At 31.6% G+C, this 72,089-nt stretch overlaps 1 protein-coding gene across 3 annotated transcripts; it reads right to left on the minus strand.

The window, feature by feature from the left end:
* Positions 1–10,975: 10,975 nt before the first annotated feature.
* Positions 10,976–16,490, minus strand: LOC139869318 (cysteine synthase-like). Of its 3 annotated transcripts, none has more exons than XM_071857635.1 (10): positions 16,149–16,490; positions 15,573–15,682; positions 15,092–15,149; positions 14,595–14,858; positions 13,770–13,907; positions 13,425–13,476; positions 13,260–13,309; positions 12,481–12,540; positions 12,184–12,264; positions 10,976–11,287 (listed from the first exon to the last, which is right to left on the minus strand). In XM_071857635.1, exons 1-10 carry the CDS (start codon positions 16,419–16,421, stop codon positions 11,195–11,197), a joined length of 1,179 nt encoding a protein of 392 aa, XP_071713736.1. In that variant the 5' UTR covers positions 16,422–16,490; the 3' UTR covers positions 10,976–11,194. The 3 variants fall into 3 exon arrangements, with proteins under 3 accessions (XP_071713736.1, XP_071713732.1, XP_071713740.1); XM_071857631.1 differs by having other exon boundaries at positions 10,978–11,287; positions 13,260–13,339; XM_071857639.1 differs by having other exon boundaries at positions 11,267–11,405; positions 13,260–13,339.
* Positions 16,491–72,089: the final 55,599 nt, after the last annotated feature.

Genomic DNA, 72,089 nt, shown 5'->3' on the forward strand with positions numbered 1-72,089 from the left:
AAGTGCAAACCCGAGAGAATTTATAACCCTTCCCCACACTTGAGATCATGCAATGCCCTCATTTACATGAAATCAGACTATAATTATAAATTCATGAGGGTGATTAGTGTAGAAAAGTAATTAAAAATACCCAGTTTGTAATTACAAAGCTCGTCGAATGATAGATGGCGCGTCTCATCGTTCATTCCTTTATGTTTTATCACACATATTTTTCTTCAAAAACGGTTGCTTTTCTGAACTGTTTGCTAATCTTTAAAAATACGTCTTTTGCCCTAATTTATTATGCATGTTTATTAACGAGTTATGCACTAACCCGAACCCCTAATTTAACGTTAAGTAGGGTTAAACTTCCCCACACTTAGCTGACGATATGTGAAGTCAGTAGAATAAGTTCCAAGAATTAAAATAGTGAGCCAGTTATTTACATCTCGGGTGGTATATATTATATCAATGGGTTTAAAGTTTAGACCCACCCGATTGTCACTACTTAATTCTTTTTTAAGTGTAGCTTTTAGTAAATGGATATGTCTCTTTTCTGGTTCTTGGTCAAATGGATCGATATACACCGACATACATATTTCTATAGGGTGGACAATTCCTAACATTTCCTTCCTTTTATTCTCGGGATCAAAGTTTTCACCTCTATTACCCAATTGGGTGAAATTCGAGGTGTCATTATCTATTACAGCTCGTAGTTCATTTCCGGTGGATGACTCGTCTATTGAGAATATTGTGTTGGAAGGTTGTGGAATGGTGAAGTTCGGTTTGGCCTCGGGGGTAAAATTTTCAACGTTATCGTATTCCCAAGAGTACCAATTTGTCACCCTTACTTCTTCTTTATCCATTGATGGATCGATGATTTCGTCGGTAGAGGCTAATGGGTCGATATGTTGTGAAATTGGTAAGACTGAATAAAAAGTATCATCGGGGTAGTTGGTGATTTCGGAGCTCTCGAATTCATCAAAATTCGATGATATGAGATTTTCTTGCACAATACTCCTCAGATTAACAGGTATGTAGTCTGATAGAGTTTCAGCTTGCCGGTTTACAAACTCTCTCATTTGTTCATTTTGAGCATTGAGTTCTTCGAGTTTGATTTTCATATTGTCTAAAGAATTTTCAGGCACATAATTTTCCTCGTCTTCTGGTTGTTGAGTTTGGATATATTCTTGGGAATAATCCCAATTTGAATTGTGTTCTTCGTAATCGTTCCATTCAGGTTCCGTGGGTGCGTAATTTTCCATAGGAACGTAATAGTAACATTCCCATGTTGAGTGATAATCTCCACAGATTTCACAACCAGTTATTGTTTCGTCGTTCGCGATCCAAGATTGACCGAATGAATTGTTATCAACACTCGTTTGAGGGTATTGATTTAATTGATTTTGGAGTTCAAAAAGAGTTTCCAAGGCCCTGTTTTCAAAATTTTCCATTTTATTGCGATGGCCAAATTTTAGCTACAATGTGGTGCATTTACTAATTATTCTATTAGTTATAAAAATAGAAAAACTTATATAAGTTGTCCAATTAATAGACTTTTCTGCTTTTGCCCACGTTTCGAATAGCCAAAAGATGTAGCAGGGAGCCAGGCACCTTTAAATCGGAAAAGCCACAACTCAGCCACTAACAAATCCAACTATTACTACGAAGCAGAAAAATGTCAACGTCCAATAATTTAACCACTTAAATAATTTTTCTTTCTGTTTGAGATATTAGATAAGAAATAGAGAAAATTTCTAAGTCCTAAAAACTAAAGCGTCGAGAAATAAGAAAGAAAAAGAATGCGCGTCGAAAAACGTCGAAAAATAAAAATAAGAAAATAGCGCGTCGTAACTTAAAAAGGAATTAAAAACTAAGAATTAAAAGTTGCGTCTAAAAATATTAAAGCTTAAAAGAAAAACTATATCCCAAATGGTAATAACTTAAAAAGATACTAAAATATAAAAACGGCGTCGCAAAATTCTAAAGCACCTAAATCTTAGTCTAAAGAAAAAGTACTTAAGGGATTTTACGGCAAAGCCTAAAAATCTAGAAGTAAAAATAACTATGGCAAAAACTAAGTTTAAAACTAAATATGAGCTAAAAATACAAATATTACGCTAAAACGATTAAAAAGTGACAAAATATAAAAATATACAAAAAGTTGTAAAAAGTACAATTTTTATAAAAATATTATTTTTATATTATTAATTTATTAAAACTATTAATTTTACATATAATAAAACTAATTAAAATTTAAAATACAATTTAATTAAAAAAAAAAACTTAAACTAATTATAATAATTAAACTAATTAGGGTTTATTAATAATAATAATAATAAAATCCGTAATTAATGTGAAATTAGGGTTCTGTCACGTGTGTCAGAGTGTCTCCGCGAGTCGCGGTATTTCAAGCAGCAAACCCCGCGACTCGCGGGGTTCCAAAATTCAACTCTGGTACAGTTTTTAATTCGACGTGTTTTTTTTTTTTTTTTTTATATTTTTCTGTTTTAAAATCTAAATATTTATATAATAAAAACTTATATTTAAAAACTAAAATAAAAATAGAACTACTTTGTAATTTTATAAATAAAAATCGTAAAACTAGATTTATATATATATTTTATTTTTATTTTTTTTTTCGGTTTTTTTTTTTTATTTGATATTGTTTTTCTAAAAATATATTTATACAAATATATATTAAAAATATAGCGTTTCGCCAAGTTCCCCGGCAGCGGCGCCAAAAACTTGATGATGTAGCGTGAGGGTACGAAATAGTAGTATTTTTAATACAAAATACTACAAAATATGACACAAGTTTTATTAATTTACGGATGGGATATACCTAAACCTTGCTACAACACTATAGGCAGTGTACCTAATCGTAGAGTAGTATAGTTTTTAGTAAGTCCGGTTCGTTCCACAGGGAGCGGGCTTATTGCACACTATATTTTTAAACAACTATATTTGTACAAAATATATATAATTATATAAAATAATATATAAAAGGGGGTTTACCGTTTAATGACCGGTTTGTCGATTTATATTTTAAGCGAAGCGTATAGTAAATGATGATATTTAAATAACAATAAAATAAATAATCATAATTAAAATGACAATAAATAAAAGTACGAGGAAATATGAAATAAAATATATTATGCTTATTTAAACTTCCGTAACCATGATGGTTGACGTGTTGATTTTAGTTTTATGCCCATGGGTTAATTGTCCTTTGTCCTGGATTATTTAATATGTCCGTCTGGTTTTCGTCCATAACAGTCCATCAGTCATAAATATAAAGTGCGAGTGTCCTCGTCAAATTATTATTATACCCGAAGTTAAATATTCCAACTAATTGGGGATTCGAATTGTAACAAGGTTTTAATACTCTGTTTAATGAATACACCAGGTTATCGACTGCGTGTAAACCAAGGTTTTACTACTTTGTTAACAATTACACCAATTACCCTTGAATGTAATTTCACCCCTGTTTTAATTATTCTAGTGGCTATTAATCCATTCCCGTGTCCGGTTAAATAAACGATTATTCGTACATATAAATACCCCGCCCATCGTGTCCGATTGAGTGTATATGGTAATTTATAGGGACGCCCAATTGTAGATCTTTATATTAACATTAACAAACTATCATTTAGTTAAACAAATATAAAGCCCATTAATAGCCCATAGTCTAATTTCCACAAGTGTCGTTCTTTTGTCCAAACCCCAATTATGGTACAAAGCCCAATTGCCCAATTTTAGTAATTAGCCCAACATCATGATTACTTCATTTTAAATAAGCATAATAATAACTTAGCTACGAGACATTAATTTAAAAAGGAGAACATAGCTTACATTGATTATTTATCGCGTAGTGTTACACGGACAGAGTTTCGACTTCAAAAACTCGTAAAATAACCTTTACATAACCCGAACTAATCTAATATAACACTAATCTATACTATATATATATTTATTTATTTATTATCTTATGGAGTATTATTATTATTATTATTTATTTTTTTTTATATATTTTACATGCAGAACTCGAGAGCTTTTATAGCCAGAACTGAAATTCACTGCTCCGCGAGTCGCGGCCATTTTGGCCTTCCAGCTCCGCAACTCGCGGAGGTTCCAAAACCAGCCCACAAGTTCAAGATCCAAGGCTGCCGACGGTTTTTATTTAAATATATATAATATATAAATAATTTTTATAATTATTTATATATTATATTATATTTATATACATAGTAGACTCGTAATTTTTTTTCCGTTGCGTCGAGCGTTGAGAGTTGGTTCATGTACCGGTTCCGGATTTTCGAACGTCCTTGCGTACGCTGAGATATTTTGTACTTTGCGTTTCGTAACTTGTACTCTTGTCATTTTTAGACGTTCCTTATCAATAAATTGAACCTTTTTAATTGTATCTTGTACTTTTGAGCTTTTTGGACCTTTGCGTCTTCAATTCGTTGTTTTCGCCTTTTGTCTTCGCACTTATTTAATATAAATGAATATTACATGAAAATGGAACAATTGCAACTGAAATCTTTACATATCGGAGGGATATCGATACTAAATATATGTTCATTTGGAGCACTATCACCCGTGTTGAAAAATCCAAAGAGTACCTATCTCAAAACAATTGAAGTGTTCTCTTTTAACATGTAATCTGTGTTGAACTCCAGATTGTATTTTAACATATTTGGTTTGGTACATGGTATTAATATTAACTATATATGTATGTTTTTCTTGGATGTTATTATACGTGTTCTCTTTTATCTACCATTGTTTATGGTTTGATTGTTAATTGTTGATTGTTGATCATGTCATCTTGCTAGCCAATCACATGTGATTGTCCAATCACTTGTGATTTGTGATAGTCCAATCACTTGTGATTGGCAAAGCAGAATCACATGTGATTGTGCTTTTCCAATCACTTGTGATTGCATTCTAACCTTTTTCACTTGTGATTGTACAATACAAATATGACTAATTCAGAATTGTAACATTTTTTTTCCAACACATAGCAAATATTATTAATTCAGAATATATGATTCATAAGCCAACACATAACAATCACTTGTGATTAATCACTTGTGATTGTACATGCCAATCACTTGTGATTGTACAATACAAACATGACTAATTCAGAATTGTAAAAATCACCTGTACCAAATATGACTAATCCATAATTGTACCAACACTTGTACCAACACATAACAAATAAGATTAATAAGCCAACATATAGTGACCCGAACTTTTCCATGTTTATATATATTAATTGAGATTGATATTTACATGACTAAATGTTTCCAACGTGTTAAGCAATCAAACTTGTTAAGACTTGATTAATTGAAATAGGTTTCATATAGACAATTGACCACCCAAGTTGACCGGTGATTCAATTACGTTAAAACTTGTAAAAACTATACGATGACATATATATGGTTATATATATAGTTAACATGTTTTTATTAGAAGTAAGTATCTCATTAGGTATTTTAACAATGAGTGATATACATAAATGAGACTATTAAATTAAGAAACTCGAAAACGATATATATAACGATTATCATTATAACAACGTCTTACTAGGTACATATGAATCATATTAAGATATTGATACACTTGGTTAATTATGTTAAATGATAAGTAAATATATCATTAAGTGTATTAACAATGAACTACATATGTAAAAATAAGACTACTAACTTAATTATTTCGAAACGAGACATATATGTAACGATTATCGTTGTAACGACATTTAACTGTATATATATCATACTAAGATATATTTTATATCATAATATCATGATAATGTAACAATTTAACATCTCAATTGATATAATAAACAATAGGTTAACAACATTTAACAAGATCGTTAACCTAAAGGTTTCAAAACAACATTTACATGTAACGACTAACGATGACTTAACGACTCAGTTAAAATGTATATACATGTAGTGTTTTAATATGTATTCATACACTTTTGAAAGACTTCAAGACACTTATCAAAATACTTCTACTTAACAAAAATACTTACAATTACATCCTCGTTCAGTTTCATCAACAATTCTACTCGTATACACCCGTATTCGTACTCGTACAATACACAGCTTTTAGATGTATGTACTATTGGTATATACACTCCAATGATCAGCTCTTAGCAGCCCATGTGAGTCACCTAACACATGTGGGAACCATCATTTGGCAACTAGCATGAAATATCTCATAAAATTACAAAAATATGAGTAATCATTCATGACTTATTTACATGAAAACAAAATTACATATCCTTTATATCTAATCCATATACCAAAGACCAAAAACACCTACAAACACTTTCATTCTTAAATTTTCTTTATCTAATTAATCTCTCTCAAGTTCCATCTTCAAGTTCTAAGTGTTCTTCATAAATTCCATAAGTATAGTTTCATAAAAATCAAGAATACTTCCAAGTTTGCAAGTCTACTTCCAAGCTTTCTAATCCATTCCAAGTAATCATCTAAGATCAAGGAACCTTTGTTATTTACAGTAGGTTATCTTTCTAATTCAAGGTAATATTCATATTGAAACTTTGATTCAATTTCTACAACTATAACAATCTTATTTCGAGTGAAAATCTTACTTGAAACTTTGATTCAATTTCTACAACTGTAACAATCTTATTTCGTGTCATGATTCTGTTTCAAGAACTTTCAAGCCATCCAAGGATCCTTTAAAGCTAGATCCATTTTTCTCATTTCCAGTAGTTTTATCCAGATAACTTGAGGTAGTAATGATGTTCATATCATCATTCGATTCATACATATAAAGCTATCTTATTCGAAGGTTTAAACTTGTAATCACTAGAACATAGTTTAGTTAATTCTAAACTTGTTCGCAAACAAAAGTTAATCCTTCTAACTTGACTTTTAAAATCAACTAAACACATGTTCTATATCTATATGATATGCTAATTTAATGATTTAAAACCTGGAAACACGATGAACACCATAAAATCAGATATACGCCGTCGTAGTGAAACCGGGGGCTGTTTTGGTTTGGATAATTAAAAACTATGATAAACTTTGATTTAAAAGTTGTTCTTATGGGAAAATAATTTTTCATATGAACATGAAACTATATCCAAAAATCAAGGTTAAACTCAAAGTGGAAGTATGTTTTCTAAAATGGTCATCTAGACGTCGTTCTTTCGACTGAAATGACTACCTTTACAAAAATGACTTGTAACTTATATTTCCGACTATAAACCTATACTTTTTCTGTTTAGATTCATAAAATAGAGTTTAATATGAAACCATAACAATTTGATTCACTCAAAACGGATTTAAATTGAAGAAGTTATGGGTAAAACAAGATTGGATATTTTTGATCTTTTTAGCTACGGGAAATGTTTAACAAATCTATACAAATCATATCCTAGCTAACTTATATTATATTATACATGTATTCTAATATATTATGTAATCTTGGGATACCATAGACATGTATGCAAATATTTTGACATATCATATAGACCCATGTATATATATTATTTGGAACAACCATAGACACTCTATATGCAGTAATGTTGGAGTTAGCTATACAGGGTTGAGGTTGATTCCAAAAATATATATACTTTGAGTTGTGATCTAGCCTGAGACGTGTATACACTGGGTCGTGGATTGATTCAAGAGAATATATATCGATTTATTTCTGTACATCTAACTGTGGACAACTAGTTGTAGGTTACTAACGAGGACAGCTGACTTAATACACTCAAATCTTTAAAACATAATAAAAATAGTTGTAATTATATTTTGATCATACTTTGATATATATGTACATATTTGTATAGGTTCGTGAATCGATCCGTGGCCAAGTCTTATTTCTGAGGAAGAAAATATCTGTGAAAGTGAGTTATAGTCCCACTTTTAAAATCTAATATTTTTGGGATGAGAATACATGCAGGTTTTATAAATGATTTACAAAATAGACACAAGTACGTGAAACTACATTCTATGGTTGAATTATCGAAATCGAATATGCCCCTTTTTATTAAGTCTGGTAATCTAAGAATTAGGGAACAGACACCCTAATTGACGCGAATCCTAAAGATAGATCTATTGGGCCTAATAAACCCCATCCAAAGTACCGGATGCTTTAGTACTTCGAAATTTATATCATATCCGAAGGGTGTCCCGGAATGATGGGGATATTCTTATATATGCATCTTGTTAATGTCGGTTACCAGGTGTTCACCATATGAATGATTTTTATCTCTATGTATGGAATGTGTATTGAAATATGAAATCTTGTGGTCTATTGTTACGATTTGATATATATAGGTTAAACCTATAACTCACCAACATTTTTGTTGACGTTTAAAGCATGTTTATTCTCAGGTGAATACTAAGAGCTTCCGCTGTTGCATACTAAAATAAGGACAAGATTTGGAGTCCATGTTTATATGATATTAAGTAAAAACTGCATTCAAGAAACATATGTCGATGTAATATATTTATATTGTAAACCATTATGTAATGGTCGTGTGTAAACAGTATATTTTAGATTATCATTATTTGATAATCTACGTAATGTTTTTAAAACCTTTATTGATAAAATAAAGGTTATGGTTGTTTTAAAAATGAATGCAGTCTTTGAAAAACGTCTCATATAGAGGTCAAAACCTCGCAACGAAATCAATTAACATGGAACGTTTATAATCAATTTGAACGGCACACATAATCATTTTTGTGATTATGCTTGACAATCACTTGTGATTGTCTCATTCATGCTAAAACATGTGATTCTGCAAGCAATCAAATATGATTCATAATCTAACACATAACAAATATGTCTAATTCAGAATTGTATGAAAATAAAAAACAGAAAAAGTTAATATCAGAAACAATTGTACGAAAATAAAAAATAAAATAAAAAATGTCTGACTAATTCAATAGTAACATCAGATTTATGTATTATCTTCAGTGTGATGTGGTTCTTCTGTTTTTTGTTTTTTGTTACAAGTCCTTGAATTGTGATTCGGACCTCCACATTTACTGCAACGACTCTTTCTCTTTTTGCTTTCCTTTATTGTCTTCTCTTTTCCACTCATCAGACGCTTATCATTTGCACATCCTTTGTAATTTCACCTGGTGTTTTGTTATTACATGTTGCAGTTGTTTTTGGAGTATCAATACCTGTGTAGAACAAATAACACATGTCATTTGAATGTTTAACTGAAATAAGCAGGTATCAAAGATAAAAACAAAAGATTAAAGCAACAAACACATAAGATTTGTACTCAAGAGATCAGTTACACCCATTTATATCACAGATTATCTAACAATCACATGTTATGTAGCATGAACAAATTGCATAATAAGAGACAATCACATAATGTATTATCATAAAGCGTAATCAGATGTGATTGAATTAGTAAAAATTTACAACAGGTCGATTTTATATTCATTGTAATGATCAATATCAATTTAAATCACCGTAATGTATTCTCATAAAACACTTACAAGTGATTTTTTACAAGAATTACATGTGATTTTACGTGAAATTACTTAAAGTCACAGGTACTGTTTCATCAGAATCTAATCACATGTGATTGAAGAAGAAAAAATATACATACCTTCAGTATTCTGGATTTCGTTGAGTTCTTCATCACTTATATAGATTTTTAGTTCCATTGCTTAGATTGAAGGTGAATATGAATTGATTTGAGCAACGAATTCGTATATCAAGCAATTCGGAGTGGAACGACTGTTTATCAATCGTTTTTTCACTAATTGACGTTAATGACGGTTTGCGAATCTTACAATTAGCAATCGGAGTCAATTAATTGTGTTAAAGAAGGTGAAGATCACTGATTAATCGTCGGAAAACCTTTCAATCGCCATTGATAGTTGTTTAGGGTTTTTGAAGGTTTTATTGTCGCCATCGAGAGCTGTTAATGAAGTTAATGTGTTTATTTTGCAAAATGACTGTAATACCCTCCCTGTATTATTTGTTGGTTTTAATCTGGATCCTTGATCTAAAATGATCCAAGGGCTGAGAAGAGCCCCTTGAATTTCAACCTTTTTAAAGGTTTTTTCTGATTGCAACTCACATATTTATATATATTTTTCAAAAAATTTAAAAAGATTGAAAGTTTAACCTCTATTTTTTTATATCAAATTACAAATACTCCTTAGTATGTTAACGAAAATACACTTTTTTTTACTTACTTCTACCGTGTTTACCGTGTTTTATGCAATTTCTGTAATAATTCAAAAATTAAAGCAAAATTTTTGCCTCCGTCTCCTGGATCCACTACTGGAATCCAGTACAGCAAAAAAAAAAAAAAAAAAAAAAAAATATATATATATATATATATATATATATATATATATATATATATATATATATATATATATATATATAGTGGACCAATCCATGGATAAGCACTAAATGGAGCACAAACTGGATAAGTAAAATTTCAATTTTTTTTTTTTTAAAACGATCCTTTAATATGCAAATAGAAGAAAACGAAAAAATTTTAAAAAGTTTTTTAACAAAATCGTTCGAAAATCGATGATGAATGGTAAACATCGATGATGAATGGTAAAAATTGATGATTAATGGTAAAATTAACCATTCATCTGGTTAATTATCATTCATTTTTGTTCGCGATGAATGATAAAATTAATCAATGCTAAAAAAAAGCAGATGAATGGTTAATTTAACCATTCATCTGTTTATGATGAATGATAAAAAAACAGATGAATGGTTAAATTTAATTTAACCATTCATCTGGTTTTTTTTAGCATTGATTAATTTTATCATTCATCGTAAACAAGATGAATGATAAATTAAGACGATGAATGGTTAATTTTACCATTCATCATCGATTTTTGAAAGATTTTGAACTTTTTTTTTATGAAAAAAATTGATTAGAGGTGCATTTTAATGCAGATTTATGAATGTAAAAAAAAATTCAAAAAAAAAAATTTTATTTTGCTTATCCCGTTTATACTCCTTTTAAGCTTATCCATGGATCGTACCCCTATATATATACACGGTGCATAGCCCATCTTCATGACTTCAGAAATAAACCTTATTGCAAATTTACCAAGTTATTAACAACCATGAAAACACACAACCATGTGATTTAAGAGACCATTTGTTCCATTTCTACCATATGTCCTTTAATTAATCAAAAATCTAACCCACCATTAATCTTTCACGACTCAGCCTGCATTCCCTCACACTCTTCCCGGATCGACTGGAAAAGCACTGTGGATAGGTAGCGCTCGCCAAAGCTAGGGAACACAACCTGAAACCATTTTCAGTAGAAACGTTGACATTAACAGGAAACCTTTTTGCAATGATTATCTATTGTGGACGTGTGGTTGGTACCAAAGGGCCGATGGCTAGCGGTAACGAGGTAACACCTGAAACCAAAAGGTTGTGGGTTCAAGTCCAGGGGTGAACATGTAAATATTTGTAAAAATATTTATGTGGTTGCTTACTCGTGTTTCTAAGCTACCATATAGTATTTTGGATATTCCAACTACAAGCCCATCTGCCCATGTAACCACAAGGGTAGTTGCCAGATGATAAAAGTTGGCCTCTATGGGTGGAAATACGTACGGGTTCCCAAGTTCGAATCCTAGTATATGTATATATATGTACATACATACATATATATACATGTATATACATACATACATACATATATATATATACATGTATGTACATACATACATGTAGATGCACATATATGTACATACATGCATGTAGATGTACATATATGTACATACATGTATATGTAATTATGTATGTACATATATACATGTATGTATATGTATGTACATATATAACCGTTTGTGACCACATAGGTTCACCCACGAAGAATCCGGGCTACCCATAAAGCGAGTGGTCGCCCTACAATTAGTCGGTCGGATCGCAAAGCTTGTCAGATACCCAAGTCAATCCAAAAAAATAAAACTATTAGCCCATGTATAATCAACATCCAAACTTTTGACATGATTTGACTCGCTAGATTCTCGGTCCAGCTTACCGAGTCTGTAGTGAAGTTTCTCGTAGAAATTAAAGGAAAGGAAAATGTTCAAGCGTTCAATGTAGTTTGTCAGGTGTCTAATTTAACCCAAACAAATATAATGTACATATATATATGTGTGTGTGGTATGCAAAGACAGTAATGTGTACCGCAATAAGTTTGCCAGCATTCTCAGGTCTCTTCCCAACCTTGATAGCAGCAGCTGCTGCTGCTCCAGAAGATATACCCACCTTGTTTCAATTTCAATATGCAATAAAGCGTGTCAATGAACAGTGCAGCAGCATACCTTAAGATACAATAGCTATTTGACAATTTTAAAGCCAACAAAGAAGTACATCGTCTAAAAGTTTGAAAAAGAAAATAAATAAAATACAAAGTGATATTCTCAACATGTAGCTGTCAACTTTTTAAAAAAATAAATAATCAACAAAGCAACCCTTCCTTACCAGCAAGCCTTCTTGGAGTGCCAATTGCTTTGCAGTCTCAACAGCTTCATCACTTGATATCTGAAATTTAACGTTAAATCAAGTCTGATGTCAGCAAATTAACATGCCATAAATGCTATAAAAAAAAATATTCCAACGTGAGTAATGCACTGCCATGTAAACGTTTATTCAACTAATGTACTTCAATTTTTAATCTTCAACAAGAATATTTACCTAATCACAGATAACTGACGGGGATATTGATCAGTATTTAATGGCAAACCTTCTTTGTCAAAATCACATCATTCGAATTCAGTAAACCATAAAAAAAACACCATAGAATCCTATCTGGTGTGCCCTTACGTTAGCAAATATTTCCTATGTAGGCATATACATCTGTCCATATTTGTTTTATTTCTTAAGACTTGCACATATGTAACCAATCCAAAACGTATTAGTAAGCCATATGTTAAGACATGAGTTGTTTACAACCTTAGAAGTTGTTTACAACCAGTAACAACTTCCTAATTCTCTTCTTTAATACCACTTTGTTAAGACATGATGATGATGATGATGATGATGATGATGATGATGATGATGATGATGATGATGGCATACACCAGTTGAAAACCAAAGTTTAAGATTGTCAACTAAGACTCTATTCCTAATAAAGATTGTAATATAAATAAACATAAACACTAATAATAGAACTAAAAAACAAACAATACAAAAAATATATGCAAATAGACATCATAAGCCCATCTTAATGAACAGGGAAAAAAGGAGGTAAAGAATCAGACCTCTATTACTTCGTCAAGCACATCCTGATGCAAATTTCCTGGTACAAAACCTGCCCCAATCCCTTGAATTTTGTGAGGTCCTGCATTTATTACATAATAAAAAGTAGAAAATAAAAATACACAAGTTCAGATCACAAACAGCGTAACTGTCTTTAAAAGCCATACCTGGCTTTCCACCAGACAGAATGTTGCTTTCCGTAGGCTCCACACCAATTACCTAATAAATGGAATTTAAAAATATAAAGGACTCCGAAAATTTTATTTAAAAAATAAATAATGCCAGCAAAATAATCTTAAACTGAAGAAGTCATAATAATTCATTACTGCAACTGATTTTTATTTGAAACAGAAAACTTGCAACCTTTCCCAAATAGAGTATTTTGTACAATCACATGTATAAATATATTGTCTTAATTGAGATTTGAACCAACAACCTCTTGGTTGATGACCTCCTCAAACACCGTTAAACTAAAAGCCCTTTATCAGGATTAGATTGGGTTATAAAGTTACCTTTATATCCGGATTTTGATCCTTGAGGAATCGACCAGCCCCGGAAATAGTTCCACCAGTTCCAATTCCGGCAACAAATATATCCACTTTCCCGTTCGTGTCTTCCCAAATCTCAGGGCCCGTTGTTTCATAATGTACCTAATTAAAGCTTAATATTAGTCATACTTATTGAATGAATGACAAAATTCAAGGAAATCGACAACGATTATGGTCTCATAAAGTCACTAGATATATAATGGGATAATATACGGAGCCACCTACGCATGCAACTGTTTTCATCAAGGCCACCCATTTGTTAACATAAATTTATAGTCCACTAATATATGTGTACAATGTTATTCAACCAATCTCGAGTAAACACTTGGCGGAAATTTAAAAAATGACAAAAACTACCCTCTATTTACTAGATCGGAGTTATCCAGATTCTAATTATATGGAGAAGTACACATTTAACACTTCAAAAGAGCCTATATTAGAACTATATATACGAGCATAATAGGTATTACATATCTAAATTATAACTTTTATCATTTTAACTGTGTAAAAAGAGAGGGGGATTTTTGTCATTTTCTAAGACTAAAACTTAAATACGACAAATGTATAAATCAAATAAATATTCAGCTAAATTTATTCTTTATGTATTACAAAACTAAAATTTAGTATGTTAAAACTAAGATAATAAACTACACAAGTCACAAACAATTTATTGCTTCATCAGTGAATATCACCAAGAATTAAAAAAAAAAAAAAAAATTAGTTATTCACATTAAGCATATATCAATAAGTAGGAACTAATATGATACAACAATTATTTATTTAGAGCACCTTTGGGTTTGCAGGATTATCAAATTGTTGAAGCATGTAAGAATTGGGTGTACTGTTGACTATTTCTTCAGCTTTTTGAACTGCTCCTTTCATACCCTTTGAAGAGTCAGTAAGAACAAGATCAGCTCCAAATGCTTTTAGAAGAACACGTCTCTCAAGACTCATTGATGCTGGCATTGTCAATATAAGCTTATACCCTTTTGAAGCAGCAATAAATGCAAGCCCAATGCCAGTGTTGCCACTTGTAGGCTCAACCAATATACTCTGCAAACAACCAAAATGGGAATAAGACCTTTTTAATGAAACCAACTAGTGTGAAATCTTCAAATGATTTGGTAGAAGAAGCAATGTACATATCACACAAGTCATGTTTCAATAAATGTATAAAGGGCGCTCCAATTCATAAACAATCAACAGGTATATATTGCTTGCTGTATGCACTCTTGTGATGAGTATGCATTATATATTTTTCAGCATGTGAAATCCAAATTTTTTACCTTCCCTGGAGTTATAAGTCCTTTCTCTTCAGCGTCAGTTATCATACTGTTTCCGATCCTGTGGCCACAAAATGAATACAACGTTCAGTACAAGTAGATAGTAACATAGCCACATAGCTAATATGCTGAAAGACGAAAAAAGAAGCTACTATATGACCAATGGCGAAAATAGATATTTTTTTCACTGGGGGCAAAAATTTTTTGGGTCATGGGCTTTTGGCTTGTGGGCAAAATCTGGAAGCTTTTGGGCAAAATATGAAGGCTTTGGGGGGCAAAATCAAATTTTAAGCCTAAAAAATTTCAAATCCACTGTGGGAAAAATAAAAATATTCGAAATTTTAGCCCGAAATAACCTAGAAGTTTAAAATTAACTGGGTGCATCTGCCCCCCGCCCCAGGCTTTTTCCGCCACTGGATATGACTCAATAATCAGAGTACAATTTGCTTAAGAAAAAATGAATTTATAAAGCTGTATAGGTGACCTGTCTTTGACGCTACAGCATGGCTCCATAATTTCAAGCTTGGCAGCAATATTGGCAACGGATCCCTTGGCAATTTTATTCAAGTACACCATTGGAGTATTCCCTATGAGCTGTAATTAGTAACAACATTGGGTCAGTCAGTAGTCCAGTATGCAATACAGGATACAAAATTAAGAATAACAACTGCAGTCAGACAGGTTAGTATAGCTGGATAAGACTAAGCTTATCTTTAGTAATAAATATAATTAAAATTAACAACTGCAATCTGCAAACGAGTAGGCAGGCATTATTATCAAGAAAAAAACAAATATTGAAAAGCCAAAATTTTGATTGTTATTAAGTATAATTAGTAGTGATTAATTACATAACTGAGGAATATAAATTGTGTACTAATGATGATACTAATAAGCTGAATAATAATGAGAAGAAAAGGCAGAAATGGGACGAGTAAACCCTAACTAGAGCAATGAATTGAATATCCATCAATTGATATAAAAATTGATTAAGCGCAGTTGATTGACAAAAAATCAAATAAATAAAAAGATGATTGAAGAGTCAACGGAATAGAAATTGGACCTGAGTAACATCATCTGCGATGTTAAGGCCTTCTTCGTCGTCTTCATCGTCTTGTTGGTCTTGAATTTGGGGGCTTCCTTTTTGTGGTTTGACAGAAATGGCTTTACAGACACTAATCTTAGTATTTTTAGGGTTACGTAATGATGATGGTGATGAACCAAAATGAGAGTGGTTGTTGTTATTGAACCGGTGAAGACGACGGGTAGCGGTGGTTGAGGGCTTCCAAAGAGATATAAGTGCTGCTGCTGTATTATTATTCATTAACGAAGCCATTTTTTCCCTTGATTTCTGAGTTCTACTAGGGACAAAGCTGTTGCTTTATCTTCTCTTAACTACCTTCCCCTCCCTAAATACTTATTTATATACTCCCTCCAACCAAATTTAATATATAATAATCTCAGGAGAAAAGAAAAAGAGCTAGTATAAAATAATTTTAGAAAATGAAGTTTTCAATCTCATCTCATTTCTTGTATATAATAAAAGACATTTTCATTTTGGGGTAAGCGAGGTATGAACGAGCACATTGTGTTCTCGTAGAAGGTAAAATTTTGAATAATCAAGCTCTCAAGCGTGAAACCTAGTATCGAGTGAATTGCTGAAAAGAAAGGAATGAAGCTTGCTGTAATTAGGTTGAAGAAATATGCTACTTCATGGTATGATGACTTGAAAGGAGAAAGACATATGTTGTGACGACCCGGAAATTTTCGATCAAATTTAAACTTAATCTTTAAATGAATTAATGTTTCCGATATGATAAGCAAAGTCTGTAATGTAGAGACCTCAAAAACTTTTAACTGTGTTCATATATATTCAGTTACCCTTTTTACTATCCCGACGATTCATGAACAATTGTTTGTAAATAAAAATGTATATTCATATAAATATAAGTAAATATAATAATTTGAAATTATAAAATAGACATTTGAATTAAAGATGTAAAATAATAAATAGAGTGATTAAGTAACTATTAAAATGTATAAAATTATATATATATATATATATATATATATATATATATATATATATATATATATATATATATATATATATATATATATAAAGAAGTATTATGATATATATATTGGAGTATATATAAAAGATATAAATGTTATATGTATTGTATGTATAATATAATTATTAGATATTACATAATTAATAAACTATAATATTAATATAATAAATGAAATTACAAGACAAAAATAGTTATTATAGTAATATTCTTATTACTTTCATTAATATTATTATCATTGCTATTATTATAATTTTAAGGTTAAGATTAGTAAATTAATGATATCAAAAAGAAATATTATTATAAGTATTGTTATTTTAATTTGTTATATCACTAATATTATTGATATCATAATTAGTAGAAAAATTATGAATTTAGTTATTAATTGGATTATTATTATTATTATTATTATTATTATTATTATTATTATTATTATTATTATTATTATTATTATTATTATTATTATTATTATTATTTATCATTAAAATCATTATTGATATTATAAATATTAATATAAAAATAACACGATTTATTATAATTATCATTAGTAATATCATTTATAATATTGTTGATGTTATGCGAGGTGTATACGAAATAGTTTATATTTTACTAGGAAAAACTATTAAATACGATACAATTTTACACAAGATATTTATTTATTTATAGAATGGATATACTTAAACCTTGCTACAACACTTATAGGCAGTGTACCTAATCGTACAGTAGTGTAGTTTTTAGTAAGTCCGGTTCGTTCCACAGGGAAATCTTTAAACAAAGCTCAACGCTATATTAGTTTACTTTTATAAAAATACAAATATATATATAAGTAATATTATTATTATAAAGGGGGGTTTTTACCGTTTAATGACCGGTTTGTCGATTTTAAAACTTTAGTCGCAGTTAAAACCTAATGTAAAATATTAAATAAATACAAGACTTAAATTAAAGCGTAAAGTAAATAACGATAATGAAATTGCGAATAATAAAAGTGCGATAAAATAAAATTGCGATAATTAAAAAGTACGATAATTAAAAGTGCGATTAAATAACAATAAATAAAAGTGCGATAATTAGAAGTGCAATTAAATATAAAATAAAGGAAATTAAATATGAAATAAAAGAATTATGCTTATTTAAACTTCCGTAATCATGATGTTTGACGTGTTGATTTTAGTTTTATGCCCCATGGGTTAATTGTCCTTTGTCCTGGATTATTTAATATGTCCGTCTGGTTTTTGTCCATAACAGTCCATCAGTCATAAATATAAAGTGCGAGTGTCCTCGTCAAATTATTATTATACCCGAAGTTAAATATTCCAACTAATTGGGGATTCGAATTGTAACAAGGTTTTAATACTTTGTTTAATGAATACACCAGGTTATCGACTGCGTGTAAACCAAGGTTTTACTACTTTGTTAACAATTACACCAATTACCCTTGAATGTAATTTCACCCCTGTTTTAATTATTCTAGTGGCTATTAATCCATTCCCGTGTCCGGTTAAATGAACGATTATTCGTACATATAAATACCCCGCCCATCGTGTCCGATTGAGTGTATATGGTAATTTATAGGGACGCCCAATTGTAAATCTTTATATTAACATTAACAAACTATCATTTAGTTAAACAAATATAAAGCCCATTAATAGCTCATAGTCTAATTTCCACAAGTGTCGTTCTTTTGTCCAAACCCCAATTATGGTACAAAGCCCAATTACCCAATTTTAGTAATTAGCCCAACATCATGATTACTTCGTTTTAAATAAGCATAATAATAACTTAGCTACGAGACATTAATATAAAAAGGTTGAACATAACTTACAATGATTAAAAATAGCGTAGCGTTACACGGACAGAATTTCGACTTACACCCTTACAACATTCGCTAACATGCCCTTATTATTAGAATTATAATTAAAATTAAAATTAAAATATAAATTATATATATATATATATATATATATATATATATATATATATATATATATATATATATATATATATATATATATATATATATATATATATATATCGTATATATGAGAGAAGAGAGAAAATAGATTATGAATTGTGATCAGAATTCGGTTGGCTTTATAGGGATTTTCGATTTTTGGGGCTCCGCGACTCGCGGCAAAATCCTCTTCAAACTCCGCGAGTCGCGGAGAATGAATTTACAGCTCACACCCTTGGAGTCTTTCTCTGCCGACGGTTTTATAATATATATATAATATATATATAATTAATATAATTAATTATATATTATATTATATTTATATACATAGTTAACTTGTAATTTTTAGTCCGTTGCGTCGAGCGTTAATAGTTGACTCTGGTCCCGGTTCCGGATTTTCGAACGTCCTTGCGTACAATTTAATATCTTGTACTTTGCGTTTTGAATCTTGTACTCTTATAATTTCGAGACGTTTCTTATCAATAATTGGAACCTTTTTGATTGTCTTTTGTACTTTTGAGCTTTTTGGTCGTTTGCGTCTTCAATTCGTCGAATCTGTCTTTTGTCTTCACCTTTTATTATTTAAACGAATATCACTTGTAAATAGAACAATTGCAACTAAAAGCTTGTCTTTCTTGAGGAATAATGCTATGAAATATATGTTCGTTTTTAGCATTATCAAATATTCCCACACTTGAGCGTTGCTTGTCCTCAAGCAATATCGTCTTGAAATACTAGAATCACTTCTTTATTCTTCACACTTTGTACATCAGTGATTTCTATACGGCGGTATAAACAATGGTAGTAACGATATGGTTTACAGTCCCACATGACTATAAAAATTTAGATCCATTAAGGAAATTGGATCTTTATGAAAACATTTGATCTTTTGAAAATTAAATCTAGTTTTTACCCTAGATAAGTTTTCCGGGATAACCCTTTACCGGTGTTTGCAAAATATTTTTGTGGGTTTGGTGGGTTTCAGATTTGAAAATTTTAGCTCAAAACTTGCTGTTTTGTGTCACCCACTTGCTAACCTTGTATTTGGAAAGCAACACGTCCAGTTTACTTGTTCCGTATATTACCTTTCGGCAAACTGCCGTCCGGTTGTAAAGGAAAGCGTTGAACAAGCAACTGTTAAGGCAATGTCCCGTGACATGCTTTTGATTATGGTCTATAACGTGTCGGATGCAATTACTATCCTTGGTAGGAGCAATAGTAAAGCTCACCCTTATAATTTTTCGGTCTGGCACAAGGTCCTGTCTTTGACCACTATGCAACCACCGTTCTTACGGTTGACACCCGATTTAGTTCAGGTGACCTAATGAATTCCAGGTGAATTCCTAGGATTTTACGTTCAATGGTAATGAACGCATTGAAAATGGGTTTTCATAAAACAAATCGGTTTGTATTTTTGATCAAAATATTTTCTCGTTCAAGCTCGAGTTTAGATATCATTGAATTCCATGAGTTTGTAATTCTCAATCTTTAAAGTCAATCTCAAGGATTGAGTAATATCAGGCTTAAAAGCTGATTTTTAATCTTTAAGGAGATTATCCTTTCTGGAGATCTGATTCATTAGTCTTATCCAGCTAATTTGCATGGTGCCCCCCCATTGTACGAGATAAATCCTTCTCATGGTTAGGATAAATCTGACCACTTGGCGACCCTGTTTATTGCTGAGGTCCGTGGATTTCCTGCTGATTTTAGTGATGACTTTTCTAGATTTTTCGTCAACCTACAGCTGGTCTGGACGACAACTTCATGACCTAAATCAAGAAGCGCGTGTCTTTTTCGGAAGACTTTACTTCCTTTTAATGATGGAATTGATTCATCGTGTAGATCCATCTCTTCTTTTCTTTCATCGGGTAAAAACAGTTTAGTTTAGTCCAAAGCAAAAGTATTTTCAGTTATTTGTTACAGATATATGTGACATATGTTTAAGATAACTTGGTAAATTTTCCCACACTTGGCTTTTATTTTCCTTTTTATCGTCCTCTATTCCATCTTAAATGAATTTTAACATTTTAGTTTGTTTCTCAATTTATGTCCTTTCCGAGGTTACAATAATTTCGGTGTTAAAACCTAGTTTTATCGTTCATAAATATGTATAAACATGATTTGAGTTCATTTAATTAAAAATTTTGAAAAATTTTACTAGAATTGGGTAGTCAGTATATAAGACTAGGGCTGTTCTTTTTTATCAGAGAGCACTAGATTCTAATACAACTACTGCTTTACTAGTATTTTTAATGGTAACCAAGTGTTTAAGATAAAAATTTTAAAATCCGAAAGAATTTAACCCCTTCCCACACTTAAGATCTTGCAATGCCCTCATTTGCAAGAAATCAGTAACAATTTAAATTATTGAGGGTGATTTGTGTGAAAATGATTAAATTTTACCAAAGTTTCCAAATATATTGGCGTTTGTTTGCTGAATGATAAATGGTGCACATCATTTGTTCATTTCGTCTTGTTGTTATTTCACATATATTTTGCATCTTGTCGTCAAAATTAGTTGCTTTTGCTGAACTTAATGCCAGTCTTTGAAAATGCGTTGTTTTACCCTGTTGTGTACATAAGATAAACTGCAAACATATATACATATTTTTGAAGTTTGGTATATTACCCCACATTCAAAAATTATTAAAATCTAAGAATAAAAGTTAGACAATTATAAAAATGATTACAATATTAACAAAAGTATTAAACGTATCAATAATTACAAATTATAAAATAAAAAAAAAATAATAATAAGTAAACTAAGGATGATATTGGTACCAATAGGGGTTCCAGGCATAACCATAGGTGCTATAGAATGCTTCGGCAGGGTCATACGTAGGATATGGTGGCTGCATCTCTATAGACCAAGGAGGGAAGATGGGTTTCGGTGTAGGAATATAGTTTCTACCTATATGTTGGCAATGAGCTATGATATGGTTCTGATGAACTTGCCAATCTTCAAATGCTCTCTGTCTAGCATTTTCGTATTCCTGAGAAGCTATAAACCTATGCATTTCTTGCATCTCATTCCCCCCTCCTACATTACCTTGCTGCTGGTTTCTCTCCACCTGTGGATGTCTACCATGGTATCGTACTGCGGCGTTATTTCGTCTCTTCAAAACTTTCGCACCATGGTATACATTTAAACCTATAGTATCGCGGGGTTCTGGTTCTTCTACTAATAATCCCCCCCGACTTATATCCACACCGAGATATTCACCAATCAAAGTAATAAAAATACCACCTCCTATTATGCTATGTGGTCGCATCCCCCGAACCATAGCTGATAAATAATAACCCACACAATATGGTATACTTACAGCGCTTTGTGGGTCTCGAATACACATATGGTAAAACAAATCCTGTTCATTTACTTTTTCTTTGTTCTTACCCCTTTGTGTAATCGAATTAGCTAAAAACCTATGTATCACTCTTAATTCGGCTCTATCTATATCCAAATAAGAGTAATTTCCCCCTTTGAAACGGTGATGGCTTGTCATTTGACTCCACACACCGTGTGTATCAAAATTCTCATCTATCTTTCTACCGTTTAGTATCAATCCTCTACAATCGGCAGACGCTAACTCCTCAGGCGTATATATACGTAAAGCCTGAGCCATGTCCAGTAAAGACATGTGGCGCATCGAACCGCCTAACAAAAATCTAATAAAAGAACGATCGGTTAAACTAGCTACCCGATCATTCAACTCTATACTACATAACAATTCTTCACACCATACTTTATATACAGGTCTACGTATGGTGAATAAACATACCCAGTCATTAAAAGAAGAATTACCATACCTCTGTACAAGTAATTCCCTAATTGGCCCGGCCAATTCTACAGCTTCTAAGGGTCCCCATTCTATGACCCTCGGTACCTCAATAACCTTGGAATGAAGAGTATGCAAACCCCGTTGATATTTTGGATAATCTATCCAAAGTCTGTCAAATCTCAGGTTCGGGTGCAACTCTTCCAAGTGCATATCGGAAAAGGTCATGACTGGATGAGGTATATCCTGCTTGTAGTAGTTATCCACCTCCTGTTGTTCCAAATTCTCAGCAGGAGCATTGCGGGCTTGGGATGAAGATTCACCCCTTTCATTCTGCAAAACACATCAAACACAATTTTTGTGCATCCAAATATGCATTAGTGTCAGCAAAATCATCAATCAAAATAATTACAATGACATTATCAATTTATATCAAACTTAAGCTCATTTTCACATTTTTATCAAATCTACACTTTTTCAAATAAGCATATACGAAAATGTTCGCCAAGTTCATAAGCATTCAACTCAAATAACATGTCAAAATAATCATTACTAGCAATTAAACAAGTCTCAAATGGTATTATCTTTCAAAAATCAAGTTCATGAATTTTAGACTTGAAAAAGTCCACTTTAATTCTCAAAATCATGTTTAGGCTCAAAGTTTGGATCATTTAACTACCTAAACATGTTACACTACTTAATTTAGCAACAATTCATGACAAAAATCGGCCATAACCTGTTTATATCAAAAAGCCCCAAATTTGCTCAAGAACACAAACCCTAGATTATTCAAAATTTGAAGTTTAAGGCTTCTAATCATGTTAAACAGCATCAATCTAGGTTATACAAGCATAATACATAAACAATTTAAGTCTAATTACACTAAAAAGCATCAAAATCAAATTGTGGAAAAAATGACTCAAGAACACCAAATTTCGAATTAAATGGTGTTTAGGTGTAGAAATTTACCGTTTTTCTTGAGTAATTCTTAGATAGCATCCTTCTCAACATGATTTTAGCAAAAAATTTGGTGATTAACGGTTAAAAATTGTGATTTTGGGGGTGTTTTTGGATGGTTTTTCGGAGTCTTTTTTCGCTGTGTTTTTCGGTTTTGAGGTTGTGGACTGATCAGTTCGGGTGTTTATTATTTTTTTTTCCTGGGTTTTGGTCCTCCCGCGAGTCGCGGTGAAATACCCTTTAAACTCCGCGACTCGCGGAGTTTTTTTTTTTTTTTTTTTTTTTTTTATAATCATTAACTTTTGAAACAATTAAGTACTTAATTTTAAAATTTTGTTTCCCTTGTTATTTAGGACGAGGTCGTTTCGGATCGATGTCCTAGTCCGTCCCTCTACAAAATTTTAAAATTTGTCTTTTTGTAGCGATTGTTTTAAAAGCTAAGATTTTTGGGTTTTTTTTTTTTTTATGTTTTTGGCATACTTTAATTCAATAAGATTAAAAATAATGATAATAAAAGTTCTCGTCTCTTCCTTGGGTAAAGCAATTTCGGTTCAAAGACCTAGTCTTCAACTTACGACGAATTTTAAAAATCATATTCTTAACTTAATGAGATAAAGTAAATTTTTGTTTTTAAATTCACACAACTTAAATATAAAATTCAAAATTAAAAATTCACACCAAACTTAAAATTTGAAATGCATAAAATTAAAAATTCATATTTTAAAAATTAAAAGGTCACACCAATCTTAATTTAAAAATTCATATTATAAATTCACACCAAACTTATATTAATTTTTCAAATATTTACAATTTTAAATATATTGTTTTTACAAAGTTTACAATATTAATTTAAGATTTAAATATTAAGATTAAAAACATGGTAAAAATAAAATTAAAAATCTTTTTGTCTTTTTATCCCACTTTAATCAATCAAATATTATCAAAAATATGCGCCCCTCTTTTCGGTAAAGTAATTTCGGTTCCAAGACCTAATTTAACTCATGACGAATTTTTGAAATATTTTGGGTTGATTGTTTAAAGATATTTATACCTTAAGAATAAACGTTAAATTTCGCAGTGATGTAATAAATTTTTGAATGATATCAATAATTTCGGTCGCCAAACCTAATTTTATTCAATACCAATTTAATACTTTTTAGCGAACAAATTAGCGTTTATTATCAAAAGGTTAAAAATAAAAATAAAAATAAAAACTGTACAGACATACCTGTGAAATAGATTTCTTAGTTATATGATCTATCCCATTCATAAGATAGTCGGTTTAATTGATTTTCCATGGCTACATAGGCGTAACTGTAGTGACCCGAACTTTTCCATGTTTATATATATTAATTGAGATTGATATTTACATGATTAAATGTTTCCAACATGTTAAGCAATCAAACTTGTTAAGACTTGATTAATTGAAATAGGTTTCATATAGACAATTGACCACCCAAGTTGACCGGTGATTCACGAACGTTAAAACTTGTAAAAAAACTATATGATGACATATATATGGTTATATATATAGTTAACATGATATTATGATAAGTAAACATATCATTAATTATATTAACAATGAACTACATATGTAAAAACAAGACTACTAACTTAATGATTTTGAAACGAGACATATATGTAACGTTTATCGTTGTAACGACATTTAATGTATATATATCATATTAAGAGATATTCGTACATCATAATATCATGATAATATAATAATTTAAAATCTCTTTTGATATTATAAACATTGGGTTAACAACATTTAACAAGATCGTTAACCTAAAGGTTTCAAAACAACACTTACATGTAACGACTAACGATGACTTAACGACTCAGTTAAAATGTATATACATGTAGTGTTTTAATATGTATTTATACACTTTTGAAAGACTTCAATACACTTATCAAAATACTTCTACTTAACAAAAATGCTTACAATTACATTCTCGTTCAGTTTCATCAACAATTCTACTCGTATGCACCCGTATTCGTACTCGTACAATACACAGCTTTTAGATGTATGTACTATTGGTATATACACTCCAATGATCAGCTCTTAGCAGCCCATGTGAGTCACCTAACACATGTGGGAACCATCATTTGGCAACTAGCATGAAATATCTCATAAGATTACAAAAATATGAGTAATCATTCATGACTTATTTACATGAAAACAAAATTACATATCCTTTATATCTAATCCATACACCAACGACCAAAAACACCTACAAACACTTTCATTCTTCAATTTTCTTCATCTAATTGAACTCTCTCAAGTTCTATCTTCAAGTTCTAAGTGTTCTTCATAAATTCCAAAAGTTCTAGTTTCATAAAATCAAGAATACTTTCAAGTTTGCTAGCTCACTTCCAATCTTGTAAGGTGATCATCCAACCTCAAGAAATCTTTGTTTCTTACAGTAGGTTATCATTCTAATACAAGGTAATAATCATATTCAAACTTTGGTTCAATTTCTATAACTATAACAATCTTATTTCAAGTGATGATCTTACTTGAACTTGTTTTCGTGTCATGATTTTGCTTCAAGAACTTTGAGCCATCCAAGGATCCATTGAAGCTAGATCCATTTTTTCCCTTTTCCAGTAGGTTCATCCAAGGAACTTAAGGTAGTAATGATGTTCATAACATCATTCGATTCATACATATAAAGCTATCTTATTCGAAGGTTTAAACTTGTAATCACTAGAACATAGTTTAGTTAATTCTAAACTTGTTCGCAAACAAAAGTTAATCCTTCTAACTTGACTTTTAAAATCAACTAAACACATGTTCTATATCTATATGATATGCTAACTTAATGATTTAAAACCTGGAAACACGAAAAACACCGTAAAACCGGATTTACGCCGTCGTAGTAACACCGCGGGCTGTTTTGGGTTAGTTAATTAAAAACTATGATAAACTTTGATTTAAAAGTTGTTATTCTGAGAAAATGATATTTATTATGAACATGAAACTATATCCAAAAATTATGGTTAAACTCAAAGTGGAAGTATGTTTTCTAAAATGGTCATCTAGACGTCGTTCTTTCGACTGAAATGACTACCTTTACAAAAACGACTTGTAACTTATTTTTCCGACTAGAAACCTATACTTTTTTTGTTTAGATTCATAAAATAGAGTTCAATATGAAACCATAGCAATTTGATTCACTCAAAACGGATTTAAAATGAAGAAGTTATGGGTAAAACAAGATTGGATAATTTTTCTCATTTTAGCTACGTGAAAATTGGTAACAAATCTATTCCAACCATAACTTAATCAACTTGTATTATATATTATGTAATCTTGAGATACCATAGACACGTATACAATGTTTCGACCTATCATGTCGACACATCTATATATATTTCGGAACAACCATAGACACTCTATATGTGAATGTTGGAGTTAGCTATACAGGGTTGAGGTTGATTCCAAAATATATATAGTTTGAGTTGTGATCAATACTGAGATACGTATACACTGGGTCGTGGATTGATTCAAGATAATATTTATCGATTTATTTCTGTACATCTAACTGTGGACAACTAGTTGTAGGTTACTAACGAGGACAGCTGACTTAATAAACTTAAAACATCAAAATATATTAAAAGTGTTGTAAATATATTTTGAACATACTTTGATATATATGTATATATTGTTATAGGTTCGTGAATCAACCAGTGGCCAAGTCTTACTTCCCGACGAAGTAAAAATCTGTGAAAGTGAGTTATAGTCCCACTTTTAAAATCTAATATTTTTGGGATGAGAATACATGCAGGTTTTATAAATGATTTACAAAATAGACACAAGTACGTGAAACTACATTCTATGGTTGAATTATCGAAATCGAATATGCCCCTTTTTATTAAGTCTGGTAATCTAAGAATTAGGGAACAGACACCCTAATTGACGCGAATCCTAAAGATAGATCTATTGGGCCTAACAAACCCCATCCAAAGTACCGGATGCTTTAGTACTTCGAAATTTATATCATATCCGAAGGGTGTCCCGGAATGATGGGGATATTCTTATATATGCATCTTGTTATTGTCGGTTACCAGGTGTTCACCATATGAATGATTTTTATCTCTATGTATGGGATGTGTATTGAAATATGAAATCTTGTGGTCTATTGTTACGATTTGATATATATAGGTTAAACCTATAACTCACCAACATTTTTGTTGACGTTTTAAGCATGTTTATTCTCAGGTGATTATTAAGAGCTTCCGCTGTCGCATACTTAAATAAGGACAAGATTTGGAGTCCATGCTTGTATGATATTGTGTAAAAACTGCATTCAAGAAACTTATTTTGTTGTAACATATTTGTATTGTAAACCATTATGTAATGGTCGTGTGTAAACAGGATATTTTAGATTATCATTATTTGATAATCTACGTAAAGCTTTTTAAACCTTTATTGATGAAATAAAGGTTATGGTTTGTTTAAAAATGAATGCAGTCTTTGAAAAACGTCTCATATAGAGGTCAAAACCTCGCAACGAAATCAATTTATATGGAACGTTTTTAATCAATAAGAACGGGACATTTCAGTTGGTATCCGAGCGTTGGTCTTAGAGAACCAGAAAATTTGCATTAGTGTGTCTTATCGAGTTTGTTAGGATGCATTAGTGAGTCTGGACTTCGACCGTGTTTTCTTTAAAAATGATTGCTTAACATTTTTGTTGGAAACTATATATTTTTAACATATGAATATTATGTGATATATTAATCTCTTAACGTGTTTGATATTATGTGATAGATGTCTACCTCTAGAACAAGTCCCATTGACTCACCTAATAATAATGAAGAGTCAAATGTAAATTGGAATGATTTGTGGACTGATTCACAAGTTCCCGAAGAGGAACCGGAAGAAGAGTCGGAACCGGAAGAAGAATCGGAACCGGAAGAAGAATCGGAACCGGATGAAGAAATAGAACCGGTGGGGGAAATAATAAAACGATTAAGTAAAAAAAAATCCTCAACCAACCGACCAAAGTTAATTATGGTCAATGGTGTTTCCGCCAAGGAAGCAAAATATTGGGAGGATTACCAATTCTCCGATGAATCGGATTCCGACGAGAATTCCGATGATGTTATAGAAATTACCCCAACTGAATTTAAAAAGGCAAAAGAAAATAATAAGGGAAAGGGCATAAAAATAGAGAAATCTAATTCCAACCCCGATGAACTTTATATGTATCGTCAACCCCCGAAGTCCTTAAGTTGTAACAATGACCCGGGAACCTCTAAACCACCAGGTTTTTCTAAACCAATGTGGACAACGACGGCTCGTATTAGGGGAACATCATATATCCCTAGAAACTTGGCAAAACGAACCAAAATCGAAGAAGAAGAAACGAGCGACTCGGAATAAGATAGTTGTATTCGTGTGGTGTAATATATGGAATATAGTGTTCTTATGCTTTATGATATATGTAAAAATTGCTTGTATTAATAAGTATTTTTTTTTATGAATCTAACTCTTGTCTATTTTACAGTTTAAAAACACAAAATGGATAGACAACCCAATATTTTAAGAGACCTACCCGGAGACATGATTGATGAAATCTTGTCTAGAGTCGGCCAGAATTCTTCGGCACAACTATTTAAGGCTAGATCAGTTTGTAAGACATTCGAAGAACGTTCCAAGAATGTCTTGGTTTATAAGAGACTTTCGTTTGAAAGATGGGGGATATCACATTGGGAAACCCATAAGTTACGATGTGTTTACTTTGACGCATATATTGCGGGGAACCCAAATGCTATTTTACGCAACGGGTTAAGAAATTATTTTGACTCAATATATCCGAATATTGGACTTCGTGATTTAGAAAAAGCGGTAACATGCAACATAAAGAAGCATGTTATGCTTACGGATTAGTAATGTTCGCTTCTCACCAAAGTGAGAACAAGAACATCGGGCTACAACTATTAAACAAAACGTTTCCACAAGTGACGGAGTCGGTAATTGGGGTAAGAAATGAGGTTTTTAGATTATTACGGGACTGTTGGACATTACGTAACCCTCGTCCCTTTGATGACGTTACAACACGCTGTCTTATCAACGGCCATAACGGTTATGTTGCACAAGACCAAGGATGGGAAGTAGTCCTAGTAAAACCAGAATGCATGACTTGTTTCTGGACGTATGAATTACGTGTCTTTATTGCCTTTGCTGAACGACTTGTGTACTAGCTAGAATTGTCTTCACAACTATCTTGTATCAAAGTTATTGTGTGCTATATTTCATGCTTTATGTAAAATAAGCGGTATTGTAAGTTTGTAAAATATTGTATAAAAGTTTGAACGCGAAATATTATTATAATCAGTTTTTCATATAGAATTGTAGTAGTTGAATTGTATATTAGCTACTAAGTATGAACTTAACGGGTAGGTACTACCCGAATTTAAACTTATAAAACGCTAATATGAAGAAAAAGCTTTTATAAATGAGTTCATATTATGCTACGAAATACTATTAACTACTCTTAATATTCTGTATGATTAACTTGTTCCATTTAACTATTTTGAAGGAAATGGCACCGACTACTCGACACACCGTGAATATGAATGAAGAGGAATTCCGTACTTTTCTAGCTTCAAACATAGCCGCAGTACAGGCTGCGCTACATACCAACAATAACCTTGGATCTAGCAGTACAGGAAATCGTGTAGGATGCACCTACAAAGAATTCACTGCCTGCAAACCTTTGGAATTTGATGGAACCGAAGGACCGATCGGATTGAAACGGTGGACCGAGAAGGTTGAATCGGTGTTTGCCATAAGTAAGTGTACTGAAGAGGACAAAGTGAAGTACGCTACGCATACCTTCACAGGTTCTGCGTTAACATGGTGGAATACCTATCTAGAGCAAGTGGGACAAGATGATGCGTACGCACTACCGTGGTCAGCATTCAAGCACTTGATGAACGAGAAGTACCGTCCCAGAACCGAGGTCAATAAGCTCAAGACAGAACTTAGAGGGTTACGAACCCAAGGATTTGATATTACCACGTACGAAAGACGATTCACAGAATTGTGCCTATTGTGTCCGGGAGCATTCGAAGATGAGGAAGAGAAGATCGACGCGTTTGTGAAAGGATTACCGGAAAGAATCCAAGAAGATATAAGTTCACACGAGCCCGCCTCCATACAACAGGCATGTATAATGGCTCACAAACTAGTGAACCAGATTGAAGAAAGAATTAAAGAACAGACTGCTGAAGAGGCCAATGTGAAGCAAGTCAAAAGAAAGTGGGAGGAAAACGGTGATAAGAATCACCAATACAACAACAACAGCAATTACAACAATAATCGCAACAATTATCCCAACAATCGCAACATCAATCGCAACTACAACAAACGGCCCAACAACAACAACAACAACAACAACAACAGCAACTACAACAATCACCCCAACAACAATAATAACCGCAACAACAACAACAATCAGAAGCAACTATGCCAAAGGTGTGAAAAGAATCACTCGGGGTTCTGCACCAAATTTTGCAACAAGTGTAAAAGAAATGGTCATAGCGCGGCGAAGTGTGAGGTCTACGGACCAGGGGTTAATAGAACGAAAGGAACAAATGGCGTCGGAACGAGTAATGGCGGAGCAAGTAGTGTCGGAGCAAGTTATGCCAATGTAGTTTGTTATAAATGTGGAAAACCAGGCCACATTATTAGAAATTGCCCGAACCAGGAGAACACGAATGGACAAGGCCGTGGAAGAGTTTTCAATATTAATGCGGTAGAGGCACAGGAAGACCCGGAGCTTGTTACGGGTACGTTTCTTATTGACAATAAATCTGCTTACGTTTTATTTGATTCGGGTGCGGATAGAAGCTATATGAGTAGAGATTTTTGTGCTAAATTAAGTTGTCCATTGACGCCTTTGGATAGTAAATTTTTACTCGAATTAGCAAATGGTAAATTAATTTCAGCAGATAATATATGTCGGAATCGAGAAATTAAACTGGTTAGCGAAACATTTAAGATTGATTTGATACCAGTAGAGTTAGGGAGTTTTGATGTGATAATCGGTATGGACTGGTTGAAAGAAGTGAAAGCGGAGATCGTTTGTTACAAAAATGCAATTCGCATTATACGAGAAAAAGGAAAACCCTTAATGGTGTACGGAGAAAAGGGCAACACGAAGCTACATCTTATTAGTAATTTGAAGGCACAAAAACTAATAAGAAAAGGTTGCTATGCTGTTCTAGCACACGTCGAGAAAGTACAAACTGAAGAAAAGAGCATCAATGATGTTCCCATTGCAAAAGAATTTCCCGATGTATTTCCGAAAGAATTACCGGGATTACCCCCACATCGATCCGTTGAATTTCAAATAGATCTTGTACCAGGAGCTGCACCAATAGCTCGTGCTCCTTACAGACTCGCACCCAGCGAGATGAAAGAACTGCAAAGCCAATTACAAGAACTTTTAGAGCGTGGTTTCATTCGACCAAGCACATCACCGTGGGGAGCTCCTGTTTTGTTTGTCAAGAAGAAAGATGGTACATTCAGGTTGTGTATCGACTACCGAGAGTTGAACAAACTTACCATCAAGAACCGCTACCCACTACCGAGAATCGACGACTTATTTGATCAACTACAAGGCTCGTCTGTTTATTCAAAGATTGACTTACGTTCCGGGTATCATCAAATGCGGGTGAAAGAAGATGATATTCCAAAGACTGCTTTCAGAACACGTTACGGTCATTACGAGTTTATGGTCATGCCGTTTGGTTTAACTAATGCACCAGCTGTGTTCATGGACCTTATGAACCGAGTGTGTGGACCATACCTTGACAAGTTTGTCATTGTTTTCATTGATGACATACTTATTTACTCAAAGAATGACCAAGAACACGGTGAACATTTGAGAAAGGTGTTAGAAGTATTGAGGAAGGAAGAATTGTACGCTAAGTTTTCAAAGTGTGCATTTTGGTTGGAAGAAGTTCAATTCCTCGGTCACATAGTGAACAAAGAAGGTATTAAGGTGGATCCGGCAAAGATAGAAACTGTTGAAAAGTGGGAAACCCCGAAAACTCCGAAACACATACGCCAGTTTTTAGGACTAGCTGGTTACTACAGAAGGTTCATCCAAGACTTTTCCAGAATAGCAAAACCCTTGACTGCATTAACGCATAAAGGGAAGAAATTTGAATGGAATGATGAACAAGAGAAAGCGTTTCAGTTATTGAAGAAAAAGCTAACTACGGCACCTATATTGTCATTGCCTGAAGGGAATGATGATTTTGTGATTTATTGTGACGCATCAAAGCAAGGTCTCGGTTGTGTATTAATGCAACGAACGAAGGTGATTGCTTATGCGTCTAGACAATTGAAGATTCACGAACAAAATTATACGACGCATGATTTGGAATTAGGCGCGGTTGTTTTTGCATTAAAGACTTGGAGGCACTACTTATATGGGGTCAAAAGTATTATATATACCGACCACAAAAGTCTTCAACACATATTTAATCAGAAACAACTGAATATGAGGCATCGTAGGTGGATTGAATTATTGAATGATTACGATTTTGAGATTCGTTACCACCCGGGGAAGGCAAATGTGGTAGCCGATGCCTTGAGCAGGAAGGATAGAGAACCCATTCGAGTAAAATCTATGAATATAATGATTCATAATAACATTACTACTCAAATAAAGGAGGCGCAACAAGGAGTTTTAAAAGAGGGAAATTTAAAGGATGAAATACCCAAAGGATCGGAGAAGCATCTTAATATTCGGGAAGACGGAACCCGGTATAGGGCTGAAAGGATTTGGGTACCAAAATTTGGAGATATGAGAGAAATGGTACTTAGAGAAGCTCATAAAACCAGATACTCAATACATCCTGGAACGGGGAAGATGTACAAGGATCTCAAGAAACATTTTTGGTGGCCGGGTATGAAAGCCGATGTTGCTAAATACGTAGGAGAATGTTTGACGTGTTCTAAGGTCAAAGCTGAGCATCAGAAACCATCAGGTCTACTTCAACAACCCGAAATCCCGGAATGGAAATGGGAAAACATTACCATGGATTTCATCACTAAATTGCCAAGGACTGCAAGTGGTTTTGATACTATTTGGGTAATAGTTGATCGTCTCACCAAATCAGCACACTTCCTACCAATAAGAGAAGATGACAAGATGGAGAAGTTAGCACGACTGTATTTGAAGGAAGTCGTCTCCAGACATGGAATACCAATCTCTATTATCTCTGATAGGGATGGCAGATTTATTTCAAGATTCTGGCAGACATTACAGCAAGCATTAGGAACTTGTCTAGACATGAGTACTGCCTATCATCCACAAACTGATGGGCAGAGCGAAAGGACGATACAAACGCTTGAAGACATGCTACGAGCATGTGTTATTGATTTCGGAAACAGTTGGGATCGACATCTACCGTTAGCAGAATTTTCCTACAACAACAGCTACCATTCAAGCATTGAGATGGCGCCGTTTGAAGCACTTTATGGTAGAAAGTGCAGGTCTCCGATTTGTTGGAGTGAGGTGGGGGATAGACAGATTACGGGTCCGGAGATTATACAAGAAACTACCGAGAAGATCATCCAAATTCAACAACGGTTGAAAACCGCCCAAAGTCGACAAAAGAGCTACGCTGACATTAAAAGAAAAGATATAGAATTTGAAATTGGAGAGATGGTCATGCTTAAAGTTTCACCTTGGAAAGGCGTTGTTCGATTTGGTAAACGAGGGAAATTAAATCCAAGGTATATTGGACCATTCAAGATTATTGATCGTGTCGGACCAGTAGCTTACCGACTTGAGTTACCTCAACAACTCGTGGCTGTACATAACACTTTCCACGTCTCGAATTTGAAGAAATGTTTTGCTAAAGAAGATCTCACTATTCCGTTAGATGAAATCCAAATCAACGAAAAACTCCAATTCATCGAAGAACCCGTCGAAATAATGGATCGTGAGGTTAAAAGACTTAAGCAAAACAAGATACCAATTGTTAAGGTTCGATGGAATGCTCGTAGAGGACCCGAGTTCACCTGGGAGCGTGAAGATCAGATGAAGAAGAAATACCCGCATCTATTTCCAGAAGATTCGTCAACACCTTCAACAGCTTAAAATTTCGGGACGAAATTTATTTAACGGGTAGGTACTGTAGTGACCCGAACTTTTCCATGTTTATATATATTAATTGAGATTGATATTTACATGATTAAATGTTTCCAACATGTTAAGCAATCAAACTTGTTAAGACTTGATTAATTGAAATAGGTTTCATATAGACAATTGACCACCCAAGTTGACCGGTGATTCACGAACGTTAAAACTTGTAAAAAAACTATATGATGACATATATATGGTTATATATATAGTTAACATGATATTATGATAAGTAAACATATCATTAATTATATTAACAATGAACTACATATGTAAAAACAAGACTACTAACTTAATGATTTTGAAACGAGACATATATGTAACGTTTATCGTTGTAACGACATTTAATGTATATATATCATATTAAGAGATATTCGTACATCATAATATCATGATAATATAATAATTTAAAATCTCTTTTGATATTATAAACATTGGGTTAACAACATTTAACAAGATCGTTAACCTAAAGGTTTCAAAACAACACTTACATGTAACGACTAACGATGACTTAACGACTCAGTTAAAATGTATATACATGTAGTGTTTTAATATGTATTTATACACTTTTGAAAGACTTCAATACACTTATCAAAATACTTCTACTTAACAAAAATGCTTACAATTACATTCTCGTTCAGTTTCATCAACAATTCTACTCGTATGCACCCGTATTCGTACTCGTACAATACACAGCTTTTAGATGTATGTACTATTGGTATATACACTCCAATGATCAGCTCTTAGCAGCCCATGTGAGTCACCTAACACATGTGGGAACCATCATTTGGCAACTAGCATGAAATATCTCATAAGATTACAAAAATATGAGTAATCATTCATGACTTATTTACATGAAAACAAAATTACATATCCTTTATATCTAATCCATACACCAACGACCAAAAACACCTACAAACACTTTCATTCTTCAATTTTCTTCATCTAATTGAACTCTCTCAAGTTCTATCTTCAAGTTCTAAGTGTTCTTCATAAATTCCAAAAGTTCTAGTTTCATAAAATCAAGAATACTTTCAAGTTTGCTAGCTCACTTCCAATCTTGTAAGGTGATCATCCAACCTCAAAAAATCTTTGTTTCTTACAGTAGGTTATCATTCTAATACAAGGTAATAATCATATTCAAACTTTGGTTCAATTTCTATAACTATAACAATCTTATTTCAAGTGATGATCTTACTTGAACTTGTTTTCGTGTCATGATTTTGCTTCAAGAACTTTGAGCCATCCAAGGATCCATTGAAGCTAGATCCATTTTTTCCCTTTTCCAGTAGGTTCATCCAAGGAACTTAAGGTAGTAATGATGTTCATAACATCATTCGATTCATACATATAAAGCTATCTTATTCGAAGGTTTAAACTTGTAATCACTAGAACATAGTTTAGTTAATTCTAAACTTGTTCGCAAACAAAAGTTAATCCTTCTAACTTGACTTTTAAAATCAACTAAACACATGTTCTATATCTATATGATATGCTAACTTAATGATTTAAAACCTGGAAACACGAAAAACACCGTAAAACCGGATTTACGCCGTCGTAGTAACACCGCGGGCTGTTTTGGGTTAGTTAATTAAAAACTATGATAAACTTTGATTTAAAAGTTGTTATTCTGAGAAAATGATATTTATTATGAACATGAAACTATATCCAAAAATTATGGTTAAACTCAAAGTGGAAGTATGTTTTCTAAAATGGTCATCTAGACGTCGTTCTTTCGACTGAAATGACTACCTTTACAAAAACGACTTGTAACTTATTTTTCCGACTAGAAACTTATACTTTTTTTGTTTAGATTCATAAAATAGAGTTCAATATGAAACCATAGCAATTTGATTCACTCAAAACGGATTTAAAATGAAGAAGTTATGGGTAAAACAAGATTGGATAATTTTTCTCATTTTAGCTACGTGAAAATTGGTAACAAATCTATTCCAACCATAACTTAATCAACTTGTATTATATATTATGTAATCTTGAGATACCATAGACACGTATACAATGTTTCGACCTATCATGTCGACACATCTATATATATTTCGGAACAACCATAGACACTCTATATGTGAATGTTGGAGTTAGCTATACAGGGTTGAGGTTGATTCCAAAATATATATAGTTTGAGTTGTGATCAATACTGAGATACGTATACACTGGGTCGTGGATTGATTCAAGATAATATTTATCGATTTATTTCTGTACATCTAACTGTGGACAACTAGTTGTAGGTTACTAACGAGGACAGCTGACTTAATAAACTTAAAACATCAAAATATATTAAAAGTGTTGTAAATATATTTTGAACATACTTTGATATATATGTATATATTGTTATAGGTTCGTGAATCAACCAGTGGCCAAGTCTTACTTCCCGACGAAGTAAAAATCTGTGAAAGTGAGTTATAGTCCCACTTTTAAAATCTAATATTTTTGGGATGAGAATACATGCAGGTTTTATAAATGATTTACAAAATAGACACAAGTACGTGAAACTACATTCTATGGTTGAATTATCGAAATCGAATATGCCCCTTTTTATTAAGTCTGGTAATCTAAGAATTAGGGAACAGACACCCTAATTGACGCGAATCCTAAAGATAGATCTATTGGGCCTAACAAACCCCATCCAAAGTACCGGATGCTTTAGTACTTCGAAATTTATATCATATCCGAAGGGTGTCCCGGAATGATGGGGATATTCTTATATATGCATCTTGTTATTGTCGGTTACCAGGTGTTCACCATATGAATGATTTTTATCTCTATGTATGGGATGTGTATTGAAATATGAAATCTTGTGGTCTATTGTTACGATTTGATATATATAGGTTAAACCTATAACTCACCAACATTTTTGTTGACGTTTTAAGCATGTTTATTCTCAGGTGATTATTAAGAGCTTCCGCTGTCGCATACTTAAATAAGGACAAGATTTGGAGTCCATGCTTGTATGATATTGTGTAAAAACTGCATTCAAGAAACTTATTTTGTTGTAACATATTTGTATTGTAAACCATTATGTAATGGTCGTGTGTAAACAGGATATTTTAGATTATCATTATTTGATAATCTACGTAAAGCTTTTTAAACCTTTATTGATGAAATAAAGGTTATGGTTTGTTTAAAAATGAATGCAGTCTTTGAAAAACGTCTCATATAGAGGTCAAAACCTCGCAACGAAATCAATTAATATGGAACGTTTTTAATCAATAAGAACGGGACATTTCAGTAACCTCGAGCATTCAGTGTCTTTTCTTCTAAACATATGAACGGTCCGTCTCTGCATAAAGTAACAAATTCGGTATTTGAACAGGTTTGATTATTTGAACATTTACCTCCATGTGACCATTTTTCGCATTTGTGACATCTTTCTAGGTGTCGTGCTCTTCTTTTCGCTGCGGATTTTGATTTTCCTTTACCAAATTGTAACTTATTATCTTCGCATCTGGATTCTTTTCTAACTCCGTCCATTCTTTCTCTTATTACTGATACTATTTCACTCGAGAGTATGTCATTATTACGTTTAGTGATCAAAGCGTGTAGCATTAGACCATGATTTAGTTCACAGGCAGTCTTCATTTCGTAAAAACCTAAAAAAATAAAAATTCAGAATGGGGGGAGAAGACTAGTTCTTTAGGGTCTGCTAGGGAAAGACCATTCGGGTTCCATTTTCGAGAACTACACGAAAACAGACAATCTAACTCTAACAGAAATACATATTATCCTGTAAAGACTTGATTCTCCCCACACTTAGTTAGCTGTGGTGTCGAAATTGTGATTAACTTCGTTGTCGACTTCCATCGGACCATGTATGTAATGTTTAACTCTGTGACCATTAACTTTAAATTCAATCCCATTTGAATTTATTAATTCTATCGTTCCGTATGGGAAAACTCTTTTGACTATGAATGGTCCAGACCATCTTGATTTCAATTTTCCAGGAAATAGCTTGAATCGTGAATTGAAAAGAAGAACTCTGTCTCCTTCTTTAAATTCTTTTGAACTTCTGATTCTTTTATCATGCCATTTCTTCGTTCTTTCTTTATAGATTAACGAATTTTCGTATGCTTCATGTCTTAATTCTTCTAATTCGTTTAGTTGACTTAATCGTAGACGTCCGGCTTCATGTAAATCAAGATTACATGTCTTCAAAGCCCAAAATGCTTTGTGTTCAATTTCTACTGGAAGATGACATGCTTTTCCATAAACAAGTCTAAAAGGTGTGGTTCCAATTGAAGTTTTGTAGGCTGTTCTAAAAGCCCAGAGTGCATCCTCCAATTTAATGGACCATTCCTTCGGATTTGATCCTACGGTTTTCTCTAGAATACGTTTTAAAGCTCGGTTGGTATTTTCAACTTGTCCACTTGTTTGTGGATGATATGCGGTGGAGATTTTATGAGTTACTCCATATCTTTTAAGAACTTTCTCAAGTTGATTATTACAGAAATGAGTACCCCGATCACTTATTAAAGCTTTCGGTGTTCCAAACCTTGCAAAAAGACGTTTTAAAAAGTTGACTACAACTCGTGCATCGTTAGTTGGGAGAGCTTGTGCTTCCGCCCATTTAGATACATAATCAATGGCTACGAGTATATATAGATTATTATTAGATTTTGGAAATGGACCCATAAAGTCAATACCCCAAATGTCAAATACTTCACATACTTGGATGACATTTTGTGGCATTTCATCACGTTGACTTATTTTTCCGGCCCTTTGACATGCATCACAGGATTTGCAAAGAAGGTGTGCGTCTTTGTAAATTGTAGGCCAATAGAATCCAGCTTCATAAACTTTTCTTACTGTTAGTTGAGGTCCATAATGCCCTCCTGTTGGTCCTGTGTGACAATGGTTTAATATTTTACTAGCTTCATCTCCAAATACACATCGGCGTATTATTCCATCAGGACAACTTTTAAACAGATGTGGATCTTCCCAGAAATAGTGTTTTATATCACTGAAGAATTTCTTTCGTCTTTGGTACGATAATCCTTTTTCAAGGAATCCACAAACTAAGTAGTTTGCATAGTCTGCAAACCATGGGATTTCTTTATAATCTATCTTCAATAGATATTCATCAGGAAAGTTGTCTTGTATGGCTGATTCATTTAGAATTTCTAATTCGGGATTTTCAAGACGAGAAAGATGATCAGCGGCGAGATTTTCTGCTCCTCTTTTATCTCGGATTTCAATATCAAACTCTTGTAAGAGTAAGATCCAACGGATTAATCTTGGTTTAGCATCTTGTTTTGAAAATAGGTATCTAAGAGCAGAATGGTCGGTATAGACCACCGTTTTTGCTAGAACGAGATATGATCGAAATTTGTCAAAAGCAAAGACAATAGCAAGGAGTTCTTTTTCAGTAGTTGTATAGTTTGTTTGTGCTCCTTGTAATGTCTTACTAGCATAATATATAGGTTGAAATCGTTTTTCAATCCTTTGTCCTAAAACGGCTCCCATTGCAAAATCACTTGCATCGCACATTAGTTCAAATGGTAGATTCCAATTTGGTGTTATCATGATCGGCGCATTAGTGAGTTTCTCTTTAAGAATATTAAAAGATTTGATACACTCATCTGAAAAGATGAATGGAGCATCCTTTTCTAGGAGTTTATTCATAGGAGTGGCAATTTTAGAAAAATCTTTTATGAAACGTCGGTAAAAACCGGCATGCCCTAGAAAACTCCTAACTCCTCTAACATTGGTGGGATGTGGAAGTTTAGCAATTACATCTACTTTAGCTCTATCCACTTCAATTCCTTCTTTTGAAATTTTATGTCCAAGAACGATGCCTTCTTTAACCATGAAATGGCATTTCTCCCAATTAAGTACTAGATTTGATTTTTCGCATCTAATTAGCATTCGTTCCAGATTAACTAGACATGATTTAAATGTATCACCGAAGACTGAAAAGTCATCCATGAATACTTCCATGCATTCTTCTATCATGTCGTGAAAAATCGCCATCATACACCTTTGAAAGGTTGCAGGGGCGTTGCAAAGTTCAAATGGCATGCGTTTGTAAGCAAAAGTACCATAAGGGCACGTGAATGTGGTTTTCTCTTGATCTTCGGGTGCTATTGGAATTTGAAAATATCCGGAAAATCCATCTAGAAAACAATAGTAACTATTTCCGGCTAATCTTTCCAACATTTGATCTATGAAAGGTAAGGGAAAGTGATCTTTTCTGGTGGCGTCATTTAATTTTCTATAATCAATACATACACGCCATCCTGTTACAGTCCTAGTAGGAATAAGCTCATTTTTTTCATTTGTGATGACAGTCATGCCACCCTTCTTTGGCACGCATTGAACTGGGCTTACCCATGGACTATCAGAAATTGGATATATCAAACCTGCATCTAGCAGTTTAATAATCTCTTTCTTAACTACATCTTGTATATTAGGATTTAGTCTTCGTTGGCGTTGCACATACGTTTTATGACCTTCTTCCATAAGGATTTTATGTGTGCAATACGAAGGACTTATTCCTTTAATATCATGAATCTTCCATGCAATGGCTGGTTTATGAGCTTTCAACACAGAAATGAGTTGTGATTTCTCATTTTCAGTAAGAGAAGACGATATTATTACAGGTAATTCAGATTCACCATGTAAATAAGCGTATTCCAAATGGTTTGGAAGTGGCTTTAACTCTAATTTCGGAGGTTCTTCTATCGATGATTTATATCGATATCTGTCTTCTTCTTTTAGCATTTGAATTTCTTCTGTTGTTGGTTCATATCCATTAGCTATAAGTGTAGCTAACATTTCAGCTTCATCAATTGGTTCATTACCTTCTCCTAAAGAACATTCTCCTGTTCCTTGTAATTCTGGAAATTCTTCTAATAATTCTGCATGTGCATCTATAGTTTGAATATAATAACATGTATCATCTGCAGATTGTGGTTGTTGCATTGCTCTATCAACTGAAAAGGTAACACTCTCATCCTCTATACTTAGGGTCAATTTCTTACCGAACACGTCTATCATTGCTTTAGCCGTGTTTAAGAATGGTCTTCCTAATATGAGAGGAACTTGAGAATCTTCTTCCATGTCCAAAACAACAAAATCTACTGGAAATACTAAAGTACCAACTTTAACTAGCATGTTCTCCATTATCCCTCTAGGATATTTTATTGATCTATCGGCTAGTTGTATGCTTATTCTTGTTGGTTTCAATTCTCCAAGGTCTAGTTTAGCGTATAGTGAATACGGCATTAAATTTATACTAGCACCTAAATCAGCCAATGCTTCTATTGAACTAAGACTACCCAGAAAACATGGAATTGTGAAACTTCCTGGATCAGATAGTTTTTCTGGTATCTTATTCAACAGCACTGCTGAACAATTAGCATTCATAGTAACAGCCGAGAGTTCTTCCATTTTCTTTCTATTTGAGATTAGATCTTTCAAGAATTTAGCATATCTTGGCATTCCTGAAATCACATCAATGAAAGGAAGATTTACATTTATCTGTTTAAACATATCCAAGAATTTGGATTGCTCGGCTTCAAGTTTCTCTTTCTTCATTTTACTCGGGTAAGGAAGTGGTGGTTGGTATGGTTTAACATAAGGTTTATCCTTAACTGTGTTATCTTCATTAACTTTTTCAACTACCGGTTCTTTTTTCTTATCTTGATCAGGTTGTGGTTCTTGTGGAGTAGGAATAGTTTCATCAGAAGTTACAGGTATTTCAGGTGGTTTAAGTGTTGTACCACTTCTTGTGGTAATAGCTTTAGCTGTTTCATTCCGGGGGTTAGCATTTGTATCGCTCGGTAAACTTCCCGGTTTTCTTTCACCTATTAACCTTGCTAGGTTACTTACTTCTTGTTCCAGATTTTGAATAGAAGCTTGTTGATTTCTAAATGCTTGAGCATTTTGTTCATTAGTTTGTTTTTGAGATGTGAAAAACTGCGTTTGAGTTTCAACTAGCTTCGTCATCATATCTTCTAAATTCGGCTTTTTATCATCAGTTTGTTGTGGTGGTTTGTTTTGAAAATTAGGTCTTTGCTGATTGTAAGTATTATTGGATACTTGTTGATTGCTAGGACCTTGTTGGTTGTTGCATGGAATATTTCGGTTATAATTCTGGTTTTGATTGTAAATCGGTCTTGGCGGTTGATAATTATTCTGATAATTATTTCCAGGCCTTTGGTTTATGTATGAAATATTCTCTCTTTGCTCCATTGTTAATTCAATACTGAGACAATCTTTTGTCAAATGTGGTCCTCCACACTGCTCACAACTAATTCGTATTGAGTGAATATCTTTAGTCATCTTTTCCATTCGTCTCTCCACAGCATCTATCTTTGCGGAAATGGAATCTAAGTCATGGCTAGAATCGGCTCTAGCTGCTTTAGATGATCTAATGATGTCTTTTTCTTGGTGCCACTCATGTGAGTGGGAAGCAGTATTATCAATAATTTTGTAAGCATCAGTTTCGGTTTTCTTCATAATAGAACCACCAGCTGCTATATCTATGTCTTTTCTTGTAGTGATGTCGCATCCTTGGTAGAATATTTGTACTATTTGACAGGTGTCTTAACCATGTTGCGGACATCCTCTTAACAACTTTCCATATCTAGTCCACGCCTCATATAGAGTTTCATTTGGCTTTTGTGTGAACGTAACAATTTCTGCTTGAAGTCTTACGGCTTTAGATGCAGGAAAGAATTGTTTAAGAAATTTGTCAACTAAAACGTCCCATGTATCGATCGCCCCTTCAGGTAACGATTCCAACCAATCTTTGGCTTTTCCCTTTAAAGTCCAGGGAAATAACATGAGATATATCTGTTCATCCTCCACTTCTCGGATTTTAAATAGTGTGCAGATCCTATTAAAGGTACGTAGATGTTCATTTGGATCTTCCTTCGGCGCACCACTAAATTGGCATTGATTAGTCACCATGTGTAAAATTTGTCCTTTGATTTCATAATCTGGCGCATTAATGTCTGGATGAGTAATTGCGTGACCTTGGCCAGTGCGTTTAGCTCTCATTCGGTCTTCCATACTTAAAGGTTCCAGATTCTCCATAATTGAATTTGTTGAATCGGTATCACTAGATGATTCTGATTTAATGGTTCGTTCCTCAACAATCTCTGTTTGAATGATTGGTGGCTCCGGAGGAAAGTTTAATGGTTCAGGATCTACGAACCGTTCCTGAATATTTTCCGGATTCTCAATTGTGAGGTCGGGTTCAAAAAATGGATTATCGGAAATTTGAACTGAAGTACTTGGTCGACTGGATGACGATTCTAAAGAAAAATCAACGGCGGTTATATTTGCTAAATGTCTTGATCTAGTTACAGGTGGTGAACGTACAAAAGGTGATGAACGTCTTGCTCGGTGCATTCACTGAATATCCTATTAGTTTTAAAAAGGAAAGAAAAATTATAATAAGTTATTCAATCAATAGACTTTTCTGATTTTGCCCACGTTTCGAATAGCCAAAAGATGCAGCAGAGGGGCAGGATTCGTTTGGTCTCAATATAATTGAGGACTGTTTGGCTCCAATAACCCGGTCCACGTACAAATCCAACTATTACTACGAACCAGAAAATTTTGATGTCTATTAATTTAACCACTTAAAATAAATTTTCGTAATTTTAAGAAATTTAGATAAGAAGTAGAATAAAAATCTATGTCCTAAAACTAGAATGGCGAGAAATAAGAGAGAAAAAGAGTTCGTCGCAAAAGGTCGAAAAAGAAAAAAAATGGTTGAAAAATAAAAGGTGACGGAAAAATAAAAGAAACTTATAAAAACTTAAAAATACTTAACTAACCTAATCTTATTACTACAACTAACTTAAAATTATAATCGCAAATTGAAATTACTAATTGGAATGATAATTGGTACATAGTAAAAGTCGTCTAAAAATATTAAAGCTTACAGGAAAAACTAAATCCCAAATGGAAATAACTTAAAAAGAAGCTAAAACTTAAAAAGGCGTCGCAAAATTCTAAAGCACCTAAATTTTAGTCTAAAGAAAAAGCACTTAAGAAATTTTACGGCAAAGCCTAAAAATCTAGGAGTAAAAATAACTATAGCAAAAACTAAGTTTAAAATTAAATATGAGAGAAAAATACAAATATTATGCTACAACGATTAAAAAGGGACAAAATATAAAAATATACAAAAAGTTGTAAAAAGTACAATTTTTATAAAAATATTATTTTTATATTATTTATTTAATAAAACTACTAATTTTACAATTTAATAAAACTAATTTAACTAAAGTATATAAATTAAATAAAACTTAAATAAAGTTAATTATAATAATAATAATAATTAGGGTTAATAATAATAATAATTAATAATAATCCGTAATTAATGCTGAATTAGGGCTTCCTGTTCGCGTGTCAGAAAGTCTCCGTGAGTCGCGGTATTTAATGCTTCAAACCCCGCGAGTCGCGGGGTTCAGAATTTCAGATCTGGAGCAGTTTGAAATTTTTACGCGTTTTTTTTTTTATTTATTTATTTATTTTTGTTTTCTGTTTTTTCTATAAATAAAAGATATTTAATAAAATTTATATTATTATAAACTAAAATAAAGATAAAGAAACTTATAAAACTTTTAACAAACTCTTAAAAATATATAAATTTTTGTTTTTCTTTTTATATTTTCGAATTTTTAAAACGTATTTTTACAAAAGCGACTTTTAATAAAAGTAAAATAAAAATCTTTTTTTTTTCTTTTTTATATTAGCGTTGCGCTTCCGGCTTTTAAGATAAGTCCCCGGCAGCGGCACCAAAAATACTTGATGTTATGCGAGGTGTATACGAAATAGTTTATATTTTACTAGGAAAAACTATTAAATACGATACAATTTTACACAAGATATTTATTTATTTATAGAATGGATATACTTAAACCTTGCTACAACACTTATAGGCAGTGTACCTAATCGTACAGTAGTGTAGTTTTTAGTAAGTCCGGTTCGTTCCACAGGGAAATCTTTAAACAAAGCTCAACGCTATATTAGTTTACTTTTATAAAAATACAAATATATATATAAGTAATATTATTATTATAAAGGGGGGTTTTTACCGTTTAATGACCGGTTTGTCGATTTTAAAACTTTAGTCGCAGTTAAAACCTAATGTAAAATATTAAATAAATACAAGACTTAAATTAAAGCGTAAAGTAAATAACGATAATGAAATTGCGAATAATAAAAGTGCGATAAAATAAAATTGCGATAATTAAAAAGTACGATAATTAAAAGTGCGATTAAATAACAATAAATAAAAGTGCGATAATTAGAAGTGCAATTAAATATAAAATAAAGGAAATTAAATATGAAATAAAAGAATTATGCTTATTTAAACTTCCGTAATCATGATGTTTGACGTGTTGATTTTAGTTTTATGCCCCATGGGTTAATTGTCCTTTGTCCTGGATTATTTAATATGTCCGTCTGGTTTTTGTCCATAACAGTCCATCAGTCATAAATATAAAGTGCGAGTGTCCTCGTCAAATTATTATTATACCCGAAGTTAAATATTCCAACTAATTGGGGATTCGAATTGTAACAAGGTTTTAATACTTTGTTTAATGAATACACCAGGTTATCGACTGCGTGTAAACCAAGGTTTTACTACTTTGTTAACAATTACACCAATTACCCTTGAATGTAATTTCACCCCTGTTTTAATTATTCTAGTGGCTATTAATCCATTCCCGTGTCCGGTTAAATGAACGATTATTCGTACATATAAATACCCCGCCCATCGTGTCCGATTGAGTGTATATGGTAATTTATAGGGACGCCCAATTGTAAATCTTTATATTAACATTAACAAACTATCATTTAGTTAAACAAATATAAAGCCCATTAATAGCTCATAGTCTAATTTCCACAAGTGTCATTCTTTTGTCCAAACCCCAATTATGGTACAAAGCCCAATTACCCAATTTTAGTAATTAGCCCAACATCATGATTACTTCGTTTTAAATAAGCATAATAATAACTTAGCTACGAGACATTAATATAAAAAGGTTGAACATAACTTACAATGATTAAAAATAGCGTAGCGTTACACGGACAGAATTTCGACTTACACCCTTACAACATTCGCTAACATACCCTTATTATTAGAATTATAATTAAAATTAAAATTAAAATATAAATTATATATATATATATATATATATATATCGTATATATGAGAGAAGAGAGAAAATAGATTATGAATTGTGATCAGAATTCGGTTGGCTTTATAGGGATTTTCGATTTTTGGGGCTCCGCGACTCGCGGCAAAATCCTCTTCAAACTCCGCGAGTCGCGGAGAATGAATTTACAGCTCACACCCTTGGAGTCTTTCTCTGCCGACGGTTTTATAATATATATAATATATATATAATTAATATAATTAATTATATATTATATTATATTTATATACATAGTTAACTTGTAATTTTTAGTCCGTTGCGTCGAGCGTTAATAGTTGACTCTGGTCCCGGTTCCGGATTTTCGAACGTCCTTGCGTACAATTTAATATCTTGTACTTTGCGTTTTGAATCTTGTACTCTTGTAATTTCGAGACGTTTCTTATCAATAATTGGAACCTTTTTGATTGTCTTTTGTACTTTTGAGCTTTTTGGTCGTTTGCGTCTTCAATTCGTCGAATCTGTCTTTTGTCTTCACCTTTTATTATTTAAACGAATATCACTTGTAAATAGAACAATTGCAACTAAAAGCTTGTCTTTCTTGAGGAATAATGCTATGAAATATATGTTCGTTTTTAGCATTATCAATTGTTATTAATAATAATTATTATCATTATTGTTAAGATTATTATTATTATTATCTATATAATAATTATTTTTAGTATTATTATTAATACTAATACTAATATATTTATTAATACTAACTATATATAGAATTAGAATATAAACATAAATATATATATATATATATATATATATATATATATATATATATATATATATCATATAGAATTCGGATTCAGATTCACTTCCCATCACACTTTATCTAAATTTTGTTTTTGTCTAAGATTAGTTACATATCGAAATCAATTCGTACGATTTTATTCAAAGCCGTTTATATTTTTTATCTGTATGATTGAAACAACATGTTTTCCACCATTCACTACAAACCAAACGAATTTATCAGTATTATAGAAAGAATCATTCAACACCTACTACCATATTAAATCATATCTAAATGCAAACAAATTTGGTGATAAATCTATATCTGCTTTATTTATTTCCTTGTCTGTTTAATAAAACAAGCTGTCGACTACTTTCTATTATAAATGAGTTGAATTGTGAAGGATATTGGAAAAGTCTTTCAATTTACCATCGTCACTATCAATTAACAACATTACAGTCACCATCTGATTGAGTTATACAGAACGAAATAAAGAAAAAGCACAAGAACCTCTGATCGTGTCCTTTCAAAAACGATGGCTTGAATTCGAAGTACATTTCAAAATCTATAATTACAGTTGTGTTAGGAATTATCTAAACAATCTTTCTGCAAATTTTAAGCCGCCAATTCCTTCAATTGATCTTTAATTTTTGAGTCAAAATATCGAATAGAAAAAGTCAACGAATGTTCTTCCATCGAATTCGAGGTTTCTGTGGTGATTCAAGTGAAATTAAGGGTTGATAAAGATTCTATGAAGGTTTTCAAACTTATTTCATGTAGTAAGTTTTAATTAAAACGGTCTTAAATCCAAAAATCAAAGTTAAGTCCATGTGTGTTCTTCGTGGCACTGTTACCGCTGTTTAAATTGTTTTATGATTTGAATGTCGATTTAATTAGATAAAAAGATTGTTTCTGTTAATTGATAAAGCCTAAAACCAAATCAAAACGTTATTGTAACGCTTGTGTTAAACCTCTGATCGGCCTAGTAATGGAGAAGAAGATGGATATGAAATAGAAGATTTAAACGGGTTATAATAAATTCGTGGGAGTTATACAACAGAAAATGGGTAACAGCCCAACGGTTTAGAGGGATGACGGGTTTACGAGAGGTTGGGGGTTCGAGTCCCAGCATGCCCAGCTATTTTTTTGGGACTCCTTCTTTGTGGGGTAGTTTATAATTTTAAGAATCATTATTATTTTTATTATTATTATTGATTGTATTATTATTACAATTATTATTATTTGATGTTATTATTATCATTATTATTAACTTAGTTATTATAAATGGAATAAGTATTATTATTATTATTATTATTATTATTATTATTATTATTATTATTATTATTATTATTATTATTATTATCATTAGTATTATTATTATTATTGTTATTATTATTAGTATTATTATTATTATTGCTATAAGTATTATTAATATGTTGATTATTGTTAAATTGTATCATTTATGAAATATAGATATTGTTACTAATATATGTATTAATATTATTATGATTAGGGTTATTATTATTATCATGGAATATAATACAAGTTATCATTTTTATCATTAATATTAGTACTAGTATCACTTTTGTAACTTTTAGTATTATTATTATTATTATTAAACAAAGGTATTATTATTAACAATATCTTTTATTAATATTATCATTTTTAACAAAGTTATTACTATTATTATTAGTAAATCATTAATATCATAACTACCATAAACAGTAAAATTAATATTGTTATAAGTACTATTACTAATATCGTTATTATTATCACTAATAGGGTATTTATTAACATATGTATGTTATTAATGTTATTATCATTATTTATTTTTATTAATATTAACTTAGTATAATAGAACTACTATTTTGATAAACAAATTAAATACATACATAAATATATATATTTAACACATATAACATAACAAAAATTTAATATTTTATATATATACAAAATGAACATATAAAACATATATATAGATATATATATATATATATATATATATATATATATATATATATATATATATATATATATATATATATATATATATATATATATATATATATATTATTAACATAAAAATGATATAACTAATACATTTATATATATATATATGTGTGTGTGTGTTCAATTACAACTATGAATATTAATAAATATACAAATGATTTAGGTTCGTGAATCCGAGTCCAACCCTGCATTGTTCAGTTGTTCAATGCCTTCATATGTATTTTTACTACAAAATACAGTATGGTGAGTTCATTTGATTCCCTTTTTCTCTTTACATTTTTGGGACTGAGAATACATGCGCTACTTTTACAATTGCTTTATTAAATGCTTTTGAAATACATTTTGAACTGCGAATACATGAAATGCTTTTATAAATGTTTGACGAGATAGACATAAGCAAAACATTTCTCGAATGAATTATGTGGACGTGATAATTGCCACCATTGAATTATGTGGACGTGATAATTCCCACAATTGATATGAATATTTTTTCCCTGATTATTTTTGCTTGGTAACCTAAGAATTAGGGAACATCACTAATTTTGAGAATTAGTGCATGGCTAATTGACGCGAATCCTAAAGGTAGCTACCGGGTTTAACACCCCCACACAGAATGTTCACTAGACAGAAGGGCTAGTGGGAGTGGTGTTTAGTACTTCGAAGTTTATATGATTATTATACAGACGAGATGTTCTGTTTTGGGGATATTATTATGCGCATTATATGTTAAGGTCGGTTACCAATCTAAGCTATGAAAGCAATGAAAAGTGAATGTTATGTATCGAGAGAATAATTTTATACACAGGTTATGTTTATGTTATTTTTGTGCACAAGATATGTGTACGGTTACTAAGATTTATGAAAGATGATTTCGTACACGAGAAAGGTGTACTGTATTTAAAAGATATCGCATGTACATTACAGGTGGGTATATGATTCGGGCCCATTTGTACCATGCAGGATTTAAATCTTGTGGTCTATCAAAATGATGAATTTTATTGTTTTATGATAAACCTATGAACTCACCAACCTTTTGGTTGACACTTGAAAGCATGTTTATTCTCAGGTATGAAAGAAATCTTCCGCTATGCATTTGCTCATATTAGAGATATTACTTGGAGTCATTCATGACATATTTCAAAAGACGTTGCATTCGAGTCGTCGAGTTCATCAAGATTATTATTAAGTCAATTATAGATGGCGGTATTATGAAATAGTATGCTTGCCGTCAACTTTCGATGTAAAGAAAGTTTGTCTTTTAAAAACCAACCATTGTGAATCGTTTATATTGAATATGAATGGGGCATTTCATATGTTAGGGGAAAAAAAAGATCAAGACCTGGTAAGCTTAAAGAATTTATGCGAAGAAGATTTGTTCCAGATTCTTATGCTCTAGACTTGTGTAAACTAAAGAACAATCTGATTTCATTGAAAAAGAACCCCTTTTGCAAATTGGCTATGAGGCCTTGTGATTCTATGGAGATCCACACTCCAATAGAATCCGAAGTGGGAGCAGAGCGAGGAAATCCTTCTATGAACGAGCACATTGACTCCCCATATAAGGTAAAACCTCGAGTAATCAAGCCCCCAAGCGCGAAACCTGATACCGAGTAAATTGCGTATTATGTGCACCTTCTAATCACATTCCCTATGCATTGTTATTTTTATAAATTCTTCATGTGCATCATTTATTTGTCATGTACACATCTTACATGAATATTTTTCATTAATCTATGATGTTGATATTAAAAATATAAATAGTCAACTTCTTATATCATCTGCAACGCCTTACACCATTCATAATTATCCATTATCACGTTAGCAATTTGTATTTATGAAAAGTTTATTCAGTAACTCTTTAAATTTGTTGAGTCTTCATATCGTACTGTTTTTTTTTATTATTTATCTAGTTATTATATCATACTAGTTAAAGACCCACAATTTTGCGGGGTTTTTGAAGGATAAAATCATTTATTAATAGCATATTATATTGTATTTGTTTTTTTTTTGCTTTGAATTTAGTTATCTAAACAATCTTACCATAGAAGATCAATATGAAGTTGATGTTTCCATAAGAATAATATTTGTAACATATTTATATTGGCATTTTTTTTAATATACATAATAATAAGATTATACAAACATAAGATCATACATTTTAGTTTTTTAGTTGCAACTCGTGTTTAATAATAAGACTTGTAGCATATCAAACTTACCATCATTTATCGATTAACATATCATAAAGTTCAATTACATGTCAAACTATTCAATGATTACTAAGCTACCATAAGTTACATCTTATATGTTTAATAGTTACATGTCTAACCATCAAAATAGAAAGAAACAAAATCCATACATACATCATTCAACATATCATTAACACTTCTACACAAACTAACAGAAAACCTGCAGAATCAAAAGACTTTGATACCGAAACAAACTGTTACACCGGGTGAGTTCCATCTAGGACCATAATGAACCTGCATTTGTCACGGAGGAACGCAATCAAACACTTGTCGTCCGGAACATACCCATTTACAGTTAAGAACTTTAGCCACCCTTTAGAAACATACTTTTTCTTTGATCTTTTTTCTTACTTCAAACCCCATATATGAGTTTTGCTGTTCAGATCGAGACACTTATAGTCACAATTACTTTGTAGTTCATGTAGTTTTTGAAGCTCTTTCTGTAGCCGCTAAATCACATTCATATTTTAATCGTTAAACAGTCCATAAACATTTGTCAATAACATGTTAAAAAAAGAAGATTCTCAAATGTACTTATGAATGTGACCTATCAATGGTTAAATCATATTTGGTAAAGTATATTTTGTATGAAAATAAAATTAACTCACATAGAGATTTACTTTTCGAATCTAGAATAAAACGTACGTAGTATGACCGCTAGTCCATGAGTGGAGTCAATAACTTCTACAACATCTGAACTATCATCAGATAGTTCAGTGTCTTCCAATTTCTCTTGTGTGTAACCAATGGACCACGAGAAGTCGATCCCGTTTCTCATTTATTTGACTGAGAAGTCTGAGCATAATTTCTGTACTTAAGGAAACAATTGTTACACGCGCAATATATGAAGTAAACATTGAACTGAAATTAAATGTATACAAACAATATTGTATAATACTAAAGTGGACATGCATTGGTCAACTTTAAAGCTAAAAAAAACAATTAAAGGCGTTGTTATTATAAATCCTAAGCAAAATCAATTAGTAATCCAGCTCTAAAGGGAAATATAAAATTTGTTTGCATATTAAGCCTAAACAATATCATTGGTGTTGGCATTACACGTCCATGTATGCATTTTTGAGATTCAATCCATTAATGTCCAAGGAAGGAACACAAATTGATTTTAGAGTGCAGATCTATTGGTTCATTTAAAAATGTTAAATAAAATATATATGTTGTTATTATAAACCCTAAGTAAATTCAGTTTGGTTTTTAGCTTTAAAGTGCACAATACAGATTGTTGGCATATAAACCCTAAGCATCATCACTGGGAGAATTTTGCACATAATTAAAGAATATATAGACATGCAATATGAAAAGTGAACAATTGATATGAAATTTAATCTACAACACAGTTCACAACATCACACATGCATGTGTGAAGCTGTGACTGAAAAGACTGATACTAATCACTCATTAAAAAGTGAGATTAAATAGATTTATGTGCATATAAAGAACATAAATCCATATAAAGTGCAGATCCATTAGTTGACTTTAAGTTGTTTAAATAAAAACCAGTAATGATAAACCCTAAGACAAATTCATCAGGTTTTGATATCGATAAAACCTATTATCAAGGCAAAGTGTGTCGATAATTGTAAACTAACCTAAGCGGTGATCAAGAAAACAGAAAAACTGATTTCGTCATGGTGGAATGGCTGGTAGTTGAGAGGATATTGTAAATAAAACATGATTGAGGGGTGACAGTTTAGACCATACTATCAAATTTATTGGGATTGGGTCGATTGTGTTATGTTTTTATCTAATATGGGTTGATTGGAGAAGTTTTAATCTTAAATTAGTTTAATGGGTCAATTGGAACATACGAGTAAAATACAGGAATCTAATGGATCAAAAGATAACCCAAATTGTACTTTAACTTTCACCTTCATCAACATATCTCGCTCCCTAAACACTAAACCCTAAACCTAAACCCTAAATCTAAACCTTAAACATACTAAACCTTAAACGCTAAACAATAAACCTTAAACCGAAACCCTATAACCTAAACCCTGAACCATAAATTTTAAAATCTAAACACTGACCTGTAAAAACAAACCCTAAACACTAAACCCTAAACCCTATACACTAAACTCTAAACCCTATATCTAAACCCTCAACCCTAAAACCTAAACCAACCCTAATCCCTAAACCACCAACGCTTTACCTACACACTAAACCCTAAACCCTATTCCCTAAACCTTAAACCCCAAAGCTTAAATTCTAAAATGTAAATCCTAAACGCTAAACTATATACCCAAAACCCTATACACTAAACCATAAACCCTAAACCTAAACCCTAAATCCTATACACTAAACCCTAAATCCTAAACCATATACCCAAAACCCTATACACTAAACCATAAACCCTAAACCTAAACCCTCAATCCTATACACTAAACTCTAAATCCTAAATCCTATATCTATACACTAACCCATAATTTGTAAAAAAAAAAAAAAAAAAAAAAAAAAAAAAAAAAAAAAAAAAAACCCTAAACCCGAAATCCTAAACCTTAAACTCCAAAAGTCTAAACCATAAACCCTAAATACTAAGCCCTAAACCTTATACAGTAAACTCTAAACCCTAAACCCTGAACCCTATATCTAAACCCTAAACCCTAAATCAACCCTAAACCCTAAACCACCAACCCTTAAACTTACACACTAAACCCTAAACCTTAAACCCCAATCCCTTTTAGAAAAAGCTGACGTAACTAACAAAAGATAAATGGAACCAGATACATTCTTTTGTAAACTCTAAACCCTAAACCTCAAACTCTAAACCTAAACCATATACCCTAAACCCTATACACTAAAAGCTAAACCTTAAACCCTATATCTATACTCTAAACCATAAATTGTATAAACAAAACCCTAAGCCCTAAACCATATATCCTAAATCTTAAACCATAAATTCTAAAATATAAACCTTAAACCTTAAAGTCTAAACCATAAACCTTTAATAATAAACCCTAAACCCTATACACTAAACTCTAAACCCTAAATTCTATATCTAAACCCTAAATCAACCCTAAACCCTAAACAACCAACCCTTAACCTTACACACTAAACCCTAAATACTAGACCCTAATCCTTAAATCATATACCCTAAACCATAAATTATAAAATCTAAACCCTAAACCCTAAACTCTAAAACCTAAACCCTATAAACTAAACCCTAAATACTAAACCATGAACCCTAAACTGTGACGACCCTGAAATTTCCAACCAAATTTAAACTTAATTCTTATATAATTTCGACACGATAAGCAAAGTCTGTTAGACTGAGTCTCAAAAATTTTGAACTGTTTGATATATTCAATCGACCTTCGACCATTCCCGACGATTCATGAACCACTATTTGTAAATAGATACATATATATTTAAATATACGAATATATAAGAATAAGTTGAATTATAATTTGAAATACTATATGATTTAATATTTAGAATTTATTAAGAAAAATAAAATAAAATATGATATTATAATAATTATTATTCAAAAAGTATATATATACATAAATAAAGTATATAGAATATATCTTTTGTGATTTCGAAATTATTTAGTAAACGACGGTAACACTCAATTGTCATTCGATTGATAATAAATGAGTTAAAAAGGAACTTATGCGATTTTAAAATAAACAGTGATTCAAAAATGAGTTTTATAAATTATAGACTTATTAAAAATGTATTTAGTAACTATTTGTTGAATTTTAAAACTTTTTATATTTTAATTGGGGTTGGGTGTGAATAATTAATGTAATTTTTATTTAACAGTTAATGACTGAATTTTATACCATAATGACCAAAATAAATAAATATATTTAATTTAAAAATTTGAGATTTTTAGGAACACTTTTATACGTTAACTGTTTAGCAATGGACACGATATACCATCCGTAAAAAAACTGTCGGCAACTTAAATTGAGGTTTCTAAATTTATTTTCCACGTTCTTTTATTTCTTCAATATAATATGATATTAATATATTATATTATTTAACACATACATGCACTAATACATATCATAACTGTAACGTCCTCCCAATAGGGTCTGGAAGGAACGTCACTAATATCAAAACATACCAACATATTATAATAAACGAGAACAATACTAAATGATGAATTTAACTTTAATGAGTACGCAGCGGAAAATGAAATGTCGTTACAATGACAGGAATAACAATATCGTAAATGTTCACATGCAGAAGTAATAAATGCGATATCTCTTGATCCTATGTCCAAGTAGCATCACATAAGCGGTAAGTATAAGAGCTTGAATCAAATAGCACCTGAGACAAAACATGCTAAAGTGTCAACCAAAAAGGTTGAGTGAAGTTCATAGGTTTAACAAAAAGTTTGTAATTGTTTTAGACCACAAGATTTAGTTTGTAAAGTTGATCTCCCGCAGGATCAAAAAGTTATGCCAATGCGTGATATTTAGACTAAACGTTCAAGTTTTGCCCCATGACAAGTTGTGTCTGTCCTTGTCGGTTTAATTTCATTATTAAGTAATACAATGACTTGGTCAAATGTATCGGGGACGTTACTCCCGATAGGGCTACCCTCAATAATTAAGCATGCCGCAGCAATTAAAAATATCACTGTAGGGACTTAGTCGAACATAGCCGGGTATAGCACAGTTTAACAGTTTGGTACTTGTGTCTAAAGTGTAAAAAGTAAAAACAGCATGTGTCTCACCCCAAGTAAAAGTAAGTAAGTTTGCTAGCAATAAAGAGGGGCTATGAATTCACCTTAGTAAGTAGAGAGAGAGTTATTCCTCGAAATAAAGAGTTGAACGAGTGAGCAGGAAAGTCAACCTATTGACATTTAAGAGTAGTTAAGTGTTTTGCCCATGTTTAAGTTTAAGTATGTGTTTGTTTTACTAAGTTTCTATTCCTAGTAAGTTACTATTTTTAGAAAGTTTCCATTTTTAGAAAGTTTCTTATTTTACTAAGTTTCTATGACTAGGGAGTTTATACTTTTATCAGTGTTTTCCATTTTAGGATACTTGCCGTATTAGATAAGCTTCCAATCACCCCTTTCCCTTCGAATGGCTAATTTAGATCTAGGGGCTTGAGCCATAGGACCCTTTAAATCGGAAATCCAAACCCTCTGCCTAGAATCTCATAGAAACCATTCGTCAAGAAAGTTCGAAGATCTATACATCTCTAATACATATCCAAAAATGTTTTTATGTTACAATATAAGTAGTAGGTTATAGGTGCTAGTAATAGTAATAGTGTATACATGTTATTTATTTTATTTTTAATTGCATATAATTTATAACATTATTTACATATTTCGGTAAAAATAATAACCGAAGTAAAAAGTAAAAAGTAAAAAAGTAAAAAGTAAAAAGTAAAAATAATAAAAAGTAAGAAAAGAATACTTACTAGTAGTAATTCTTCAAAGAGAGAATGAGAGAAATTTTGGTGTGAGTTTGAATGAGAAATGAGGGGTATTTATACTTGAAAAAATTAGGTAAAAAGAATAAAATAATTAAAAGAAAAAGAAATATTTAATTCTTAATGGGATTTTAAAATTAAAAAGTATTAAATGTTAGGTCATGGGATAATGCACAAAATAAAATAATAAAAGTAGTTTTTCCATTACAATTTTTAATTAAAAAGTAATTTATTTATTTATTTATTTATTTATTTATTTTTTAATTAATAAATACAAATTTTGCATAAAAATAATAAATAATTCGGTATTTTGTATTTTTAATAATAATTATGATTTTAATTATTAAACTATAGCTTTAGTAAGTTTGTAAATATTATTACATTTATATATAATTGGATTTATTATATAGTTAAATATATTAACTAAATAATAAAAGTGATACAAAGTTTATATACTTAGTTAAATTATGTCAAATTATATAAATTAATAATATATTTTTTATTTAAGCGTACATTGTTGACTAAAAATTACTATTCGATCAATATTTAATTGTATATAACAACCCTTAATACATATAGTCAGACATATAACCCTAGGGTTAATTCAGTAATTTAGAAGTCGAAAAGTGAGGGTTGTTACAATAACCCATCAACTTGTACTACTCGATTATTTCTTTTTCTGACTTGTGTGTGGGGTTTGCAAGCTAGCTGCCTTTCTTTTTCTTTATGTATACCCACATTTCTTTTTCTTCTTTGTGAAATCACAAACACAATCCATGCTATCCTCAATCGAAACCCACCTCGGGTTATTGCTTCTACTCGCCACCCTAGACCACCACCACTACTACCATGCTACGATCACCAGTTAACCACCACCGCCACCTCCAACACCACCACGATCCATCACGTTGGATCCCAGCTACTACTCTTTCTCTGGTATAGTTTCCGAAGCACACACATATACAAACCCACACCCGAACACCTTGGTAGCATGCTAGTCGAACAACACCACAACCATCATCTTCATCAATCATCACTGTCGAAACTTATACTTTTTATTTTCTGTCTTATTGTTTATTCAAAAACCATTAGAACACCATGAAAACCGGCTACTACAACCACCAAACCGCCACTCTCTCTCCTTTTCTCTCTTCTCTCTCCCTCTCTTTCTCTCTCTCTCTTATTAATATCCAAGAACACCACCCTTGCTCCACCTATAGCCACCAATCTCCACCACAACAGCACGTTGGACAACCATTTTTGTTATTGCTGTTGCAAACCGTAAACCACCCCCATCGCCACCCTTGCTGCGTGCTTTTTGCAACCATCACCACCACCGCTGCTACAACAGCCTTGCTACTATTTTCCTCCATCAAAATAGTCTAAAACCACCAACCTACAGACCCTTTTTACTGCTGTTGCTGCTTCGTTTTTCAATGATAAAGAAGACAATGAACGAAGATGGCGATTGAGATGTACAAGGAAGACGTCAATGGTGTTAAACGATAATGAAAGTGATTATGAGGCTCCACGTATGAATTATGGTATGATGATACATATAAATGATGATTATAAGTTTATGATAAAGATAGATGATTAGGAATAAAGATGTGATGACGATTAATGGTAATCGTAATGTTATGATTAGCAATAATGATAATACGATAACCGAATGATGATAAAACCGAATGATGATAATAGAGAGTTGATAATATAAAGATGATGATCACGACATAGATGGTAATGATGATGTGAATATGAGGATGATGATGATGATTGTAATTTTATGTAGTTAAGAATCGTGATGATTATAATTCGTTAAAGAAGATGAAGAATAAGAAAAAGGGAAACAGAAGGAAACGGGTTATATTATATATTTTGGGAAATAAAACAGGAAAGAATCAGATAGAGCATTGGTCTGAGATATGTGCGTGTTATCGAGAGGTCCTAGGTTCGATTCTAGGCCAGGACATATGATGTCGCAGCGTGGGGGTACGAAAATACTATTATTTTTACTACGAAATACGTTACGAATTACACAAGTTTTAATTATTTATTTACAAATGGGATATACCTAAACCTTGCTACAACACTATAGGCAGTGTACCTAATCGTAGAGTAGTATAGTTTTTAGTAAGTCCGGTTCGTTCCACAGGGAGCGGGCTTATTGCACACTATATTTTTAAACAATTATATTTGTACAAAATATATTATATATAGTAATAATATATAAAAGGGGGTTTACCGTTTAATGACCGGTTTGTCGATTTTATATTTTAAGTCACAATTAAAACCTAATGCAAAATATAAATGACGATAATTAAAGGTACGATGAAATATAAAATAAAATAATTATGCTTATTTAAACTTCCGTAACCATGATGTTTGACGTTTTGATTTTAATTTATTACCCTGGGTTAATTGTCCTTTGTCCTGGATTATTCGATAAGTCCATCTGGTTTTGTCCATAATAGTCCATCGGTCATAATTATAAAGTGCGAGGGTCATCGTCAAATTAACCTTATACCCGAAGTCAAATATTCCAACTAATTGGGGATTCGTACTGTAACAAGGTCTTAATACTTTATTTAATGAATACACCAGGTTATCGACTGCGTGTAATCCAAGGTTTTAATACTTTGTTAACAATTACACCAATTATCCTTGAATGTAATCCACCCCTGTTTTAATGAGTCCATTGACTATTAATTCATCCCCGTGTCCGGTTAAATGAACAATAATTCGTATTTATAAATATCCCGCCTACTGTACCCGATCAAGCGTATGTGGTTATATATAACTACGTCAAATTGTAAATCTCTATATTAATCAAATATAAAGTCCATTAATAACCCATAGTCCCATTTCCACAAGTGTCATTCTTTTGTCCAAACCCCAATTATGGTACAAAGCCCAATTACCCAATTTTAATATTTTAGCCCAACATCACGATTATTTCGGCTTAAATAAGCATAATAATAATTTAGTTACGAGACATTAATTTAAAAATGAGAACATAGCTTACATTGATTATTTATCGCGTAGTGTTACACGGACAGAGCTTCGACTTTAAAACTCGTAAAATAACCTTTACATAACCCAAACTAATCTAATATAAAACTAACCTATACTATATATATATATATATATATATATATATATATATATATATATATATATATATATATATATATATATATATATATATATATATATATATATATATATATATATATATATATATATATATATATATATATATATATATATATATATATATATATTATTACAGAGGGAGTATTATTATTATTTTTTTGTATAAACTCATCAGATTTCGTGGCCTTTTATAGGCAGATTCTGAAATTGCTACTCCGAGATCGCGAAGCAAATGTGCCTTCCAGCTCCGAGATCGTGAAGTAACGCACTCCAGCTCACCAACTTTTGGCCATTTGCTTGTCGACGTTATTTAATATAATATATAATATATAAATAATTTATATAATTATTTAAATATTATATTATATTCTTGTGCATAATAGACTTGTAATTTTTGGTCCGTTGAGTCGGGCGTTGATAGTTGGCTCAGGTCCCGGTTCCGGATTTTTGAACGTCCTTTCGTATAATTTAATATCTTGTACTTTGCGTTCCGCAACTTGTACTTTTGTCATTTTTAGACGTTTCTCATCAATCCCTTGAACCACTTGGATTGTAGCTTGTACATTTGAGCTTTTTGGACGTTTGCGTCTTCAAATCTTCGTTTTCGCCTTTTGTCTTCGCACTTATTTAATATAAACGAATATTACTTGAAAATGGAACCATTGCAACTGAAAACTTTACATATTGGAAGGATATTGATACTAAATATATGTTCATTTGGAGCACTAACAAATATCCCCACACTTGAACGTTGCTTGTCCTCAAGCAATAGAGAACTTGAAATTAAATCACACGAATCACTTCTTTATTCTTCACACTTTATACATCAGTAATTTTGATACGGCGGTATAAACAATGATAGTAACAATGTGGTTTACAGTCCCACATGACTATGAAAATTTAGATCCTTAAAGGAAATTGGATCTTTATGAAAACATTTGATCTTTTGAAAATTCAATCTAGCTTTTACCCTAGATAAGTTTTCTGATTTGACCCACCATCGGTGTTGCAAAATATATTTGTGGATCAATATTTTGGCTAAAAACTTTTAGGTTCGTGTAATCCACTGCTATCCCTGTATCGGAAAGCACACATCCAGTTTACTTGTTCCGTATATTACCTTTCGGAAAACTACCGTCCGGTTGTAAAGGAAAGCGATGAACAAGAAACTATTAAGGCAATGTCTAATGACATGCATTTGTTCATGGTCTAAAACGTGTCGGATGCAATTACTATCCTTTGTAGGAGCAATAGTAAAGATCACCCTATAATTTTTTGGTCTGGCACAAGGTCCTGTCTCCGACCATGCTATGCAGCCACCGTTCTTACGGTTGACACCCGATTTGGTTCAGGTGACCTAATGAATTCCAGGTGAATTCCTAGGATTTTATGTTCAATGAACGCATTAAAAATAGGGTTTTCAGAAAACAAATCGGTTTGTAATTTAGATCAAAATATTTTCTTGTTCAAGCTCGAGTTTAGATATCATCGAATTCCATGAGTTTGTAATTCTCAATCTTTAAGGTCAATCTCATGGATTGAGTAATATCAGGCTTAAAAGCTGATTTTTAATCTTTAAGGAGATTATCCTTTCTGGGGGTCTGATTCATTAGTCTTATCAAGCTAATTTGCACGGTGCCCTCCCTATTTTACGAGACAGATCCTCTCATGGTTAGGATACGTCTGACCACTTGACGACCCTGTTTAATGCTGAGGTCCGTGGATTTCCAGCTGATTTTTGAGAAAACTTTTCAAGGTTTTTCGTAGACTCTACAACTGGTCTGGATGACAACTTCCTGACCTAAATCAAGAAGCGCATTTCTTTTTCGGAAGACTTTACTTCCTTTTAATGATGGAATTGATTCATCATGTAGATCCATCTTTTCTTTTATATTTATTATAATATTACGGGTAAAATATTTAATTTAGTCCAAAACAAAAGCACCTGCAATAAATTTTACAGAAACATGTGATAGATATTTTTAATTGAATAACTTGGTATATTCTCCCCACACTTGACTTTTATTTATTTATTTTTTTCTTGGCCTTTTTATTTTCTTCTATTCCATTTTAAATGAATTCTAACATTTTGGGTTGTTTCTCAATTTATGTCCTTTACGAGGTAACAATAATTTCGGTGTTAACACCTAGTTTTATCGTTCATAAATATGTATAAACATGATTTTGAATTCATTTAGTTGAAAATTTTTCAAATTTTCACAAAATTTGGCAAATAAACCAAGTGTAAACCCGAGAGAATTTATAACCCTTTTTCCCTTCCCCACACTTGAGATCATGCAATGCCCTCATTTGCATGAAATCAAACTATAATTATAAATTCATGAGGGTGATTAGTGTAGAAAAGTGATTAAAAATACCCATTTTGTAATTACAAAGCTCGTCGAATGATAGATGGCGCTCCTCATCGTTCATTCCTTCTTGTTTTATCACACATGTTTTTCTTCAAAAACGGTTGCTTTTCTGAACTGTTTGCTAATATTTGAAAATACATCTTTTACCCTAATCGTGCATTTTTAATTAACGAGTTATGCACTAACCCGAACCCCTAATTTTAACGTTAAGTGGGGCTAGACTTCCCCACACTTGGTTGACGACATGTGAAGTCGGTAGAATAAGTTCCGCGAATTATAATAGTGAGCCAGTTATTTACATCTCGGGTGGTGTATAATATATCAATGGGTTTAAACTTTAAACCCACCCGATTGTCACTACTTAATTCTTTTTTAAGTGTAGCTTTTAGTAAATGGATATGTCTCTTTTCTGGTTCTTGGTCAAATGGATCGATATACACTGACATACATATTTCTATAGGGTGGACAATTCCTAATATTTCATTCCGTTTATTCTCGGGATCAAAGTTTTCACCTCTATTACCCAATTGGGTGAAATCCTAGGTGTCATTATCTATTACAGCTCGTAGTTCATCTTCGGTAGATGACTCGTCTATTGAGAATATTGGGTTGGAAGGTTGTGGCTGGATCGAAGCAAATTCTTCTTCATTAACGGTCCTTATCGGTTCCTCCACTTTGGTCTCGGGGGTAAAATTTTCAACGTTATCGTTTTCCTAATAGTACCAATTTGTCACCCTTACTTCTTCTTCATTCATTGATTGGTCGATGATTTCGTCGGTAGAGGCTAATGTGTCGATATGTTGTGAAATTGGTAAAGCTGAATAAAAAGTATCATCGGAATAGTTGGTGATTTCGGAGCTCTCGAATTCATCAAAATTTGATGATATGAGATTTTCTTGCACAATACTCCTTAGATCAACAGGTGTGTAGTTTGATAGAGTTTCAGCTTGCCTATTTACAAACTCTCTCATTTGTTCATTTTGGGTAACAAGTTCTTTGAGTTTGATTTTCATATAATCTAAAGAATTTTTAGACACATAATTTTCCTCGTCTTCTGGTTGTTAGAGTTTGGAAATATTCTTGGGAATAATCTCAATTTGAATCTTCATAATCGTTCCATTCAGGTTCCATGGGTGCATAATTTTCCATAGGAACGTAATAATAACATTCCCATGTTGAATGATAATCTCCACAGATTTCACAACCAGTTATTGTTTCGTCATTCGTGATCCAAGATTGACCGAACGAATTGTCATCAACACTCGTTTGAGAGTATTGATTTCGTATGTCATAAAGAGTTTCCAAAATATTTTCGAGATTTTCCATACTACACTTATTACTTAAATTTTAAATTAATAGACTTTTCTGATTTTGCCCACGTTTCGAATAGCCAATAGATGCAGCAGGTAGCCAGGACCCTTTAAATCGGAAGCCCACAACTCGCCACTAACAAATCCAACTAGTACTACGAACCAGAAAATTGGTGTCTATTGATTTTTTTTTAAAAAATTTTTTAATGTCCTAACAACTAGCGCGTAGAAACGAAAAAGAAAGAGAGCGTCGAAAAATAAAAATAAGAAATAAAAATGTCGAAACTTAAAAGTCTAAAAATTAAATCTAAAAAGTTGCGCCTAAAGGTATTAAAGTTTAATGGAATTCTATATCCAAAATGGCAATTACTTAAAAGGCACTAAAATCTATAACGACGTCGTAAAATTCTAAATCGCCTAAATCTTAATTCTAAAGAAAAAGCACTTAAGGAATTTTACGGCAAAGACTAAAAAAAAATCTTAAACTTAACTAATGTGAAAAATGAAACTAAAATTACAATTACAAACGGTACGATTAAAAATTACAAACTAAAGATATTAATTATAAAAAGATATAATCTAAAATGATAAAAATAAAATTTTATATAAAAATATTATTTTTATATTATTAGTATATAAAAATATTAATATATATAATTTATAATAATAATAATACAAATAAATAAAACTTGATATTACAAATTAATAATAAAACTAGATATTAATTATATTAAATAATAAAACCCTAAAAATTAAATATTATAATAATAATAATAATAAATAAAACCCTACTTGGTAATTAATGTGTATCAGGTCAGGCCTGTCAGACCAGACTCCGCGATCGCTATGTGGTTTGCCTATTTTTCTCCGAGATCGCGGAGATATGTAGGGGCCCAAAACAGGTTCGTTTTTTTTATTTTATATTGTTTTTCTAAAAATTATATAAAAATATTTATACAAATATATATTAAAAATTATAGCATTTCGCCGATTTCCTGGCAGCGGCGCCAAAAACTTGATGTCGCAGCGTGGGGGTACGAAAATACTATTATTTTTACTACGAAATACGTTACGAATTACACAAGTTTTAATTATTTATTTACAAATGGGATATACCTAAACCTTGCTACAACACTATAGACAGTGTACCTAATCGTAGAGTAGTATAGTTTTTAGTAAGTCCGGTTTGTTCCACAAGGAGCGGGCTTATTGCACACTATATTTTTAAACAATTATATTTGTACAAAATATATTATATATAGTAATAATATATAAAAGGGGGTTTACTGTTTAATGACCGGTTTGTCAATTTTATATTTTAAGTCACAATTAAAACCTAATGCAAAATATAAATGACGATAATTAAAGGTACGATGAAATATAAAGTAAAATAATTATGCTTATTTAAACTTCCGTAACCATGATGTTTGACGTTTTGATTTTAATTTATTACCCTGGGTTAATTGTCCTTTGTCCTGGATTATTCGATAAGTCCATCCGGTTTTGTCCATAATAGTCCATCGATCATAATTATAAAGTGCGAGGGTCTTCGCCAAATTAACCTTATACCCGAAGTCAAATATTCCAACTAATTGGGGATTCGTACTGTAACAAGGTCTTAATACTTTGTTTAATGAATACACCAGGTTATCGACAGCGTGTAATCCAAGGTTTTAATACTTTGTTAACAATTATACCAATTATCCTTGAATGTAATACACCCCTATTTTAATGAGTCCATTGACTATTAATTCATCCCCGTGTCCGGTTGAATGAACAATAATTCGTATTTATAAATATCCCGCCTACCGTACCCGATCAAGCGTATGTGGTTATATATAACTACGTCAAATTGTAAATCTCTATATTAATCAAATATAAAGTCCATTAATAACCCATAGTCCCATTTCCACAAGTGTCATTCTTTTGTCCAAACCCCAATTATGGTACAAAGCCCAATTACCCAATTTAAATATTTTAGCCCAACATCACGATTACTTCGGCTTAAATAAGCATAATAATAATTTAGTTACGAGATATTAATTTAAAAAGGAGAACATAGCTTACATTGTGACGACCCGGAAATTTCCGACCAAATTTAAACTTAATCTTTATATGGTTTCGACACGATAAGCAAAGTCTGTAATGTTGAGTCTCGAAAACTTTGGAACTATGTTCATATGTTCAATTGACCTTTGGATTATTTCCGACGATTCACGAACACTTGTTTGTAAATAAATATATATATACTTATAATTATATATATATGCATCTATATATATTAATTATTATAAATTAAAATATTATATGAGTTAATTAATTATGTAAACAAAATAATATATGATATTATTTTAAATCTATATATATATATATATATATATATATATATATATATATATATATATATATATATATATATATATATATATATATATATATATATATATATATGAAAGGTATATTGAATGTATATTTATATGGTTTCGAATTTATTTAGTAAACGATAATACCACTCGTTTTGTTTCCTTCCCTCACTATCACATTTACGGGGTATTATGAATATGCATGTTACATAGACATTAATTATTATCATCTTTTGACTTCTCTTTCTCTCTTGTCTAAACCAGTAACCCACCACTATACTAAACCATCTCAATCTCATTTAGTTAAACGGATCTACACATCTTATTACTCCACTTGAAAACAAAATTTTAAATGGCTGCATATTGTATTCTTTTCTTATCTACACATTTTTTTTTTGAATCTTAATATTATTATTATATAATATATTTATTACTTTAATACATAAGCATATAGATATTTACATAAACAAACAACACCCGTGAATTAGGATTAGTAGTGGAATGGAACTATGTTTGTTTATCAATTGACCTATCATTTTTTTATATACATACGTACATATTCATAAACATGAGATATATATATATATATATATATATATATATATATATATATATATATATATATATATATATATATATATATATATATATATATATATATATATATATAGTTAAACAATTACTTGATCACAACAACATTCACTCTTCTTCTTCTTTAAACATTCCATGATCACCCTCTTCCACTACAACCGGCCACCTCTCATCATCCTAATCCACCACACTAGACCATCGGTACCACCATCATTAAACTAACCACCACACTCCATCATGAAGAACCACCATGACAACCGAAAACCTTCGATGTCTCTCTCTCTCCTAAAATCAATCGTCAATCACCACCCTCACCATTTAAACCATCGAGCCTCCATCGCTTCAAAGCCACCTCACGATACCACCACCATAATGAATATCACCATGAACTACCCAAGAACGCTTCAAACAACCACGACTAGCCAGCATCACCCGTTTATTCCTGTTTCTCTTGCCAACACCGACCACAAGCCACCACCACCTAGAACCGTCTCTCTCTCATCTCCTTTCTCTATCTTCTCTATTTTCTTTTCGGATGTGAACAACCCACAACACCTTGAAAACACCAACGAACACAAGCATCTTCTTGTATAATTCGTATTTGCTGTAACATTTGAATTCGATTTACAATCAAAACCATAACCCATTTAATCACCCTCGAAAACCACATGACACCACCATAACCGGTACTTCTAGTTCTACTTCAACGACCACCAAAGACTATCAATTTTCATCAACATACTGTTACAGCAATATTTTCCGTTTCTAATTCGAGCCAAAGTGAAGAACCCATCATCACAGACCACTATACAAATCTGCTGGTACTTTATTTACTATCGTTATTTTATGTGCTGCGATGTTTACTTATATTCCCGTGATAAGACTTCACAACCAAACGACCCGTAATTTCTCCCTTGATTGCTGTTACTGCTGCTCCTTTTCGTGAACCCAAGATCGAACTCGATAAACCACCTGCAAGTTATTCCATCTTTCGAATCTATATTCGAAAACCAAACACCATCAATGAACCTACAATTATTACTGTTACTGTTTCATTAACCAGCTGCAAGCCGTCTATTTTAATGCTACTACGGTATCTGTTTCATATTCTATTTTTCACTATGAACGAAGGAAGTAAAGATGATGATGATTACGATGTATATGATGAGGTTACAGTAAAATAAATAAAGAAAAGAAAACTGAACCCTATTACTATCTCACTCCTGTCTCCTGCTTTTTCTCATGTCGACGTCCCCACACATATATCTGGACCGATCTTTATTTTTTTTCTTTTTTCCTCCTGAGCCGTATTATTTCTTCCATACAAGGATCCACCTTTTAGTTTCTGTTGGGCCGAGAAGTGTGTTGGGCTGTGGTTATTTTGCTGCTGGGTCGAGATGAAAGGATTATATGGAATTAGTTGAGGCATAATCAGAAAAACTGATTTGGTTAATTGGTGCTAAGTGTTTGTGTGCTATCGAGAGGTCGCGAGTTCGAGCCCGAGCTTGGGCATGGACAGCAATATTTTTTTTACTCCTTGTGAGGTAGTTTGTCACCATTATTATTATTATTATTATTATTATTATTATTATTATTATTATTATTATTATTATTATTATTATTATTATTATTATTATTATTATTATTAATTATCATTATTATTATTATTATTATTATTATTATTATTGTGGTTGTTATTATTATTGTTACAAGTGTTATTATTATCCCTAGTACTAAAAGTATTATTAATATTGTTACTATTATTATCACAATTACAAGTATTATAATCGTTATTATTAATATTATCATTATTATCACTACAATTATATTATTATTACTATCAATAATATAATTAATATTTATATCATTATAGTTATCACTAAGTATAATTATAAAGTATTATTAGTATTAGTATGCAAATTGTTATTAGTATCATTAATATTATCATTATTATCAACATTTTTAGAAGTATCGTTATTATTAATCAAACTAAGAGCATTATCATTATCGTTATTTCTAATATAAGTATTATAATCACAATTAGGATTATTATTATTGTTATAATAATAACAATACAAGTTATTATTATTTTTAACTAATATTAGTATTAATATCATTTTTTTTGTAATTATTAGTTTTACTATTATTATTATTAACATAAGTATCAATTTTAACAATATCGTTATTGTTATTAGTATTATCGATATTAAGAAAGTTATTATTATTAGTATATCATTATTATCAAAACTATCATTTGGTTACAAATAACTATTTTTACCTAAAATATACTTAATACATATATTATAATTATATTGATAGTTTATATACTTACATATCAAACATAATAACAATATTTATATAAATACTTATATATAACAAACTAATGATATTTTTTTTATATAATACTAACCATATATATATATATATACATATATATATACATATATATATATATATATATATATATATATATATATATATATATATATATATATATATATATATATATATATATATATTAATATAACTAACAATATAGATATTAAACATTTTGAATATATATAAAAACTCAATAAGTATAATATATAATTTTAGATAACATATAAACTTGTTCGATTACAATTATATATTTTAACTTATATACAATGATGTAGGTTCGTGAATCTGAGGCCAACCCTGCATTGTTCAATATAGTCATATGTATTTTTACTATAAAATACATTAGGTGAGTTTCATTATTCCCTTTTTATATATATTTTTGGGCTGAGAATACATGCAATGTTTTAATAACTATTTTACAATATTTATATGCGTGAGTTTCATTATTCCCTTTTTATATATATTTTTGGGCTGAGAATACATGCAATGTTTTAATAACTATTTTACAATATTTATATGTGTGAGTTTCATTTGCTTCCCTTTTAAATGCTTTTGCAATATATATTTTTGGGACTGAGGATACATGCGCTGCTTTTATAAATGTTTTACGAAATAGACACAAGTACGTAAAACTACATTCTATGATTGAATTATAAAAATCGAATATGCCCCTTTTTATTAAGTCTGGTAATCTAAGAATTAGGGAACAGACACCCTAATTGACGCGAACTCTAAAGATAGATCTATCGGGCCCAACAAGCCCCATCCAAAGTACCGGATGCTTTAGTACTTCAAAATGTATATCATGTCCGAAGGAGGATCCCGGAATGATGGGGATATTCTTATATGCATATTGTGAATGTCGGTTACCAGGTGTTCAATCCATATGAATGATATTTTTTGTCTCTATGCATGGGACGTATGTTTATGAGAAATGGAAATATGAAATCTTGTGGTCTATTAAAATTATGAAATGATTATTTATGTTAAACTAATGAACTCACCAACCTTTTGGTTGACACTTTAAAGCATGTTTATTCTCAGGTACGAAAGAAACATTCCGCTGTGCATTTGCTCATTTGTAAAGACATTATTTGGAGTCGATCATCGCAATGGAACCAGATGTTGGTGACTTCGTCCAGATGGATTAGGACGGGTCCTTTCATACATTGATTATTTATTGCATAGTGTTACACGGACAGAGCTTCGACTTTAAAACCCGTAAAATAACCTTTACATAACCCAAACTAATCTAATATAATACTAACCTATACTATATATATAATATACATATATATTATTATTACAGAGGGAGTATTATTATTTTTTTGGTGTATAAACTCGTCGGATTTCGTGGCCTTTTATAGGCAGATTTTGAAATTGCTGCTCCGAGATCGCGAAGCAAATGTGCCTTCCAGCTCCGAGATCGCGAAGTAACGCACTCCAGCTCACCAACTTTTGGCCATTTGCTTGTCGACGTTATTTAATATAATATATAATATATAAATAATTTATATAATTATTTAAATATTATATTATATTCTTGTGCATAATAGACTTGTAATTTTTGGTCCGTTGAGTCAGGCGTTGATAGTTGGCTCAGGTCCCGGTTCCGGATTTTCGAACGTCCTTTCGTATAATTTAATATCTTGTACTTTGCGTTCCGCAACTTGTACTTTTGTCATTTTTAGACGTTTCTCATCAATCCCTTGAACCACTTGGATTGTATCTTGTACATTTGAGCTTTTTGGACGTTTGCGTCTTTAAATCTTCGTTTTCGCCTTTTGTCTTCGCACTTATTTAATATAAACGAATATTTCTTGAAAATGGAACCATTGCAACTGAAAACTTTACATATTGGAAGGATATTGATACTAAATATATGTTCATTTGGAGCACTATCAACATATTTTTGTTACAATAGAATTCGACTAGGATGCTTATTTGACTCCCTTTTATGGGCTGGTATCTTTGGGTTTCTTTAATCTTAATTGACTTCAAAATATGGGTTATATATATTGGTGTTACATATAAATTAGAAAATCATAAGCAGAGTAGATGGTTCAAAGGAGTGAGTGTGGGTGAGAGGTCATGGGTTTGAGCCCGGGCAAGGGCACTTATTATGATGACCCGGGAATTTTCGACCGAATTTAAACTTAATCTTTATATGATTTCGATACGATAAGCAAAGTCTGTAATGATGATTCTCAAAATTTTTGAACTATTTTCGTACATTCAATTGACTTCGACCCTTCCCGACGATTCACGAACAATTGTGTGTAATTACATATAGAAGTATGTATATAATATTTTAGAAATT

The sequence above is a fragment of the Rutidosis leptorrhynchoides genome, chromosome 1 (assembly GCF_046630445.1).
Source record: "Rutidosis leptorrhynchoides isolate AG116_Rl617_1_P2 chromosome 1, CSIRO_AGI_Rlap_v1, whole genome shotgun sequence".
In the NCBI taxonomy this organism is placed as follows: Eukaryota; Viridiplantae; Streptophyta; class Magnoliopsida; order Asterales; family Asteraceae; genus Rutidosis; species Rutidosis leptorrhynchoides.

What these genes read in the sequence shown, in the direction of transcription:
- LOC139869318 (XM_071857631.1), bottom strand. Translation starts at nt 16,421, where the DNA reads ATGGCTTCGTTAATGAATAATAATACAGCAGCAGCACTTATATCTCTT. An exon ending in CACTCCAAGAAGGCTTGCTG is followed by an intron (nt 12,265 to 12,480) that starts GTAAGGAAGGGT and finishes AATTGAAACAAG; the next exon opens with GTGGGTATATCTTCTGGAGC. An exon ending in ATGCTGGCAAACTTATTGCG is followed by an intron (nt 11,288 to 12,183) that starts GTACACATTACT and finishes AAATGGTTTCAG; the next exon opens with GTTGTGTTCCCTAGCTTTGG.